The sequence below is a fragment of the Dreissena polymorpha genome, chromosome 9, assembly GCF_020536995.1.
Source record: "Dreissena polymorpha isolate Duluth1 chromosome 9, UMN_Dpol_1.0, whole genome shotgun sequence".
NCBI classification, from domain to species: Eukaryota; Metazoa; Mollusca; class Bivalvia; order Myida; family Dreissenidae; genus Dreissena; species Dreissena polymorpha.
In genome coordinates, this window is record NC_068363.1 from 91,408,274 (window position 1) to 91,475,137 (window position 66,864).

Sequence of the window (66,864 nt, forward strand, 5' to 3'; positions counted from 1 at the left end):
GTACGGCGATGTGCCTCCCGTCTTATACAACCGCACACTTATGCAACTGCTATAGATCGCCGAACTGCTTGACGATGCTCTTCTACGCATCTGGCACAGCTCAGCACATTCTACAATTACGCATCGCAGACCTAAATGATGATCTTGGAGATGGTACTGTGTGCGACCCGAAAGCAATACATCAGGCAGCGGTAACTGTCCCCGATGTTAGGTACCGCAATGTTGTTGCAAGATTAATGCCATCTGTCAGATGCTTCCAGAAGTTTAACTTCTTCGGCTTGATTCTTTGCTCAATATGTGTAAGGATCTGTTGGTATATCTGATATCACATGTGCAGGATATTAAAGAAGCCGTTTGCGTCTTTTTTCTTGAGTTCGCCCATCAGCCGTACGTAATCAACCAGGCCTGTACGTCTGGCGAGCCATTGTCTGACCCAGATGGTTCTCGTTTACATTCTATTCACTGGTTTATATAAATATTTTTCGCGAATTTTCTATTTCTCTGTCGTACCTCTGCTTAAGCAATCAGGATAGTGCTTTGAACCTGAGCGTTTTGCAGTACAAGCTGGCATCTTATCAGCATCAGCGTGTCCTCAGTCGTCATTTCATCGCCCATGTTGTAACGTCGGTAGCATAGTAGACAACAGTACAACTGCCGTCACGGTCCTTGAAGGACAGGGATCTGAAATGTGCTCCCGGACTGTCAAGGACGCACACGGACAACCAAGGCAAGTACGGTTGTCCCCGGACCCTATACGGCTCTCCCCGGACCCCATACGGCAGCTACACGGACCATCCCGGATGGTGCTATCATCCCGGATCGTCACGGATCAACACGGCAGTTTTGAACATCCCAAAACTGCCGTGTTGGCCTCCCGGGGCGCCAAGGACATTTCCGGACGTCCCAAGACCTACACGGATCGACACGGAGCTACACGGTGGCTACACGGTTCGCATGCCGGAGCATCCCGGATATGAACCATGTTGATCCGGCATCTATATGGAACTTGAGCTTAAGCTTGTTATTAAATGATGGTAATCATTAACTTTAATGTAGGTGCTGCGTTTAGAAGGAAACTAGTATTGGATATAACGGCTTTTAAAATATAAATCTTGAAAACAATATGACGAAAAGCATTCAAGTACGTATCTAGTAGTAGTAGTAGTAGTAGTAGTAGTAGTAGTAGTAGTAGTAGTAGTAGTAGTAGTAGTTCTCTTACCACGTCTTTACATGATAATTTTCCACCTAACAGACCCGTACGCCAACGTCGCCCACCAGACCGGTTTGGCGAATAACAATTTGTACAGACTGCAAAGTATTTTGTTTAATGTATCCATTTTGTTTCAAATTTCAGATATTCGAAATTGGTGTTTTGTAACCTCTAATGGTTGCATGTAACCTACCGAGTCCAGTTTTGCTTATACATTTGTATTTAAGTGTACACATCATTATTTGTTCAATTTCAAGCTATGTGAATTATATTTTTGTATTAAATGGTAAGTTGAGCCATGCTTATTACCATGGTTATATTAACATTTTTCGACAATATACAGAATAAAGTATCCATTTATATTCTGAAATCATTTAATTGTCATTTTTGTCCTTGCAACAATTTTATTTTTGCAAGCCTTGATCTAACATTTTTAAAGATCAATTTATACTTTCTTTGGGAAATATCTTTAAAAAAAAGGTGTTAACATTTCTAAATAAATCCATATAGTGTTATAGATGTCTCTTTAATTGTAAATATTGTACAAAAATTGTATTATTCTTTAATGAAAGTGGTGATAGTTTATTTGTGTACAGCGTATGAAAACCATATGAGTATTGTTTTAAACTTTTGTTTGTTAGTGCATCAGATAAATTTGTTTAAATTTTCTATGAATTTTAAACATTTTCTAATTTTGTCTTCATTTGTTACATTTTGTCATGAATTAAGGTCATGTTAGATGGGAGACAACTCTTCTAAAGATTGCATTTAAACTTATCACGAGTTACTTCCCTGATTATTATGTTTACATAATAGTACAGAGTACTTGTGTGTATCATTTATGTGTTAATTGTTATTCGAAGTTCGCTGTTGTGTTGTTTAGTTAGGCCTGCCCTATTTCACTAAGTTCGTGCCTTTTATTACATTGTAATTGTTGTAATGGTTGTAATTACAAAATATTTCATCTCCTGGGAATTAGTCACTCTGTGTTACTATATGTGTCTATGTCTCATGTACTAGTGTTTATGTCCCTTGTCTTGTATGTGTCCATTTGCATCTCTTGTGAGATTCAGTCCCTTGTCCTGTGTGCGTCCAGCCATGTACTATGGTGTCATAAATGTTTTGTCCAGTGAGGATGAGAGAGACCACATATACAAGATTTGTATTGGTCGATCATAAAACCCCACTGAAATTGATTGCAAATTGCTGACCATGCTTTATTTTGCTCTTTAAATGGCACAAGACAAACTTTGTAAAAAGCAACTTAGATTATATTCTAACAACCTGGTGAGTTTGATGTAATTTGTATTTACATTTATTTATTTGTCTGGATTGCAAATGAACATAATTAATATGGAATATTGTATTTGTGTATGTAAGGTTGTGGCGTGTTGTAATTCTGTTATTTTGTTTGGACTTGTAGGTTTCTATATTATATTATATATATTAAATATATATATATATATATATATATAATTCCCGATATACTTTCGGGCGCATAAACATCTGAACCTTGGAATGGCGTTCGTTATTACCAACCCCTACCCCACTTCATTTGAATATAAGAAAATGTAATTATGAAATAAATAATGACCTTCAGAAAACATAATCCAAATGTCATCCATAGAAACATCTGATTCAAACAATAACACAACAATACAACAACAACAACCGGTTTCAAGACTCCTCTTTGCGCTCAACATGCCGAGCTACAAGCTATCCTACTTTGATGTCAGGGTCCGCGCGGAGCTGAGCAGCTACCTCTTCCTGGGGCCGGAAGGGACTTCGAGGATCACCGGATACCGCGGGCTGAGTGGCCATACGTAAAACCAAGTAGGTACTCTAGACAATGCTATATAATTGATGTAATTTGACATTTGTCATTTTTGTCGTGTATGCTTACTACGGAACGTTGATTCAAAGATGAAATATGATAGTCGATGTTTATAAGCAGTATCACACCATTAAGCCAATCACTATGCAATTATCTTCAGCTGAGGGATTTCAGTGGCTTCAATATGGTATACACATCTGCAAATGTATTTATTCATACCATCGAAACTCACGACGTTATATTCAAGATACACGTTTCTCGTGCAATAGTCAGGTTTCACGTATTGTGGGGTAAAGATTTGAGCAGTGACATGAAAATGTATGAAATGACCTATGTATTTATACAAATACCTTGTAGATGTTCATAGTTTACACTACTTTTACTTATGTCCAATGTTCTTTGACAAGGTATATTACATGATTTTAAATCAAATGATTAGATTATGCAGCCATGGCCTTAAACTTATAACTGAAGTATAAAGGCAAAATTGATTAACACAATCATATGTTGACCAATAAATATTGATTTATTCAACTGACTTAAAGGTTAGCCCTTTAAGTTTCTAATAACTGGATGTACAAAATAGCTGATACAATCATAATAATTGTTTTTAAATCACATCCATGAAGACTAAACATTCAATGTGCCCTATAGCATAAAAATCACGGTGGTCGAGTGGTAACACTACCATTCCAGAGGTCCCCGGTTCAATGCCCGGCCGGGGCATTGGAAATTTCAGAAATGCTTCAAGTGTTTACCACCTAACTAGGGATGTACTGGTATGAAACCCAGGTAATTCTCGCGTGTATCGGTGCTATACACTGAGAGCTAGGGTATCGCACCAGGATTCCTTGTATGCCAATACTGTCTCTTCTGCTTGCTGTCTCTTCAGTAAAATCTAATGACCCTATGGGAAACAAGTGCTTGCACTTTCATGGGTTATCCTAGACTGCAAGGTCAAAAGAAAAACACAAATACACATAATAGTATACTCTAAATTGTATGAGCGAGACTTGAATATTGACCTTGATGTGCTGTATTACAACTTAATAGATCTGCCGGTTATCATGATGTTTAAGATGCGACATCACGGTATGAATAATTAAAACTAATATTACTATAACCCATTTATGACTAGTGGACACTCCTATCCTTCTAAATTGGATCAATTTATTTCCAATAATAGGGATGTCTAGTATATGTATTTCTATATTTAGAATATTGCTTACAGACATTCCTTTAAGCAAACAGCGCAGACACTATGTTTGTCAAGGCCTTTGATGTTTAATATGGTTTAGAGAAGAGAGAGAAGACAGAGAGGACAGGCAGATATGAGAGAGAGGAAAGGAGAGAGATAGAGAGAGAGAGAGAAGAGAGAGAGAGAGAAGAGAGTGACAGAGACAGAAAGAGAGAGAGAGAGATAGAGCTCGAGAGATCAAACGAGAGAAACGTCTGAGCAGAACCGAAGATCGTGTGATGAGCGTTGGCGTGGGCTCTCTCTCGCCGTGCTGCGCGCTCTCGATCTCGCTCTCTCGCTCGTCTCTCGCTCGCGCGCTCTCATCGCTCCTCATCCTCGCGACCTCTCCGATCGCTCCCTCCTCGCGCTCTCTCAGCCTCTCGCTCCCGCGCGTCTCTCTCGCGCGAGCCTGCTGCGGAGAGAGAGAGAGGCTTTTTAATACATGTTTGAGCTCATTTTCAAATAGTCAATTGCACTTTTATGTTTACTTACGTAATTGACATTAACACGGCTTTGCGTTGTTCTGAATTTCTTCACATTTGGTTAGGATTCAATATTCACCAAACCTTTATCAGATTTAAAAATAATCTAAAGACTAATACTTAAAAAGACGCGTTACAAATATACAATGCGAATATAAAAATTAACATGTAGCTTTGGCAGCAAAACAGTTTAAGCTCCTTAGGACTCAGCTCAGCCTTTAAAGGGTTGGCTCACGGACATTTCACAACTATAATAATTAGATATACAACCAACGGGTACACGGACTACATTGATTACAAAATCGACCTAAAACAAGGGTGTTTGGTCTCACCATAATTATTTTCCTTCTTTATCAACGAATTGGTACAAGAACTATTAAATAGCGGCGTGAGGGAGATACAAATTGGACCAAATGATGCTGAAATTTTACTGCTTTTGTTTGCAGACGATGTTGCTCTTTTAGCTGATACAGTTTTGGGTTTACAGCGCAAACTCGATTCATTGCACCAATTCTGCACAAGAACAGGATTACAGGTGAACATACCGAAATCAAAAATTATGGTCTTCAGAAAGGGGGGAAAACTGGCTAGGAATGAACAATGGAGTTATGCGGGTTCTTTAATTGTCGTTGTGCAGTCCTTCACCTACGTTGGTGTCTGTTTCTTTTCTTCTCTTTCATTAACTAAAATGGCTAATGAAAATGCAACTAAGGGGAAACGTGCCTTAAATGGCATATTATCGTTCCTGTATAAATATGGTCAACTATTTAATTCAGTCTTTTTTAAACTGTTCGACAGCAAAATAGGTCCTGTTTTATTACATGGCAGCGAAATTTGGGGTTATCAAGAATTACCATGTATCGAATCGGTCCACCGACACGCCTGTAAAAGGTACCTCTGTGTCGGTGAAAAAAATCAAATATCACGAGTCTCGGAAATTGTGGTCAATACCCTATTGTTATAACGTCACAAATTCGATGCATAAAATATTGGCTAAAAATAATAGGCATGCCCGGCATACGTAAAATAATGCTACAATTTCTTAATGAACACAAACATAAATCTCTTCTTTAATTGGGCCAATGAAATTAAGGACTTACAGCATGTCTCAAACCCACTCAAATTTATAAATGAATTTAGAGAACGGGCTAAGTCCCAATACTTACAGAACTGGTGGAGTATAGTACATACATCCCCAAAATTGGAACTTTAAAAACATATTAAGTCCCAGTACGAACATGAAGCATACCTAGACATCCTATCTGGGCGTAAATTTAGGCGCAGTTTTGCACAACTTAGTTCCGGAACTTTTCCGATAGAAAATGAAACGGGCAGATATCGCGGTATAACTAGAGAACAACGGTTTTGCCCAATTTGCAATACTGGTGAAGTAGAAAACGAATTACATTTCATATCAAAGTGCCCTGCATTGCATGACATCCGAAAAACATATATACAACGTAAATTGTTCATAAACCCAAGTACACTCAAATTGTGCGTACTGTTGTCAAGTAAAAATGAACAGACAATTAAACAAACTGCTTCTTACATTGTTAACGCCCTTGAAACGCGAACATTAGTTCTTGAGCTTTGATATAACCTAGTTATGTGGGTTTCCACAAAACTTGGCTCTGTGTTAAATAATTGTAAAAGTGTACTTATGTTTAAAATGTAGTTCCTACCGACATAGTCCTATATTTTGTTTCGATAGGGCCTACTACTCGGTATACCATGTGTGTCAATGTATTATAGGCCCTACCCATATAACCTAAATTCCGCTGTACATTTTTTAGAATACTATTCGAAAGTCTCTTCTATTGGGGTAGGTTATATGCAGGGACCATAACGTTGTATATTTACTTTATAACACGTATATATTCTATGTATGATATATATAATTATATATATATATATATATGTGTATATGTATGTATATGTATATGTTTGTGAATGTATCTGTATATCTATATATAATATACATTTCCGCTCTACTAAATGCAAATGCTGTACAATCTTTTAGCATCTTATTGTAAGAATCGTTTACCACTCGATTATATGCTTACATGTTATGCCAACCAATTGTGCACACACCATTGTTTTGCATGGATTGTAATATATATATATATATATATGTCAGGGGCCGGAGGCATATATCAAAAATAAACAAACTTGAAGATTGAATTAACAATCGGTTTCTAATATAAATGACGATCATTTAGAAAACTCAACATTTATAGAATTGTTTATTTATCATACACGGCATAAATTACCAGATTTCTACATGTGGGACGTGGTAAAGAAAACAACACGTCTGTCCGCAGTTCACTCGGTTTTACATATCCATGTCACATGACTTGAATAGAGTGTTGTCATGATTTTTTCTGCCATTACACACAACAATTGGGGCACTTGCCGCTTACTTGCTCAGTATGTTATTAAACGTTTCTATTCTATCATTTATATATAATATACATATTAAAATACTATGGGTTTCCCTCCTGTGAATCAGGTAGCAGGTTAAGTGTGAGCATGTCAAGTGACCGTTGTTATATGATTGAAATACACTTGAATACAGTGGAAAATTCAAACGAACAATACATACAAAGAAACAACGTTTAGGTCAGATCTCATCACAGTGTTAAGCATTAATATTTAAGCTATCTTTGCCTACCCTCGTTCATCAAATACTTATTGCTTAATTTTGTTCCCATTCGCCGGTGACTAACATTTAATGAGTATTATTGACATGGACGAATCCATTTAGAAAAGTTCACGACCTTCATTCATGACTTTGATGCAAATTTTTATGTTCATCCGAACCAAAGATATAGTCCCCTAAAATGTTGCCGATTTTTTTACAAAAAGTTCTGATTTCCGAACTATGCATCATATATCATATTGTAGAAATGCTCTGAAGTTTATTTTGAAAAAAAAATCTGTTTTCGGAAACAATAGGAAACCTCCGGCATTTTAGGCCGATCGTAGCAATTTATTCAAATTTTCCGGCGACCTCGCTTTTTACCTCTGACCGCCATTTTAATGAATTGATTACGCATCGTAAACAAATTTTTCTATCGACGATTTTTAGCTTGTTACCGACAGAAAACATCTTTATGTGGTTAAATTTTATGCTAAATACAATGGTGAGTTCTAGAAACCTTGATTTTGACTCGATTAATTATTTATTTCAGTGCAAATATGTAATTTCGATGTCAGTACGGGCACCTGCTCTAGCGATCGAAGTGTAGGAAAACCAACCCCGTGTTATTGTTATGAAATGCCCTCAAAGGTGTTTTTTATCCGTAAATTATATGTATGAAAATAAGTTTTATAAAATATATATACAATCATTGACATAATGAAATCGATATATTTGCTCCGACGTAGTAGAAATTGTCCAATTTGTGCATATCAACACTGGCCGGTGAGCATGTTATTGCACCGAAAAAGCTTTATACATGTGTATAAAATGAGGTCTTACTTTTCTTTCTTTTTTTCAGTAGATATTGTCAGACCATGGCATACTACACAGGACCATTCTGTCAGGAAATTGGTATAACAACCTCTCATTTGAAAAAGTCAGAAACATTGAAACATATAAACGGGCTGAAAAACGGACTCATTCTTGAAATAAATACATTTCTAGAAAAAATGGAGAAAATTCAACTGTTTTGTTCAATATACTGTGTCAGCTCAACCCTGCATTACGCATCAACAGCACAATATGACAAAACCAAAGTTTCAAGAACATGTGACCATGAAAACAAACTTGTCAATACAAAAAGTGCCTGGTGTAAAAAATGTGAAAGACTTGCTGAATGCAGAATTCAAAGCCCCTGTCCCGCCATCTGCTTCGAAAAGTGACATTAACTTTGAAAATACTAGATCACGATTAGAAAGTATCAGTGTAAGCGACAATTTGAATAAATCACAGAATTTATTAAATTATGAAGTCCAGAAATTTGAGAGGAACAGCAAGAAACTCCAGAACCATATTGTAGAACCAAAAGTAACGCTCAACGCGCTTGAAAACTGAATCTGGCATTAATCGGTTCGTAACGTGAATAAACGAGATGACACCGCAAAAAAATCTACACTTGCTTCGAGACAGCCAATGTCTTACTAGAAAACACGAAATAGCGCTACCAAAAGCTACATCAGTCTTGAAAACATGTAGAGAAGAAAACACAACTTTCGCAAATGAAATCGTGCAATAAAATGAGAAACTCAACTTGTTGAAAGAAGAAGTAAAAACCTTGAAGGATGAAGTAAACTCTGACAAAACAAAGAAGCTTTCTGTCCAGAAATACAACACGTACATGCGAAGTGAACTTAGAAAGATAAGGGATAATTTAAAAGAAAAAGAACAGAGTTCCGAGAAAACTACAACAACTGTGACAACAATCGTTCTTAATTGGCTGAGCTTGAAAATGGAGTGTTTGAGTTGAAAGAAAGCGTCGAGAACCTGAAGTCGGAAAAACTGAAAATGAGAAGTAGTAACGGGAGTTACACAAATGAGGTGCGTTTATGTATCATGGAACTATGAGGATTGGAAGTTGCAGTAGAACAAATGTCGCCAGTCATTAGAACCATCTCGAAACATTTATTTAACGCGGCTATTGACAGAAAGGACTGATCGCGCTGCAAATGAGAAAAAGGCTGATGCCCTGCTGGATGAGTGGCGTTCAGAAGTGTTGAAGCACGCGGAAAACCACGAACAAGTCCTGCATTTTCACTGTATGGCGCAAGTGTAACTTGGGTTCCACAATTACATATGTGCATCAGACTTGAAGGAACACGAAAACAAACTGCTGGAAGAACAGGGCCCTCTCGGTCGCGACTCTTTGCCTGTCTTCAAGTACTGGAGCAAAAAGTGCACCGTCTTGGAACGTACTCTACGCACTACATCTAATGTTTTTGGACCGTCAGGTGATCATCATGGTGTTCGGGACGCATGGGAAGCATACTGCGCTGAAAACGGAATAAAATCCGTTATCGGAAACTACAAAGATAACCGATTTAATGCGTTGTTTTAGACAGCTGCAGAAGTGTATCTTCATCAGGAAGATTTCATGAAGGTCCTCCAAAGTGTTAAGTCGAACAATCTGCTCCTCGAGTCTGTTTTATCAGATTTACATAGGGTTGTACTATTTAAAGCTGGCCGGTCCTTACTGGAATCTTGTGGTGAACAATGAAGTACCGTATGTACAATTGTACAAAGATGTACAAATTATTCACAGCTACCTGTAGGAACTAGAAGTTAATCCCGCCCATTTACTTTAAGATGTCCCCCTCCGTGAAAAAGACGCTTTAAAAGTTCCTTATCATGTCCTGCTGAAACAAAAACTTAAAAGAATTAATGAGGAAAGTAAATACAGAGCGTTGTTACATGAAATCGTGAAAATGACATCCGAAGCTATGAAAAGAACTGCGGAGAAGCAGTTGTCAGACTTTCTCGATGGTGGCAAATTTGGGCAAGAGCCCGAAGAAAAGCAATTGAATCGATCAAGCTTCGCTCCGGTGGCAAACTTAACATGCGAGCACCACTTTGGTCATCTAGACAGCAGTCAGCGCAAACGATCCGGAGCAAGTCTTCACCACCTTACATCTGTCTAGCTCTTAAAACAAAACCGAACGCCAATGATAAAATGGATAGAGGAAATACCTGACAGTGACAGAACAAAGTTATTAAAATCCGCACGTCTTGGTGGGAAAACAATGAGAAAAAACATCAACAACAAGATCGCAAGGTTCTATCTGACATAAATGAAGAACTAATTCTAAACAAACAAAAAAGACAAAAAAAAAGAAAGGCGGAAGGAAATCTACAGAGTGATATAGACAAAAGTGTTTGCTTAGACAAACAGGAGGATGGTTATTCGGACGCGGAAGATGAAGCCAAATTGTTGGAAATGATCCCGACGGACAAATGTGTTAATTGTAACGAATATGTTGCAATTGAATACCAGGATGCTTGGTATTCTGGTATTGTTGTTGAGATTAAAGATGAAGAAAACTTTGTGGTTAAATTTATGACTCCCACCAGAGCACTTGGACAGTACGAGAAGACATTCAGACGGTTCAGAAACAATTCCTAATTTCTGCTGGATTTGTGCCCGACTGTTTGAATTCGGGACGGTTATGGGATGTGAAAGAGGCACCATCAATAGACCACATATATAAGAAATATTCATTGATTTATTTTAAGGCTTAGAAATTTATAGAATTTAAAAAAAAACAACAACACGCACCTGTTCTTAAGCACGTGAAGCTCATCGTCGCTAACATACATATAAAATAACAGCATGCGTTGAAGTACACACACCACACACCATTTTAAAGAACAGTTAATCTTAATAATCAGGAAATTAACATATTTCTTTAACATATTTCGTGCGATATATTAACGTGCGATAATATAACGTCACTTCCGCTAAAGATGATATGCTTATTCACAAATAAACGCCGCTGAAGAAGACGGAGAGGTCGAAAGCTACGGCAAATTTAATAAAAGCGTTTTATTTTTTATAAACGGCTAAAAGCGAGTTTATTTAGACGGCCGTTTCTTTAAACGGCCGTTAATCACGCGCGCCACTCAGGCCCGACTGTTTTAATTATTTCATGGATAATTTGACAGGGCAATGCACTGCGATTCAGCGAAGATTCATTCATCCAAAAATGTAAAGAAACATAAATTCTAAACCGATGTACAACGTGAGAAACCTTCATAAGTTGTGGCATGGTTATGTTTTAATAAGCATTTCGATGAGTTTTTCCTGTGTGACGATAAACTTTCCACCCAATTAAATCGCTAACGGCCTAAAACGATTGTGAACAACATACATACGTTGCTGGATGCATAAAAATATTGGCTTCTAGCCGACACATTAGATAATTTTGCATTTTTCCAAAATAGATGGAGCCAATGCTAAGGAAATGGCGCTAATGATAGGAGATGGCGCCAATGCATGATGCACTAGAACCCCTTAAACTTACACACATGGTAGCTATGAGCATATGCGCGACGGTGCACTATTTGGAATTTGATTTAATCCCTGGGTCAAAAGTTATTATCATGTGCGTCGCATGTTGTTAGTAAAACGAGTGAAAATACCCTCATTTTACCCCATTTTAACACTATGACCCAGGTGTCAGATCAAAATTCCAAATAGTGCACCGCCGCACATATGCTCATAGCTACCATGTGTGTAAGTTTCAAGGTTCTAGTGCTTATAGTTTAGGAGGAGATAGTGGCCAGGACAGACGGACCGACAGAGCAGATCAATACAATATCCCCATTTTAAAAGCGTGGGGATAATAACTATTTTGAAATACGTCCAATGATTTTGACATTTCCTGTTATGCGTTCTGTATCCACATTTTCGTTAAATTAAAACTGCAATTTACAAATCAATTTTTTATAATGCAAACTTGTTAAGGCTAGCAATTATTCAATTATTGTAAATTAGTGGGAAAACCTGTTTTCAATATATTGGAGTTCAGAATCGAAACTATTGACAAATAATATGTTGTCCCGTAATCGTTCATAGTTCATGGACGACACATAGTTACTAACAATGTTCGTAACTCTTAAATTACCGGTGTGTAGCCTATTATTCGATATCTCGTCATGAGCGAATTGCCAAGATGACGAGTTTTGCATTAACTACCATTTTCTCGTGTCGCGCATGGGACAAGTCGGTCCCACTCTATTTATGTTAATTTCTCTGCATTACGTAGGATAAAATATTCAACAACACCATATATCAGTTTCTAGTCCAATTTAATGTCTAACATATTTAATATTTTCAGTTATACAAATACGTTGTGATTGCTACATGATTGTGTCTTTCTCGATCCGTACGCCTCTAAGTCTAAACGCTAACTGAACTATTCCCCTCTAACATTTGCCCCATGAAACTCTGTTATGAATCCCATTGGTCAGTGTTCTATGCGTGTTTATTTCTGATTGGCTGAATTACAAGGACTGGAGAAGTCACTATTCAAGTATGCACCCGCTAATCAGCATTGTGATACCAATAAATAATGCAAATACAGCCCAAGGCCTGTGTTAACAGCATCGTAACCCCTTTGTTGTTAAACATACCCCAGATCCAAATATTTAATCTTTTTGATATACTTGTCAATATTTCGTACATAAAGAAAACCCAAATATTTCACCCAATTTCTCATCATTATTTGACAATGTTATCAATCGATTCTTGATTTGACCAATCATGGACTTCGAGTTATATTGGAAAATAAAGGAAGATAGTTGCATAGTCATAATGATTAAGCGTTAACACTTAGACACAAATATAATGAAGCAGCTTTTTTTTTAATTTTAGTCTACTAGTTACTTTATTCTTTAATAATAATTGTAACCGTTTGTCAAGTAAAGCGGTAAGCATGATTGGTACTTAAAAACAAATCTTCGAACGAAGGCCGGAGTCAATCGTTGTTCGTTTATCGCATCCACGAACTATTAAATCGTGTTAAATTACAAGATAAAAAATCAAACTTGAACGTATTCAAGGATGTCATTAAATGAATGAATACAATCTTGATTAAACACTTTTATTTCAACCGATGCCGTGCTCTTATGCGACTAATAAGCGAGTGTTCCATGCACAGTAAGACTGGAAATGCAGCGTCATAGATGGCCAATTGTATTTTTATTTAACGTAGACATGCAACACAATGTCTATATGTATCAACGCATGTTAACCATGAAAGGACCGTTGTAGTGCTGAACATTCTTGTCCATGTTAACTTTGGCATAACATTAACCCATGTATGCCTAGTGGACTCTCCCATCCTTCTAAATTGGATCAATTTATTTCCAAAAGTAGGGATGTCTAGTATATTTATTTCTATTTTAAGAATTTTTCTTACAGAAATTCCTTTAAGCAAACAGCGCAGACCCAGATGAGACGCCGCATTATGCGGCGTCTCATCTGGGTCTACGCTGTTTGCAATGTCCTTTTTTCAGGACGCTAGGCATAAATGGGTTAAACTTTATATAACATTATTTATATATTTAACAACCTACTTATTGAAGATTAAAAAAATGGTTCGAGGAACTTAAGTAAAAATATCTATGGCCTGACGTGTATTGCACATCACTGTTAACGCTATCGCCTAAGTATGAGTCACGATCGTTCTACTTTATCTCGTCTTCTATGTAACCTCTTTGACTTCACATACACCTTTAAAACTTACCGTCGACATGAGATTATCTATTAGCATACAGCACTAGGGATAAAGGTAAGCCATTAATTATCTATTAGCATTCAGCACTGGGGATAAAGGTAAGCCATTAATTATCTATTAGCATTCAGCACTGGGGATAAAGGTAAGCCATTAATTATCTATTAGCATACAGCACTAGGGATAAAGGTAAGCCATTAATTTAACATTTCGCTGGTCAGAGCCTTGGCTTATGAATATCAGCATAGTTTGTGCATATGTATTGAAGACAAGGAATTAACAAATTATCCGACAAGGTTCACAATGGTATGCATGTACTAGCACGTCGTGTCCGTGAATTGATATAGTTTAGCATTTTCTTAAAAGCCATACAAGAATCCAAACTACAACGGCGCCTTACTTCAACCTTTCTAGTGTATTCTAATTCATTGTTTATTTACATTTTTTAATAATGGGATTGCGCAGAGCAATATTTATTTAGCGTAAATATCTGATAAAACCAGTTTGCAGGATCGTCTTAATCCGTTTATATTTAACTTCAGCGGTCGCATATTTATTTTGATATCTAACTAGGTCAACCCAAAGATAGAGTTTGCGTCTTGCATCAATAGGATTTCGAACAAATGCGAGTTTATTGATTTTCTTCTTTCGCATTAGAACCAACATATTCCGTATTTTGAATATAAGAACATTTATTTACGAAATAAATAATGACCCTTAAGAAAACATAATCCCAATGTCATCCATAAAACAGTCGGATTCAAACAATACCACCACAGCAACCGGTTTCAAGACTCTTCTTTGCGCTTACCATGCCGAGCTATAAGCTATCCTACTTTGACGTCAGGGGCCGTGGGGAGCTGAGCCGCTACCTCTTCCTGGCGGCCGGAAGGGACTTCAAGGAACACCGGATACCGCGGGCTGAGTGGCCAAATGTCAAACAAAGTAGGTACTCTAGACCATGATATGTTATTTTTATATTTGTTATTTGTGTATTGTATGCTTAAAACAGAACGTTGATTCAAAGATGAAATATGATAGTCGATGTTTAGAAGCAGTATCACACAATAAAGCGTATCACTATGAAAGTATCTGCAGCTGAGGGATTCAGTGGCTTCAATATGGTATACACATCTGCAAATGTTATTCATACCATCCAAACTCACGACATTATATTCTAGTTACACGTTTTACATGCTATAGTAAGGTTTAATGTATTTTGGGGTTAAGATTTGAGTACATACATTAACATTTATGTATTTAAACAAATACCTAGTAGATGTTCATAGTTTTTACCACTTTTACTTATGTCCAAAGTTCTATGACAAGGTTCTTGATATTTTTTCAAATCCATTGATTAGATTATGCAGCCCTGGTCTTAAACTTACCACTGAAGTAAAAAGGCCAAATTGATCAACAAAATAATTGATTGACCAGTAAATATTGATGTATTCAACTGACTTTAAGGTTATCTCTGTAAGTTACTAGTAATTTGATGTAAAACTAAAACATAGCTGATACAATACTTATAATTGTTTTAAAATCACATCCATGAAGACCAAACATTCAATGTGCCCTATAACATAAAAATGACACAAATGTATGCCCTACATTGTATGAGCGAGACTTGAATATTGACCTCTTAATCTGCTGTATTGCAACTTAATTGAGTCGCGTTCTGAGAAAACTTGGCATAATGCATGTGCGTAAAGTGTCGTCCCAGATTAGCCTGTGCAGTCCACACAGACTAATCAGGAACGACATTTTCCGCTTTTATGAAATTTGTCGTTTAAATGAAGACTCTTCTTATCAAAAATCCAATTAAGGCGGAAAGTGTCGTCCCTGATTAGCCTGTGCGGACTGAACAGGCTAATCTGGGATGACACTTTACACACATGCTTTATGCATGATGCGACTTCATGTTATGAGTAATGAAAACTAAGATTACTTTAAATGTATTTAGTGTAGTGCAAATTCCTGTTTTAATGTTTTAGATTGAACTCACGTTTATCACAAAAAATATGTTAAGTTGACGAAAAAAGTACACGTGTATCGGAACAATTTCTGTATTTTTTCATATATTTTATAATTATAATTACTTTCCGAACGGTGTAGCAAGTATTGACATGAACAATCTGTACAGTATAGGTCGTAATGTGATACATAACTGAGAGAACTGTCACACTTGTTTAAGCATTTATCCTGAATGTAAAAACGAGATCGTAGCTTTATAATGCTCCCTGAAACAACAGTGCACACATTTTTCCAGACAAGGTTTACACATGATCAAATGGTAAACCTATGTTATCGTTTATTTTATACTTTAAAAGCGTTTGTCCATACTATTTCATACTCTGTTCACGGATTTACAAACAGTACCTTACCAGTGTGATATTTAAAAATGAATAGTTAACTCAATTAGAAAACCGTACTCACGTTGCGATTATAAATGGGCCGTGCTCTGTAAAAAGGGGGTTTAATGCATGTGCGTAACGTGTCGTCCGAGATTATCCTCGCAGTCCACACAGGCTAATCAGGGACGAAACTTTCCACCTAAACTAGATTTTTGCTAAGAGGAGACTTTATTTCAACGAAAAATATCATTAAAGCGGAAAGTGGACTGCACAGGCAAATCTGGGACGACTCTTCACGCACATGCATTAAATCCCCTTTTCGCGGAGCTCGGCCAAAATCAGTTATTACTATGACTATGATGATGGTGTTCTATTTTTCGGTATGATATTTTGGACCAGAGCATTCCACATTCTTGCTCCATCACGTTGAAGATAATGACATAAGTATCGATGTGCAAAATTGTGTTTGAATAATGAGCTATTTAATGTGCGAATAATAAAGTTAAAGTGCATGTCGATGGTTTGGCGCAAAACTATTGTAACTCAGATTTTTAGAATTTTAGAGGAGATCGAAAAACACCCTTGTTTCCTTAATTTTTACTTCCTGATAAAAACCAGACTAGAACTTGTTGTAAATAACTGTAGTTTAACGTTACAGTTAATAATTTGTTTAGATATTAATTCATTTTAATGTATTTGATAAATATCAAGATTCAATAATGTTGCGTTAAAATGTATTCCTTTAGCCAAGATATTTTGGTGCAAAACTATTGTATCTGTAGATACATTACTTTTGCACCAAGTTTTTATCTAAATTTGATGGTTTTGCAATATCCAAGAAACATTGTAACTAAAGGATGATTTTTAATGGACATGTCCTTTTGTTTATAACCTTAATTTATAATGTAAGAAAGGAAGAAATCTTTTAATGACATTAAATGAAGTATACTCCAATGGACGGTTGGTTTCATTTTAACTGTAGAAAACGCAAACCATGACTGACCAGGTACCTACAACTGACAAGACTGGTACCTTACAAAATAACACAGGTGTCCAGTATCAGGGTACTGGAATCTCTAGCAAAAAGACATTAAACTTCAATCCACAGTTTATTGAACTGAAATAATGTAAAAAGGATATAGTTTCATGTTACTAACCAGGGGTCACTTTCACAAAGCCTTCTTTCTTATAATAAAACTAGAACTAGGAACTGGCAGTAATCAAAAGTACATGTAACAAAACTAGTAAGGAATAACTGAGCCTTGTGCGAAAACCAACCTTTGATGCTTGCGACCAGCATGGATCCAGATGAGCCTGCAAATCCGCCCAATCTCACCAGGACCCATGCTGTTCACTTTCAGACCTTTTAAGTGTTGCAGAAGCTTTAAGTAAACAGCATGGATCCTGATGAGACTGCACCGAGGCACAGATTCATCTTGATCCATGTTGGGCGCAAACGCCAAAGGTTGGTTTTCCCAGAGCACGTCTCAAATATACAAGAACTTATAAGCATTTGAGGGGACTGAACTCTAGATTGTCCAAGGCAAACAACATATTATAAAGTTTAAAAGTATTATTGCAAAACTAAGTGAATGAGTATATTTTTCACATAAACAAATTAAACTGGTAAGCTTGATGGATTCATATCGATAGGAAGTCTATACCATTTGTCATAAAGTTACCCTATTTGCCACAGTTTATTACATTTACTTTATCTTTGAAACAAGTACCAGCAAACATAATTGCATCTGTGGTGCAGTCCAAGTTTGAATCCAGCTTGAAACTGTTTTTTCTTTTTCTCTTTTTTTGTCTTATATAGCCATTTCAGGGCTGATCTTTAATCCAAACTAAAGTATTTTAGGCATAGATTTGAAGTTCAGCCACCTTTAATAGAGAATTGATCAATATATAATTAAAACAAGCTTGATACTCCTGTATAATGAAGGACATTGGAACAATAACATTACTTCATGAAATCATCAGCTTTGTACATAGAGGAAATTTGTGTTATTTGAGTGGAAGATACAATTTATATCGTCAAGTGAGTACTAGATGCAATATTTTCCTGAGGGGCGAAGCCATGAGTGAAAATGTTATGTCTGGTGCTCATGAGATGAAATGAATTTAAAGCTTCCATCGAAATAAACAAATTTTCCTTTTATTTTATGCTATTTGCTTGATAACAGTAAGCATAATATAAATGATTGTATGGCAATAATTTTATCATTGATACAATGTCACATTTCCATTGCAAATGAAAATGAGCACTCAAGTCCTTACATGATAGGTATCTTTAATATTTACAAAAGTAGATTTAGCTTCAGTAATATAACATTGAAATATGTTATTTCCTTTATCTTATTTTTTTTTAATTTAGCAAAGATTTGTTGTATTCCGATAACAAGTATGCCATTATACTAAAATGTAATTGTTATAATCAATCTGTGTATACAGATATACAGTCATTTCATTGCAAAACTTGTGAAATAATTAGCAATTGATATGTAATTAAAAGTCTGCATTATGCAATTAAAACATTTATTGTCATAATTACACACCTTTCTATATTTTTTAATGTTAAGGTCCATAACTTCATTATAAACAAACAAAACAAAAATCCCAACACTTACATGGTCCTCAAAGCTCACATCCAAACATTACTTCATCAGTAACTTTCACACACTTTTTTCATGGGGAGCAGAAAAAAGAATACATGGTGGACACTTGAAATGATATGACCTTTGCAAAGCATTCAAAGGTCTCTGTATTTTTCCCATTTTAATTTGAATGGACACTCCTTAGGTTCTGAAATTTAATTCCTGATTAATTAAACTCATGAACCGGACCAGCATAATCGTACTGATCAAACACCATGTCTGATTGCTCTGCAAGCATTTTAAGTGTTTTGACAGAACTAATGAAAAGTCTTTTTCAGTTTGAGCCAAGGTCAAAATTTTTAATTTTGAAAGAAAGGGTCGTAAAATCATAGATGTCCTTTCGCCCCATTTCCTTAACATGGTACGGCCGGTTATGTCTTGCTGATCTCATTACTGCTGCCCACTGCCCTGGAGTATATACAGAAATAAACCTACTAGCTATCTATACAGAGGCATGTGTAGAGTCGTTCTCGTTTTGAGAATGACCCTTTTCTAGGTATTTATGATGTTAGGACTCAAGATTAAATTGTTGCATGGCAAACCAAAGCATAGTGGTATAATACCTATTCTTGATTTGAGAGAAACAGTTTTCACCATAAAACACAAACTTTTTTTCGAATTTGGCTTTGAAGACATTGTTTTGATAAAGTGGTAAACGCATGATGTTATGTGAGACGCTCCACGGCTAACAACTGTTTCGTCCCATACATATCAATAACCATTTGAGGTGCCAATACCATATACGGAGAGGTTGTATGTGTTTAATCTACGTTTATAACAGCGGGATGAATCGAAAACTTTTGGAGTTAGCAATGCCTCCTCTACATCAAAAACAAGCACATATAAACTCTGGGTCTGTTTTAGATTTTGCTGTTTCCTTGTCAGATTCTTTGTACTCACGTGCCGCAGTTTTGTTTCTAATATGCTGCTCATATCTCTCTAACCTGACATTTTTTTTCAGTTACAGAGGCATTTTTGTATTGTGTGCATGTATCGCACTGGTCTTTAATGAGACTGTGAAATCCAATACTATTCTCGGTATCAAAATCAGACCTATCATATGACATTTTTTACAGGCTCGAGATCTTGTTCGGAACACTTTTCATTTTTGAAGGCCTTTATTCTGCTAAAACATATTGTTTCCGTGAATCCTTACGACAATAGTGACTAAACACTGTTGGGCAAATCTCAATGTGAGACTTTACAAAGTTTCGTGTTTAAGGTGAAATACTTTTTGGTCTATTCAAATGTTTTCCCCTACTATCTGGAGTGGAAATACCAATCGTACTTTTTTTTACTGCTGTTTGAACCATTTGGTCAGAAATATCAAGAGTATGCAAAAAAGGTTTTACAAACCCAAACAATAGTTTACCTAATGGTAAAGACCATTTAAAGCTTCTATTCCTCCTACTGTTTGAGGAAGTTTTGCATTTTGTATTTGAACATCAAGAGTATTTCTGTAGAATTTGCCTTTGAAAGGTTACGTCACTAAGCTCTCAGTAAGTGTGAAATATATTGCTACGCACTTCTTGACATATTGTATTGCTACATTTTCCCTTTCACATTCTACACCCTAACCATTTCTACACTGCTCATCTCTATTTCTAAATTCAACACTTTCAGTTCCCTTCCTTATATTGTTATGCTGGACTTTCACTTTTGAGCTCGCTTAAAACTTCTGCAATTATTTTTCCACCTCCTTTAGCATCAAAACCCGGAACCCCTACACTAACAAAATTCTTATCTGTATCTTTACTTTTTGTAACTTTGATTTTCTTTTTATTTCTTTTAACCTTTGTTTTTTATTTTTCGTGGTGACGATGTATTTCTATCCTCAGAGGAATTTGAATCTTTGAAAATTTCTGTTTCATTTGTTGACTACTTATACTCAGAACCCGAGCTACATATATCTAAAAAATAATCTGACAAATTTTCATTGCATGCTTAATATTATGGTTATTCATTGTTATGTCTTCTAAGTTCAGATAAAGAGATGTTGTCTGAATCATCAGTGGCAGAGTCTTCTAAGGGGATGTTATTGGCTGAACTTCTTTGTTGAAGCTTATTTATCTCTTCTTCTGAAATATAAAATTTGCAAGTTCTATCTGTACTACTTAAGTCTGAAAAACCTCAAAAATCACTATCATTTGATTCGCTAAAAATGTGTTCCCTAAGCGAGACATGAGTTACTTCAAAAGGTCTGTCATAGTTGTCGGCGAAGAGGGTTGTCGTTAACTTCTGAATGAAAGAACACATATTTTAAATTATGCTGTGAAAGGTTAATACAGCTGTGCAATCTGAGCAGGATACACCATCAGCGTTTCTACTATGTGCATCTAACACACTTTATCCATTACTAAGCTTTATTTCAGCCATCGTGTAACAATCAATGGTTATGAAATAACTTTTTTTCAAAACGACAAGAATGTAATGTAAAGTTGCGAATGGTGGTTCAGATGCATTTCTTAAAACTGAACTACTGAATGTCTTCTCAACGTGAAATTTATCTGTTTGTTGCTCTGAAATGAGAAGATTTGCTTTGCTTCTAAGACTTAAACAGCAATAAACTGAATCACCATTGCTCAAAATTGTGTCCAGGTCAGTCTGAGTCCAGTATTCATGGTCTTTATGCTTTGCAAACTGCATAGCTTCTAAATTATTCGCTGCACACTGCCTCCCAGCTCCACCATACTTCAATTCTTCTTGGTTGCATGTAGCCTTTACAGACAACACCCTGAAACTTCAAGAAATGATTATCTTAGAATTTAGTTAAATGTGGAAAAAGTGCGTATTATAGAGAACATTTCTTAATATTGATGATACATAAGTTTTTCAATAAAAAAGGGATTTATATTTCATCAAGTCGCTAAATAATATCATTGAATGTGTATGGTGAAATACGCATTAGTTTTAAAGCTTAAAAGTTGCATGACCATAGGGAGTGCAACATCCCCATAAGATTGAGTGCATATTTCAATAAAAACATTATATAACCATTTTAATAAATGTCCTCTTTATAATCGCTTTATTTCTATGCATCATTCATATCTAGTGCAGAATATTTTGAAGAAAATTTAAAATAACATTAATAAAAATAAATTTATTGCATCTTGACGTCAAGAATTAATTTGACAACGTCATGAACGTCAGCGCGTTGTGCCAAGTGTAACCACAAGTAATCAACATGAGTGCAGACTTATGGAAAGCGTAAATAGTCTGTTTACATACAGTATATAATCAAATATGGACAATTATTGCATGGTCGATTTGCATTGAAATATATAGGGACAACATGATGTAGGCATGTAATAAAATAATTATTAAATGATCTTACAATATGCGCATTCCCAATGGTAAGAATCGCCTCGATTAATATGATATTCTGTCGGTGAATATCGCAACATATTCAATAGCTAACTTGTCAATAAATGTACAATATTTCATAAATGGTTATAGCCCCGAGTGAAATATGACAAGTTCTTAACAAAGCGATGAAAATAAAACCTATAAAGAAAGAAACTAAGCGTTCTGTTTATTACATAATTTTGCTCTTTACAAGTGTTATGATTAAAAATGATTTGAAAAACTTAATTATATTTAATACGATTTCAGAAAACACTTTGGCAACACATCAGTCAAAAAACGTAAAAAAATATGTCACTGTAGAGTAACAAATTGTATAGAAAATATGTTGCAATGAAGTGTAAAATAAATTCTTACAGTGAAATTACTAGAAAAATGTATTATATTTAAATTTTCATCAATAATTTATATTTCTCAATATTTCAAAGTCCATTAAATACCAGTAACTCAAACACATAAAAATGGTGATATTTTGACGAAATACTGGTATTATTTTTTTGAAGAGATTGTTGACACAAACTTATTTAGTGAAAAGACCGTACAAAGTTAACTGATCCTTATCTATTACAGTTATAACCATGAAGATTTGTTTGACGTTTCGATAAAAAAATTTGTAGTTGTGGAAATACATTTACTATGACTTGACAAAATTAGATATGATCATATTTTTTAAAGCAGATTTCACTGAATCTTATTACATCCAGATAATTTTTTTTAATTTAAAGTATTTGTTTTCTTCAAAAATAATATATTTAATATATATAAATATAAAATCAAGTTTTTTTTTGTAAATACCGATATCAAAATATAAAAATTAATTATACATTTTTTTTTAAACTTACCTCTATAGAACAGATATTTGAAATGTGCCACCACTTCAACTTTCCAGTCACATGGTAAATATAGGTCATAAGTCAGATTTGTTTAAAAATAAGTCTTTTTTTCTTTTTTTCTATGAATGTTTTTTATTGCTCTAGGAGTATGGTATAGGGGAAAATAATAATATAAAAAAATGTTAAAAGAAAACATTAATTTAAATTATTGATTTGTTTTCAATGCAGTATTATTGTAACTCAAATTACAATAGTGATGCACTGAAAACATATTGGAAATGCAGTTTAACTTTGTGCAGTACTATTGTAACTCAAGTTACAATAGTTTTGCACAAAATATGTTATGAAAATACATGCAAATTAATTTGCAAAACTATTTATATTGGGTAACAATAATGTTGCACTAAAAAGGAAAAGATTACTACTGAGTTTATATGTGGAACACTATGCTATCTTTACATACCATAGTATTGCAATATGGTTTTTGTTTGGATTCAAATATGTTATTGCAACACTAATGTATCTTCAAATACAATAGTGTTGCAATAAAATCTTTACATATTTTAGATACAACATATTTTGCAGGATCACTATAAAAAAATTCTTGTTTATAATATAACTGTCATATTTTGTATGGATGCAGGGTATGAAATTATGTACAATTTAAGTGGAAAGTGGTTTTGGGTAAAAATCAAAGTTACAATAGTTTTGCGCCAAACCCTCGAATTGTACTGGCATCACCATGGAAGTATGCCAGTCCGACCGACAGCCCGTCTGTCTTTCCGCAGACATACGTCCGCATGCGTTCTACCACATTTTTCCTGAGATGACATTCACTCTTGCAGGATTTGGTGTCTTATTATATGAAGTTGTGAAGAGAGAGAGAGAGAGAGAGAGAGAGAGGGAGAGAGAGAGAGAGAGAGTGAGAGAGAGATTGAGAGAGAAAGTGGGAGAGATAGAGATTGACTATTATGATGAGTATCATACTTATGATGGTGATGATAATGCTGCTGATAACTGTTATAGTGGTGGAGTTGATGATGCTGATGTGGATTATGATTATGATTAAAGTTCAGATTGTTTCAACGATATTGATGAAATGTCAGGAAAAAACAAACGGCATGATTCGACAAAGATCATGACATAGAATAGTAATACTGATCCTGCATGCATCTGCTTTCCTCTTTCAGCGCTAGTGTACGGACAGGTTCCGGTACTGGAGGTGGACGGGAAGCAGCTCGCGCAGAGCAATGCCATCGCACGATTCCTCGCCAGAGAGTTTGGTATAGAGGCTTTTAAATACATTTTTGAGATCAATTTCTAATAATAAATTGCAATTTTATGTGTACGTACGTAATTAAAATTAACAAGGCATGACGTTGATCTGAATTTCCTAGCATTTGTTTTGGGTTCAATAGTCACCAATCCGTTATCACATTTAAAAATAAACTGGAGACGTCAAAAGACGCGTTATATATAATGCCAATATACAAATTAATATGTAGCTTTGGCAGCATTCTCCCATGTTAAAAACAGTTTAAGCGCCTCGGCACTCAGCTTAGCCTTTAAAGGGTTGGCTCCAACGGGTCCTGTATCCGTGCTGTCAAAAATATCAAGTATGTTTCCTTGGAAAACGAGCATATGCTAAATTACCTCACGGACATTGCGCAACTAAAATAATTACATGTAAAGCCAACGTTGTCTTGTCGATTGAATTAACAATCGGTTTCTCATATAAATGACGAACATTTAGAAAATTCATCATTTATAGAATTGTTATTTAACATACTCGGCATAAATTACTAGATTCTACACGTGGGACGTAGTAAAGTAAACAACAAGTCTACCTCAGTTCACCCAGTTTTACATGTCCATGTCACATAACTTGAGTATAGTGTTGTAATGATTTTTTTCTGCCATTCCACACAGCAATTGGGGCAATGGCCGCTTACTTGCTCAGTATGTTACTGAACACTGGTAAATCAGGTAGCAGGTTAAGTGTGAACAACTGATAGTTGTTATCTGATTGAAATACACTTGAATACCGCGGACAGTCCAAACAAACAATACATACAAAGAAACAGCGTTTAGGTCAGACCTCATCACAGTGTTAAGCATTACTGTTTTAGCTATCGTTGCCTACCCTCGTGCATTAAATACGTATTGCAGAACAGAACAGAACAGAATAATTTACTTTTTACTTAAGCACGTAAAGTTCATCGTCGTTAACATACATATTTAATAAAAGCATGCTAGCAGTACACACCCACAACACACATCATTTTAAAGAACAGTTAAGCTTAAAAATCTGAAAAAAACAACATATTGCGTTAACATATATAGTGCAAATGTAACGTGGATGAGGTTAATAAATAGTTATCACATACTGTTATACGATAGTTTTACAATTTTAGCAGTAATACAATAATTATGACCTTATTTTCTTGTGAAAAAATATTATTATTAAAAAGATTCCGTATAGGTTTTATCAGAATTTGTAGTTGCCATCTTTAAAATCAAAGCGCTGGTGGCAAGAGTGCGGCCTAAGAACTGAGCCTCGCCCTGGGTACATGGAGTTTAATGCAAGTGCGTAAGGTTTCGTCACAGATAAGCCTGTGTAATGCTGCTAAACACTTCCTCAACAGGTTTTCGACTGTGAAGAGACTTCTTTAAAACTAAAAATCCAATAAAAGCGGAAAGTGTCGTCCATGTTAAGCCTGTGCAAACTGAATACTCTGTACGCACATGTACTAAACCAACCATGCCACCAACACACAGAAGAGCCTGTATGTGTTATGTGTATATTGTTAGGTCTGGCTGGTAAGAATAGCTGGGAAGAAGCCTTGTGTGACCAGACACTGGAACTTATCAGCGACCTCAGACAGGAATTTGTTAAGTACTTCTTCGAAAAGGACGAGGAGAAAAAGGTACCCGTCATATCTGATCAGTGATACTAGCTTTACCAAGCACGGTGTGCTAAAAGTGGAGTCAACTAGATGCGTAATGTTTTGTTTATAATAGCTGTGTCATCATTAGACCGAAATATGATGCATAGCGTTATTATGTACCATAGGATAGTAATGAAAATATTGATGTCTTAAACCATAGTCAACAAACAAACTGTAATTCGCGCACTATCCAAAGGGGCAGACATGCTTGTCTTGTTTGTCATTTTCAATGTTAGCATGATTTTCACTAAAATTGTTCAGTGAATAAAAAAGCCTGCATACAAAATACAACAGAATATGTTGTAAGGTGAAAAACATTGGACCGCGCTCTGTGAAAAGGGGGTTTAATGCATGCGCGTACAGTGTCGTCCCTGATTAGCCTGTGCACTTCGCACAGGCTCATCAGGGACGACACCTTTTGCTTTTATGATATGTTTCGTTTACGGAGAGTCTCTTCTAAGCAAAATCCAAAATCCAGTCCATTAAACCCCCTTTTCACAGAAAGCGGCCCAGTCATATTTGCATATTTGGCTCCGCCTAACAGTACCGAATTGGAGCCACACTAAACAATGGTATAACTATACACAGGCAACATATTTGAGAGACGTTATACTTTTAAAAACAAATAATTACAACTTCTGTCACATTCATGTGAATGCTGCATTCTGATTGGATAATTTGTTCACGTGACCGGTTTTTCATTTTCCGATGAACCCACTTCGTATGTAAATTTGAACATGAATATTCATGGCGCTACTTTCAGGTCATTAACGAGTTGCCAAAATGACGTTATGTTTTGCGCGAAACTTAATGGCGTTGTTTTTTTATTGGTCAATAGCGAAATGAAGCTATATTTTTGCGCGAACTTCAACGATATATCCGTTTGACGGAGATGAAACCGAAACTAAAAAAAGATTCATACGCTAGATAAAAAAGGACTTTTATGACCCTTACCTCGACATAATTTCAGCTATAAGATCATTTTGTGTTGTACTTATGAGAATTGAATAGCATTTTTCTGCATTTCATCGGTGTATGAACTGTCTGGCAAAATACACCTAATTTATGCATAAACGCCGACGGCGTTTATGCAAATTAGGCGTAATTTTCCTGACAGTTCATACACCGATGAAATACAGAAAAATGCTGTTCAATTCTTAAATAAATTTCATATATGAGTTTTGTTCGGCATTATATGTGTAGCTTTACTTTAACAATAGTTTCTGTAACATGTTTTGTTGTCTTTCAAGACGCCAAACATTAACCAAACATATTTGAAACGGCATGCATCGAATATGCAGCATTGTTTATTGAAATTAGTGCTCGAATATGAAAACCATTATATATGCCAATCATGAGGACAGAAACATAAGTCTTTTAATTTATGCATAGCACTTAACGAACGGTAATACTAACACACCTACTTCTACTACGACTAAGATTATTACTACTAGTTATATTTTTTCATATCAGTATATTTTGCTTATTGAATACACCCATGTGTCATGCCAGTATATTATTTCAGAAAGAGGCGGGCAAGAATTTAAATGACGTAGTTTATCCTAAATTCTTTGGATACTTTGAAAAACAGCTGGATAATAACGGTGGCAAATATTTAGTAGGAAGCGAGGTAAGGGATATTTATATATGTTACTAAGTACATGTGTCGGTTAAACTAACATTTTTACATGTGCTGGTTTCCACAACAACACAGGTTCCATTTGAATTATTTTAACTCTTTCCTACTAAGAAGCAAAGTGAAAATGGCTATGTGCAAACAGCATAAAGCTAGAACAGCCTGCAAGTAACTGCGCGTAATTAAAATAAACTTTCTACATATGCGAAAAAATACGTATATAAGTTGTAAAGGGTTAAGTTTGTTGAGAGTTGACAACCGACATTCAGTATGAGCCATGTTAACACTGCGGCGTTGATTCCTAAATCTAACGCATCTTTGAACATTTGCTCTCCTCAATTTGTTACAGAAGAACTCGTAGACAACTACGGACAACTTACACAAAACATATATTTTCAGGTTAAGCTGTTTTAAATATGAAAGTACGTCTAGCAAAAAAATAGCGAACGGAAACCTAAATAATTCTCCGATCTTGATGACATTTCACCGAATCCGATTTAGCGGTTTATGTAATGTTCATTCAACGCATGGATGACAATGAAAGCAAACCCAAAATCGTTATTCTTTCATAACATATAACCGTAGCGAATTGACACAGAACACTCTTCTCTCTTTCCTTATATTCTTTGCGCAAATACGCGTTTCAAAAGTTTGTGTCTATAATTTGAATTAATTGTATTCATAATATTTTAGAAAATAATTGTATATTCATGAGCAGATTAAGCACACTAATCAGCGTACGCCCAAATTATACATAAAAAATCTAAATGTTTTTTTCTAAAACATGATTTCAGTTAACCGTAGCTGATTTGGCCGTTTATGCTGTGATTGACACCGCCGTACAAAACACCGAAAATTTATTGGATAAGCACGTGAAATTGCGAGCCCACCGAGACATGGTAGGCGCCATACCGAAGATACAGGAATACGTCAGCAATAGAAAGAAGACTGATATCTAGACTGAAATGACCATAGTTACTGAACACTAAAGATTATAGAAACTTAATTTAAGAAACTACGATTCATTTTTATCGTAAATTAACAATTTAACACCGTGACTTTGACTTACTGTAAGACATTTAGAGAATAACACACGGCAGAGCTAGGCCCGAACTTTATCATCGACCCGCTGCCGACATTACGCGGCTAGGGCCGTTTTAAGACGTCCGGCCCAGCTCTTCCGTGTGTTATCGTTTATATAACATATCATACTACTTTTTTCCTTCAGTAAAATCAATTACAGAAACTGCTTTCCGTACTTTTATTTTCATTCCATTGATTACGCAATATAGGACGTATCTCGTGTGACGTAATTTCTGTGACGAAACTATGTTTTTTTTATTTAACTATTATTGCATAAACTCTATCTATAATACTCTCTGGCGGGGTGCAGAAATTTGGCAATAGGAGGGCTTGAACGGGAGAAATCGTGTATTAACAAGGCGATCCACGTGCCATTCAAGCCCTGTTGTGTGTTTTTGATATCCATAAACTGGTCCACGCGCAGTTACTTCCCATTTTTCATTTGATTCAATGAAGTTATTATGAACTTTGTTAATAACTCCAGTCTTTGACGACTTTCCAAGCATAAATGGGGAACTTAATAAGCACCAGTTTCCTTATGCATGCAGGGATAAAGGCGATGAATATTTCAATCCACTTTTCAAATAATACCATCTGCACTCTCTTGACAACAGCTTTATTTATTGGCAACGTCAATGAAGTTGAGGTTATTTACTCAACACTTTCAAAATACTATGCTGTAAATGTAAGTGTTTATGTGTACCTTCAACGTTCCTGCTGTATGCCTGAGATACTTCAGTGACAATATGTTGGCAGTAGATCTATTCATTTTTAGAAAATTTAGTTGGAACGAAATAAGATAGACCTGTACGAAAGAAACATCTATGAAAACAATGACTTATTCTGACGATATGTTTATCCGTCACAACCAGTAAATTTCAAAATAATTCCTCATTTCTTATTTTGCATGTCTGCATTTCTTCTTTGCATTAATCCACTGTTTAAATACATTTTAAATCGAAAACTGCTTATCCGAAGGTAAAGCCTCGTCATTTCGGATGATGACCGAGTAAGGCATATGTAAAACACAACCTTGAACTGTATGACGTAATATTAAATAATCGACTTATTTTGTAAATGTCGAATGAACAAGAGATATTGTTTTCAATGTTATTTTAATTTATTTTGGTATGTGTGATTTGTTTATGCAATAATAGCGAAAATACACATTTTCTCGGACATGATCATCTGCGAGCGCTCTCAAAATCCGTTTCTGCCCTCGTGTTGCTGCTGTTTTTCGATTCTTTTATGATATGAAAAATCTGCCCGGCTAAACGGGCCGATATAATGTATATTGGTCCGCTAGATACGAATAACGGCTCGCTCGCGACGTCATTTTGTTACTATTTATATTAACGATATGTAATATGTGCATATACAAGAATCAACAATTAACACGCCTCATAAATCTGGCTTGTGCAATAGAACGAAATTGTATTAAGAGTAATATACATTGGTGACGCAAATGCATTAAAGTCCCTTTTCACAGCACACGGCCCCCTTTTATGTTAGGATCCTTCTTGATTCAGATGTCGCTCAATAAATTCTGGAATTGCCATCGCTTTGACATATTGGTGTCCTATTCAAACATTGATATAGCCCCAACATACGTTGCAGACTGATGTCAACCGGTGCAACAAAGTATAAGAAGTTGTGTTTAAAATTTTCCTGCTAACAGAAATTATGCTGCCATTGCTAACAAATTGCTGACAAGGTTAATTTACAAACATTTTTTTGTGATCACTATTATGCATGGGATTTTTAACATGCTTAAATGAGTCGTGTTCTGAAAAAACTGGGCACAATGCATTTAATGACATTTTTCGTTTAAATTATTTCTCTTCTTAGCAAAAATCCAGTTTATGCGGAAAGTGTCGTCCCTGATTAGCCTGTGCGGATTGCACATGCTAATCTGGGACGACATTTTACGCACATGCATTATGCACAGTTTTCACAGAACGGGACTCAAATGCTCAGTGAAATACTCAATCATCGTAACAGTAAGACGTATGTTATCCACGGGTATTGATATAGTTTAAACAAGCACATATATGTATAGTAATTGTAACAGTTTGAATACAAAAAAACTGATTAATCCATCAATAGTAGGAGGCATAATACAATGCACAGGTGAGACACGTGTTTAATACGTAGGGTTATATTTTAAACGCTTATTTCAATTTTGATTTGAAACATTAAACAAATAAACAAATTATAAATCTTTAATGAATGAACACGTGTTACTCACTTTAAAGTGTTATGGGCAAAGACTGTAATCTATAAAAATCATATACTGTTGAGATTTATTATTGACATAACCAAGCAAAACACCACATCTCCAATGTTATAATATATTTGAATTAAGCTGTACAACGTGCATCGCTCTAAAATCATATTAACTATATTTAATATAAAGCTTAAGCATACAAGCGATGACTGGGAATACGAGAGTTGCCCAATTTCATGGTGAACAAAACAAAAACATTAATTATTTATGATTTAAATACATCTTATTGCAACAAATGCTCAATATGAGATCCATGGCAATCGTGAATCACCCTGCTACGCTTTGCCCACGATTTCGAAGTTTTGTTGATGGCAGTTTGTTCCAATGCGCGCCATTCGTCCTTCAGAGCTCTTTTGAGACCAGAATGTTGTCGTGTTTGTAAGCGTCGTTTTGGTATACCCACTATACCAATATATGGGGTATACTTGTGATTGAGACTTTTGCATCCATTCGTCAGGTGGTATGAACTTAATGTTTTGATCTTTTAGAAAGTTCACTGTGTGTTTGGAGTTGTGGCTAGATCCACTGTCCTGATGGAACGTCATGACGTGTTTACCGTCCGGAAAGAGTCTCGGGAATCCTTTAGTATAAATGGTTTCAGTACTGTATTGATATAGCAATCTGAGTTTACCTTACGATAGAGAATCCCACGACTCGAAGTCTCTGGTAAACGCATCACGTTTTACAAACTTCAGTTTATCGCCAACGTTTTCTCCCGTTCTGACATAACATACTCATCTTCTTCTATAACTTCCACCAAGATAAAACATCGCCTCGTCAGACGTAACAAAATCTCTCCACTTGTCACATTTAAGCTTTAGATATAGCTTCCAAGACCTGCGGTTCTGAATCTGTGCCATGTTGAGCTGATGAACCTTGCACTCTCCTGCCGTAGTTTTGCTTTCAAAACATTCCCGATGATGTAGTATACTGTTCCTTTGGACATTCTTGTGTCAAATGCCATTTTTCTCTGGGTCCGCGGTTTGATTGTAGAGATCCAGCGACGAATTTTGCATAAGACGTCAGGTGTGACCTTATATGGACGTCTACTTGAAGTTTAATTTGTAGCACCACCAGGCGTTGGATTGCGCTTTAATGTAGCGTCATGTCGAATATTCCGTATACTTCCCAAATAAATAGAATGGCCGATCCTTTTCAGTTCATTTTGAATGCATCTGTAAGTGCATTTGCATTTCAAAAGGCATAAAACAATGCCCTTCACCGTTTTACTTATTTTCTTCTCAGTTAAGTTAAATATTATTGACAAATTGCATGCACATTAAAGTATAGTATATTACACAACTGCTAAAACAACAATAGTTCGAGAAAATTGGGTATGTACTTGAAAAAACACGGATTCCTTTTGTTCATTTTGAAACTGGGCAACTCTCGTAGAATCAAAATGTTTTACTTTATAGTTAATTTAGTTAAATCGGTCAAGTCAACTATAACAATGTAATAGTTTGTGTAGAAAATAAACAATTGATAAACATACCTTTTTAAACATACATCCCAAAGCATGGTATTTTTTGCTTGATATCGTTTTAAATATTCAAATTTATTATTTGTATGTGCATTACCCGTTACCGCAAATTTAAGTGACGTAATATGAGGCAACGATTTCTATATTCATTTATCATCTTAAAACAACATTGGTGACAAAACTGTGATGAAGGCTGATTAAAAATGTGTGTTTTGTTGATGCATTCTTTCTATACTGTTTTCTATGCAAAACATCTTATTACTAATACATGTGGAAAACAACTTTTAAAATGTTAGACATTTTATTTTTGACAAATATTTGTATCAGTGATTACCTATGATCTATAAGTATTGCTATGCTGATTTTACATGCTTAACACTTGTTTCGGAATATTATCATTGAGATGAATTTTGGGATATTTAAAACATCGCCAAAATACATCAATACACTAATTTTATTTTAATGAGTTGGTTCTTCAACATTGCACAGACTTGTTAATAATGGCGCAATTAAAAACAAATACATATTAAACCGGTATCAAAGCGAATTTGCTCAGCAAATCCTTAAACTAAAATAACAGAACGTAACAAACAAAAACATATGATTCATCATTAATTAGACTATTGCAATAATTATATAACCCCATTACCATAACCATAATAAAAGTAAAATTGGTAAATACACTAACCAATGTTATGTTAATGATTGTGTAAGTATGTACGGCTTTTTTATATTTCACTGTGACTTTTTATTGGCAATTAAATCTGATTTTAGTTATCGTTTAGTATAACGAGGCACCTCATATATTGCGTTTCGAGGCTCGGTTTGTTTACATAGTTATTAAAAAAGGTTGGTCGAAGTAACCCAGAATGATTTCACATGTTGTGCCAAACTGTCTTATACGATTATTGAACATAATTAAACAAATAATCTCAGTTCTAACACGTAGTAGTTTCTTTGGTATGGATAACAGATATCTGACGGTTGTTATAACTTTGTCCATGCTCAGTATTGTTCCATATGTGTGGATACCATCCTAGCTTGCACTTTGCTACGCAGACAATCCTCTTAAAGGTGTTCCGAAACGTTTCGCTGAACCAACAGTATATTATGAAGTTAAAAGAAGACCTTAGCACTAGAAACAACACGGTTACATATGTCATTGTATTAAAGTGTGAAAAAATAACGCCCGGAAAGAGAGTCTTAAAAATACCCAATATAATATACGGCCCTTGGCACACACCGGACACAATCACAACTATAATGAGCATCCAGGTGATTCTCTTTTCCTCACACGAAATTATTGTCCGTACGTTGGAGTCGTTCGCCAAGTGGTGCCGCAAATACTTAGTTGAGCGGTGGATTTCTAATATCAGTAAAATGTTAAGAACAAGAACCATTATAATTGGGGAGATTGCGAAAAGAAAACAGTCCACCCAGCTTTTCACTTTTCGAAAATTTTGATTTAGCCCCAAAGGTGTGAACTGTATCGCAGGCACGTCCTTTTCCACACATGGGTCCGGGTGAAACAGAATGGTGTATCTAAATATGTCCACGACATGATACAGAAAAGCACTCACTACGATGGATATAATGATAATCCTGGCACGTACAACGGTGCACAGTGTGATTGCACGCAGTGGATGACAAATAGCAATATATCGTTCCACCGTTAACATGACGGTCAGCCAAACAGAGGCCAAGAGGACAACGTTGATGAGGATGTTGCCGTATGTCATTATCACCAGGTAATAGTGGTGGATAACACGATCCAGCCGGGTATCGAAGATTCGCACACCTATAACTATCAAGAACAACAGGTCGGTCACTGCAAGCGATATAAGATAATTATTAGTCGATGTGGACATGCTTTTATGACTCAGCACAATAATTGTCACAATTATTCCGATGATCCCTAAGACACATATAATGGGCAGAAGAGTATGCATACAGAGTTTATAGCCTGGTATACTCTGATGCCGACTCTGTGTAAAATTTAGGGCATTCGTTTTCATAATTGTAATCGAATGGCATGCTGATGTTTAAGAGATGTGGATATTGCATCGTCATGTTGCTGATTGATTGACGAAGGTCATCTTCGTAGTATTCATCCATCTTAGCATCGAAGAGTGGTTTGAAGTTTTTTTCATGTAGTTGCCGTTGTTTTTGGAAGCGATTCGTTCACGCCCTTTTCGGAAAAAAAGAAATGCAAATGTGTGTTTACTGTCACATCTGAAAAATGCAAACCAATAGAATTCTATAACTTTTGACATATCTGTATGAAACAAAATGTACGCAATATGCTAGTTCAGTTTATGGTGCCCTTTCTTCGCTTTAAACCCATTTTCCATATATGTATTCCATACAACCATTTGCAATCATGTTTATGTATTTGATTTGAGTGTTCATTCCGTCCGATGATATGTTTGCTATATTAATATACCTTTATGTTTGATAATTGTAATTTTAATTTAATTAAATTTGAGCTGTTTTTTTTTAACGACACGTTGTTTAAATATTTAAAACAAATGCATGCAAAAACACACGTTTTTTAATTTATATTTTAGCAGTGTTTTTTATCAATCAAATTTGGCTATTTATGTCAAACGTTTGGCGCTATTATTGACATTATTGATTCTTTTATTAAAATTAATTGCATTTGAACGGTAGTTAGAAATTTGTAATGGTTTTATAGCGGTACTTTAAACTAAAAAGGGCATTTCGAACCAATGCAGTCTAGTTTGTTCTATCATAATTTTGCAAAAAGATACGCGTTGTCACATCTCTTATTTGAAATAAAAACTACAAATGGATGTATATATGGTATTCCACCGTTATGAAATAAATTATAATTCAGTATTGCGGACTGTAGTTCAACTTTAGTACTATCCTATTTAATACCAGACTCTAAATAAGCCTGGTTTAATATTTTTATTTGCCTTACCTACCCGAGGCACTGTTTGACCCTTGGAAATCCTAATAATAATCATTAATAATCATTTGTTAGAACCACATTTAAAAGGAGCCTTTTAACGTTTTGGTAAATGGACAAAATTAAAAAAGTTGTTTCAGATTCGCAAATTTTCGTTTTAGTTATTATATTTGTGAGGAAACAGTAAAACTGAACATTAACCATGCTCTAAAATATCCATTATATGCATCTTTTGACGATTTAAAAACTTGAAAATTATAAAGCGTTGCAAAGCGAAACGATTGAATAATTTGGAGAGTTTTGTTGTTGTCATTATATTTTGTGATACTACGATGATTGCTTATATAAAGTATAAAATACTTCTCTCATTGTGTGAGCACGGATGGCCGAGTGGTCTTAGCGGTAGATTTTTATTCCAGGACTCCAAGGGTCAGTGGTTCGAGCCCAGTTGATAGTTACTTATTTTCTTCTTTTTTTAATTGTATTCTTGTTTTTCTACTGAAACATTTTAGATCCAACGTTTGCATTTATCAATATTAAGCATTTAATGACAAACTTCAGTACATGCAAAAAATCTGTGAAAAGGCTCCTTTAATGCTTACGCAGAAAAAACACACGATTGATTATATGCTTACAGAATAACACGACTAAAGTTCGTTTTGAAGTAACATATCAATTTAAACTTAATAAGATATGTTGATTAGTATTATTGTATAATTATTTTTTGCGAATTTTGTGAAAATAAAATTTAAACAGGTTTTTAAAAACATATACAGACTTTCTATCATTCATACCTTTTAGTTAATCTTTAAATCCCGCATGTTATTTATGGCTGTAACATCCAATTATATCATGTTCGATGAAACAAAGCACATTTAAATTAACTACCTTCATATATCACTTTATCCCTTGTCATTTGAAAGGCCGTAAAGCTTTTCTTGTATTTTTAAAAACAGTTATAACGTAACAATTGATAATAATTTGATAATCACATGTCCTTCTCCATTTCCACTGGCAACTATTTCTGTAGATGAAATTCTATTTCTTACAAAATCACAGGAATGATTCGTCTCACAACTGGTTTAAAGTGCGTTTTTAAAAGTAATCGCAATTGATAATAATTTAATAATCACAGGCCTTTCTCCATTTCCACTGGCAACTATTTCTGTAGATGAACTTCTATTTCCTACAACATCACGTGAATGATTCGTCTTACAACTGGTCCTACAAAATCACAGGAACGATTCGTCTCACAACTGATTTAAAGTGCGTTTTTGTTCTGCTGACGTTAAAACACAAGAGCATTGTTAAGGATTGCTCGTATCGGCTGGCTGAGAAGATTGTAAATGCTGATAACGGCTTAGCTGCTAAGATTCGTCTGGTACCAGAAAATAAAATTGGCATGAAGTTTAATGACAATCACTGATTAAAACGATTAAAGCACTATTCTGCTATTTATGCATGATAGTTATTCACAATACTTATGAAACAAAACATGATATATTAGATTGAAAGCCATTTATCCTCATACGATCTGTTTATTCAGATCTTTATCTGTCCTATGTTTATAATATTCATATAACAATGTTAAGATCTTCCATTTACACACCCTCGTGAAATTATTTGAAAGTTTGATATAAGCCTTAGCATTGCCCTAAATACTCTAAAAAAGTATTTTGAATTGATCTTATTTCGTCCGAATCCAAGGGCTTTGCTTTGAAACATGGTGCATTTCGGAAATGAATCTGCAAAAATCATTTCCTGCCAGTGATGCGGTATAATTTACGAGGCTTTAAAAATAGAAAAGGAAGAATAATTTGCATAGCTCGTGATGGATGAATGCTGATGACGATAATTATTTTCTCGGCGATATCCACCGGGGAAACGCGGGTAAAAGTGTTAAATTCATAATACTTTAAGACATTTCGAGACATTCAAAATAGAATTGTGTAAATCAAGATATTTTTTTCTCACTTTGATTGGTGATCTAGAACGCAACAAAAAACATAAAAGACATAATCGTGCATAATTAGGCATTAAATTCATTTGTCAGAGTGTTCAAAGTTAAAAAAAATGGAATGATTAACAGGAAATTCTAACCAACTGATTTTCCTGCCGTTTCATGGTTTCTTGCTTATGAATAACTTTCGCAGACTTACAATTCAAAGGTATTCTCTTTTTTTTGAAAGAATGAAAGAAATAGCTTCTTTAAAGATTTTTTGTAGTCTGAGCACATGAAGAACACACAAGTGTAGAATAACATGGGTCTCCTTTAAATAGATTAGTGCGCCGATCCACCCGATACGACTCGAGTTAGTCTGTTCAACAGGCCTTAGGTTAACGGAGATTAGCCTGTACGGACAGGCAATAATATTACCATCATACCATTTGGTATGGGGTTAGCCTGTAGATAACCTGGATAGAAGATCTATAAATAAATAGTCTATTTATAGATAGCGAAGGAAAAGGGATTAGGCTATGGTATCTCGATCTTCTCGATTATTTATTAAAAATAATGAAAGAAAAACGCCTTTTTAGGTTTTAAACCAATAAAGAATGAAAATATTGGTTATAAATTTATATTTTATTCAATGAATTAAGAACATTTTAAGATTAAATATATTACACACTGAAAGTGAATAGATTAATAATTCTGAAAATAAAAAAACACTAGGGATTTGTTTGTAGTTTAATTATTTTAAAGTATGAAATACCAAAAAAATAATGCAATAATTGTAAACAGAACATGGTTTCATTCAATCATTTATTTATGTATTATGTATGTCAGTCAGTCAGTCAGTCAGTCAGTCTGTCAGTCATCAGTCAGTCAGCGAGCGAGCGGGCCGGCCTGTCGGTCGGTCGTTCGTGCGCTCGTTTGTTATTTTGTTCATTCGTTCATGCGTCCGTCAATTTGTTTGTTCGTTCGTTCGTTCGTTTGTGAGTTCGAGCTTTTCTGCGTTCGTCATCATCATCATCAGCATCATCATCAGCATCAGCATCATTCAATGTATTTTTTATTTCATTTCTTTATATATTTTGTATAATTCGTACTGTATTATATTAAATGCATATTATATTAATGCTGCCACGTTAAAACAAAATACATGTTGAATGAAGTTACAAATATCGATTGGTGAAATCGTCACAAAGCAGCAGGAAGGGTGCCTTGGGTACTTTATGACATCTCATGCCGACAGGGTGATTGATGTCGGTGTGTCATGCTACATTGTCCTGTTAATTGGACCCTTAACGCGATAAAGCCGCTTTTAATAATGATGATAACGTTAATTTCTATTGCTTAACAATACGAGACTGCGAAAACAAATGCCACCGGTTATTTATTAGACTCTTTCTTTGTTTCAATTTATATTAAAAGTATTTTGCTTATCTTAAGTGTGACTGTCTTTAGTTTAAAGATTTTTTTAACGAAATTACATAAAATAAATAGTTGTTAATTTACCAAAGCAATTGACTCTGTTACATGTGTTTATTTTTTATGAAACTACGATAATGGTAGCAAGAAATATCCTTTTTTAAGATGCTCGGTGCATATCCCGATCGTGAAAATAAGGTTGAAATAAAACTTTTATTTTTAAATAACTGTTTTTTTAAAGTTGTAAGTCGCATTTCAATCACATAAAATGCTTTATGTAGTGTATTGTATATTTACGTATGACAGTTTGAAGTCATGCTGATATAATTTATAAATCAATAAAAAGGGCATATCAAATTTCCCGTGCACTTTTATACACTTATTATAGTATTTTCCGGGAAAGAAAACCATATAGGAAGTATCAAGTAAATGAATGTAAACGTGTAATCAAACTGCACACTTGTGTGCGTACATATAACTTGAACTACATTAAGCATTGTTTTGTGCGTCCTCATATCAGTCATATGGCATATTATGTATGTAGCATACGTCTGTTCTCAACGATTGAACTATATGGTATTTAAGTATTTCATTTAGACGCAGTTGTCTTTCCACACATTCTTATCACACATTTATGACTACTTGCGTTTCTTAATTTGACAATCTAACCACAATACTTTACGACAGAAAATTTAAGTCAGACTAATACATAACGGAGCCCGCCGATGTCTGATCTATATGAGATAACTTGACGCTCAAATGGATAAGAAAGAGATCATCACAGCAGGTTGCTAATACACAGTGTAGACTTCCGCTGTTTTATTGTTGTAACATGTTTGTTTAGAAAGCATAGGCAAAATAATATGGAATCCAATTTTGAAATAAAAACTCGTCTGAAAATAGCTACGTTGTCTTTTTAATTGAAGAGTATAGATGACATCAAAGTCGAAGAAGTGATTTTCAAGACACCTGGAGATAACTGAGAACGACACATACAATTAAGTAAACAATAAAACAACTAATAAGCATCCCATGGAGGCAGATAATATCTTACTTAAAAGTCAACAGATAAGTTCAGGCTAAAATTCGTATTTTATTAAGGAATATAATTGCATCTCTGTCCAATTAGATATATTACAAGCAAGCAAATGTTTATTTCAAATGTAGTATGTGCTGTGATAGAAACCAACTTTGCGCATAAATTATTAAGTTATTAAATAACGTGCCTTGAATTTTTTTCTCGTCTGTGAGAGTTTAAACTTGTATTATACTGTGAAAAGCACCCATGGTACTTCACCGATGTTATTTCCCTGAAGACTTTTACATACGAACAAGTTTAGAATGTACACACATTCACATAGACATAATTATGGCAAATAATCGTATCAATTTAACATTTATCAAGTATCTTACTGAATGACCATGATGGTTTAATCGCCTTTCTATTAAATATATATTTTAGTAATTTACCAGGGGTTTTTATCTGATTTTGGGGAAAGGACCTGGCCTTTATTGAGGGGAAAAATATCACGCGAAACGCCGTATTTTGGGAAAAAATCGCTTGAAACGCTGGATTGTGGGGAAATAATGAAAGTCTAAAATAATCAATTTAACATATTTTACTGTTTTTAAAACAAATTCAAGGCAAAAGATAACTTGATTATGCAATATTTTTTTTATTTTCAAAAGTGGATCAGGTTAACTTATATATCTAAAGGTAAAAAAAATTAAAAAAAATTATTTTTTTTGGGTGGGGAAAATGAAATCTAGGGGAAAATTTACCAACTGAGGGGAACAAAAAATCGGTGGGGGAAGGGCCGATTTTCGGCGTATCCCAAAGAAGGTGAAAAAACTCCCTGAATTTACACTATAATTTTATTTTATTTCGTATTTTTGTTACACCAATATATTTAAAAAGAAAATAAATACATTTAATTAATTAAAAAAAAACCTAATAAGTTGAACACAAAATAAGTAAATAAATTATTAAATACATCAAAAAATTAATGAATGTATAAATGGGTGGCTGGCTGGCTGGATGGATGGATGGAAGGGAGGGAGGGAGGGAGGGAGGGAGGGAGGGAGGGAGGGAGGGAGGGAGGGAGGGAGGGAGGGAGGGAGGAAGGGAGGGAGGAAGGGAGGGAGGGAGGGAGGGAGGGAGGGAGGGAGGGAGGGAGGGAGGGAGGGAGGGAGGGAGGGAGGGAGGGAGGGAGGGAGGGAGGGAGGGAGGGAGGGAGGGAGGGAGGGAGGGAGGGAGGGAGGGAGGGAGGGAGGGAGGGAGGGAGGGAGGGAGGGAGGGAGGGAGGGAGGGAGGGAGGAGGAGATAGGATAAATGAATGAATAAATGAATGAACGAACGAATGAATGATCGAACGAACGAACGAAAATAAGAATTAACCAAAGAACAAAAAAAACAAACGAAATAACAAAAGAACAAACAAACGAACGAACCGAGGGTCGAACCAAAGAACGAACGAACCAACCAACCAACAATCAATAAACAAACGCACGAACGCACAAACGCACAAACGAACACACGAACGGATGGACGGACGGACGGATGGAAGGATAAATGAATGAATGAATTAATAATTACATAAATAGATGGGTAAATAAAAAAATGAAATAAAATTACGTTCACACTTCTTGTTAGTTATTATTTTTGCTATTGCATACTTAAATATAATTTAACTACACGTATCAACAAATGTATTGTGTTTTTTAATATTATGAATCTATTGTACATTTTACAGGTATTACAAATAAACCACGCGGTAACAAGATTCACTTTAGCAATTATTATATTCAATCTTAAAATGTTCTAAATTCCTTGAATAAAATAAATATTTGCATTCCATATTTCACATCTTTATTAAGTTCAAGACCTAAAATAGCGTTTTTCTTCATTATTTTCAATAAATAATCGAGAAGATCGAGATACCGTGACCTAATCCCTTTTCCTTCGCTATCTATAAATAAACTATTCATTTATAGATCTTTTATCCAGGTTTTCTACAGGCTAACCCCATACCAAATGGTATGATGGTAATACCATTGCCTGTCCGTACAGGCTAACTCCGTTAACCTAAGGCCTGTTGAACATGTCGACGTAGCTCAGTCGGCATGTATTTATGTCGTAGTGAATTCTTAATTGCTGATGAGTGATAACTGAAAGCAGTTATATATATATATCAAAGATATTTATTTCTCATAAACAATCCGACCGTCATATACGAAATATAAACGACAAATGCCATCAGATGTTAACGCGCCTAATGTTAATCACAATCTATTGCATAAACAATAATAGGAAAATACAATTAATACAATAATTGAACTAACCTGAAAGCAGTTATATATATATATATATATATATATATATATATATATATATATATATATATATCAAAGATATTTATTTCTCATAAACAATCCGATTGTCATATACGAAATATAAACGACAAATGCAATGGGTATTGCATTTGGTGATCAATCGTGCGTAACAGGTTAGTTGTTATTATGGATTAAATGACTGATTAGATGAATGTTAGTGATAACTGGTCATCAGGGAAAGCCGTCAACTGTACAATTATTCATTAAAGTAGCATTGACATGATTTGAGTGAACTTAATGGTTTCGTTTCCTATGACAAACAGACTAACTCGAGTCGTATCGGGTGGCTGATCAGCTGATTATGCACATGTAACAGGTGAAGGGAGTATTATAAAATTTAGTGTAACAGGTGTACGGAGTATAATAAGTTTAAGTGTAACAGTTTAAGTGTAACAGGTGAGGGGAGTATAATAATGCCAAGTGTACCTGTTGAATGGGTATAATAATGTCAAGAAATAACTTGTCTTAAGTATATGTTATTGTGTTAAATGAATACAAAACATGATAAAATCTTAATCGATTATAACTGGACCTCAGTTGGCAGGTGTTTGAATTTTTATTGCAAATAATAAAATGTATTTTACAATTTGTATACGGTTTGGTGGAAGTAAGTCTCAACTATACTAGTTGACACTTGTTGTACATGTACAGTTTGAAACAACTTAACTATTGCTTCTTTTTTACTCCCTAACGTTTGAAGCTCTCTAAAAAAAAACTTTAAAGTCTATATAGATACGTATTTGCCTGTATTCATTGTAGGACTTTGTTTCGGAAAATAATTCAGTTTAAATTCTCATGTATGTGATGGATTTCTAATAAGTAATTTTTATACAGAGACTTTCTTATGTGTTTGACATACTAACACAAACTACTTAACTAAAGCCAGGCGGTACATTTTATTTCTATTCTTTAACAATAAACTCATGTCAAGATTATCTAAAGGCTTACCAATATAATTGCTAATTCTGACGAAATATATTTCCATAGATATATCTTTCGGCATGTTATCCGTGGAACTTACGAATAAACATTCGAATGTTGTAGCACATTATTGCTGCAGATGATAATTTGATAAACATCCTTCATCACTTTGGCATGTTGATTGCACCAAACGAAAATTGAAATAAGATAGCACGTTTTGCGTGCAACTATCCATTAACAAAAAGAGTTTCCCAGTAAAAAAGAATGTAGGCTCATTCCCCCATATAATGAGAGCTTACATACGAACTTTAAATAGCGCTTACGTTACGTATGTATTGTACAATTCTTGTTAAAATAGTTTTCCATGTGTATACTTTGATTAAAAATGATTCAGGTAAACACTTTTTTCTTTATTGAAGTAAATAGCATACATACGTGTATATGTTATGTTTTGAATACCATTTCTAAGTATTCTCAACATTTTATTAATACATACTTGTTTCATTCGTTAATCATAAAACATATCAATCCTTATATTGACTTCTTATGATGCATTTAGTATACATAACAAACAGAATAATTAATTATTGTATTAGCATGGATAGCGTAGATCAAATTGCCGTCAATTATATAAATCTTCACGTTTCTTAATCAATATTAATATATAAGTGTAATAATAATAATAATAATAATAATAATAATAATAATAATACTAATAATGATAATAATAATAATAATAATAATAATTATAATAATAATAATAATGATAATAATATTACATCTTCTTCTGTTGAAAGAACTGCCATTCAAGAACTTGAAAGTTGTGCACTCGTTATTAACAACTGGATGAACGAGAATAAACTGAAAATGAACGCATCAAAAACGGAATTCATCATATTCGGTAGTAAACCCCAATTAAATACATGTCAATCTAAAGAAATATATATTGCTGGTGACACTGTTAAAGCAGAAAAATGCATACGGTATTTGGGTGCATATTTAGACGAAACACTAAATTTTAAAGAACACATCAAAATTAAGTGCCGTACAGCCATGTACAACTACCTTAAAATCAAAAACATAAGGAAATACTTAACAAAAGAAGCAACAGAAATACTCGTTTTGTCTTTGGTAATATCCCATCTGGATTATTGTAATCTCATCTTGTATGGAACAGCTCAATGCGAAATAAACAAAATGCAACGTATCCAAAACATGTGTGCCAAATTGGTACTCGGCCGACAGAAATATGACAGTTCAAAAGATGCCTTGTATGAACTACACTGGCTACCAGTAAAGGCTAGGATAACATTCAAATTACTGAACTTCATGTATAATTGTTCTGTTGGTAACGCGCCAAAATACCTTACAGAACTTTTAAAAGAAAAAGTACCAGCACTTGACCTACGATCTACCGTCTCGTATGACGGATGTTATGATGTGAAACGCACAAAGAGAAAAACTTTCATGGACAGGAGTTTCGGAGTTGTTGGTCCGAAACTGTGGAATGACCTTCCATCAAGCATCCGGACTTCCGCATCAATAAACATTTTCAAAAGGAATTTGAAAACATTTCTCTTCAGAGACTTTTACACCCTTTTTCAATTTGAATACCTGTGATTTAAAAAAATAATCGAGACTCAGTTGTACGGGCTTATTGTTCACTAGGACTCATAGGACCAAGCAATTAAAGAATTGTGCGGGCTTCTTTGCTCAAAAAGGATATTTATTGTACAAGTGACTGGTAATCAAGAATTATTAGGGCTTCTTTGCTCAATGATTGAATTACATAAACCAGCTGTCTTTTAGTGTCATGCTTAGGCCTTCTAGTTGTGTCTTATAGTCACACTGTAATTTTAACCTTCAAGTTGTGTCTTGTAGTCACACTTGGTCGGTCTATTTGTGACTTGTAGTCACGATAGTTCAAATAAGGTTAAAACCCAAAAGAAGTGTCCTTAAGTATGACAGGTGACCGGTAGCTGCGGGATCCGACAGCGAGAGTGCAGAAATATCCTTTTACGTATCCTTTTAGTTAATGAAAAACACTGTCTTTATGTTGCCAAATATTTGCTCATATTATCATTATAATTATTGTCTTAACTCTAGTTATATCAATTTATTACACAATATTTTACTTTTACTGTGTTTAAATAGTGTAGCCGGTATTGTTTTATTGCTTAAGTTCCTTACAGCATTATTATTTATATCATACATTTTTAGATCATTAATCCTTTAATTAATGCTGCATAATATTATCAATACCTCTTATTTTTTATCAATTTTTATGTACATATATATGTTTTGTACAACGCTATTGAATATAATTATATAAATAGGCGTTTCATCAAATTAGCAAGTTTCAAGTTTAGTTTAATAATAATACTACTACTAATAATAATTCCTATAATATAATGAAATCATACTTAGAGTGTTATTTAACGCAGAAAACGTTTAATATTGAGACTTGCCAACTAAAATTGATAATTGTGATATTAAATATCTTCTTGATAAGACGTTGGGCATCTGATGTGGGTATGTGGGAAAAGTAATTCTTTGAACATAGGACGCGTAGTATTACAAAGGCTTTTTGTGCAAGCCATATCAGAGGGGGCATTCATGTGACAAACAAGCTGGCGACGTCTATCCGAGACAGGTAGTTTTTGCCGTTTGATACCCGTAATGACTTTGATTAATTTAGTCGCGTTCTGAGAAAACTGGGCATGTGCATGAGCGTAAAGTGTCGTCCCAGATTAGCCTGTGCAGTCCGCACAGGCTAATCAGGGACGACACTTTCCGCCTTAATTGGATTTTTGCTAAGAAGAGACTTCATTTAAACGAAAAATGTCTTGGAAAATGTTCGGACTGCACAGGCAAATCTGGGACGACAATTTACGCACATGCATTATGCCCCGTTTTCTCAGAACACGACTCAATTGTTAGTAAGACGCTCACTTTCCAGCCATATCGGCAAGATAAAGGGAAAATATTAATACGAATTAAACGCCGATCACTTTCTTGTTGATACGGCTGGATAAAGAGCGGCATTTAAACAAGTAGTACCAGTAATAAAGGGTATAACACGGCGAGAATTCCTGTCTCGGTTTAGACGTCGGCATCTTGTCTGTCACGCTATTACCCCCTCTGGATAGAAATATAATGTAACATTCGTGTGTGAATTAGCGCACATTTTGGTCTCTGATAGTATTTCTTTACATAATGAACATACAATAACAAAATACATATATAAGATAATTGATGAGACCGGCGGATAAAGTATCCAATAATGTATGCAGTTAATGATCAATAACATAGCTATACTGAAATATTTTGAAAATACTAATTGGGACGTTGTTTTTTTGGTTTCATTCACAATTCATAGACAAAATAAAAAGCCTTCCAAATTAAATAAGGCTGCGAATGAGGCATTCAAAGATTTACTGTATAATTGTATATATAAGATGGCCTACCGCTAGCATTCTATACAATTTGCATAGCTCTTTATAACGTTGAACCTTTTCGTTTGCTTAAATGTTACGGATACGTAATAATACATATTAGCCGAGAACAATAGTAACACGAGGTGTATCATAAACAGGGTATTTTGCTGTCAGGACGAATTCTTTGTTAAAGTGTAAATGTAAACTGATATGTACCATAATATTGTAGTAATTATCTAATGGATTATGCTTTGAGAGAGTTTCTTGTTAAGGATAATCCATTCAACAAATACAACTCTGGTTAACCCATTTATGCATAGCGTCTAGAAAAAAAGGCCTTGGCAAACAGCGTAGACCCAGATGAGACGCCGGATGATGTGGCGTCTCATCAGGGTCTGCGCTGTTTGCTTAAAGAAATTTCTGTAAGAAATATTCTAAATATAAAAATAAATATAGTAGACATCCCTTATTTTGGAAATAAATTAATCCAATTTAGAAGGATTGGAGAGTTCACTAGGCATAAATGGGTAAATTTTTCCAAATTGTTCAGAAAGCAACGCGTTCCTGTATTCATTGTACAATTAAAGAAATGGAGATTGTTAAATTTAGTTTATTCTCTCTATGATAAACCAGTAATCAGATAGAGCGCAGTAAATAGTTTGCAACGAATGCCAATGCTTTTCAGCATTTTCAAAAAATTTTTGCCCGGATTCATAAAAGCATGAAGTCCGGTCTTAAATTGCGTTTTAATGGGTCGCAATATTGACAAAAGCAAATCACATTATAATGTTATGCACGAGCGTTGTTTTTCAAATCTAATGATTTCGAGACTTCAAAGCGGAAATTACGCTGCGACCTTTTTCTTTCTTACATGATACCAAGATTGTTTATGATCTTCAATGTAGCGAGAGGTTATCACGAACGTTTTCGATTTTATTTGGATTGGACTTCAATCGTATATATTGCATACGAGAGGCGCTCAGACTATATTTCAACACTAATAATGACGCAAAATAAAATTTGCAAAAGTACCTTTATTGATGTAAGTGTTCAATATGAGATCCGTGCGATGCGTTAATCAGTCCGCAGCGTTTCGGAAACGATTGTAGAGTTTTGTTTAAGCGAGACTACGATTTTGTCAAATATTTATGAATTTATATAAAATGTGCAAACAACTTATTATACATGTATTTGAATATAAATTAAAATAAAAGTTAAGAAGACTATGTGTCGAAATATGCGAAACAAGCCAGATTTTTAATTCTGAAATCGAAAATGTCTGCACAGTCGAATTCGCCAGCATGTATATCATGCATGTACGATATGAATCTAAAGTTAGTTTTACGGATCATTTTAATTTCCTGCAACGATATATATTTATACGACACACGAACACTAACTCCGATCCTAATAAAAAGACGAATGTTTCGGTTAGTGTAGGAAACTATGTACGAAATATCTTCGTCACAATCGGCTCGGGGCGCTAATTTGTCTTAGCTGCATTTTAAGAAATTCGTCTTCTATGTATAACTGTTCTTGCCTATTTTGTGTTTTTGTAACATATTGTTTATCAATATATAACAATTAAACACATAAATAATCATATAGCCTAGCTTTAATAATATTTGTTTCTCGACTGATTCTAGAAAGCTTTTTTAAGACCTATAACCTTGTTAACGGTGTGTTCCTGTACACGGCGTTTAAGGATTCCCCATATAAAAAGTGCGAAATAACATATTAATGGCGTTTCTATATTTATGACTTGTTAAACGCATATTGCTGTTACCAGTAGTCTTACATTTTCAGAAAATACATAAATTTTTCGTCATCTTACAATTATTGCAAACAAACATAGCTAGTTAATATCATACATATTAACATACTGTTATTAAATGCAACATCTTTTTTTCTGAAGTTAACAAAGCAAAATGATGAATATTGAAAAAATTATTGTTATAATGAAGGTGCTGAATTGTATTGTTGTTATTAAAATGGAGGTGGTGAAGACTGCTGATCTCTGTGAAAGGGGGGTTAATGCATGGAAGTAAAGTGCCGTCCCAGATTAGTGCAGTCCGCACAGGCTAAACAGGGACGACAATTTCCGCCTAAACTTGATTTTTGCTAAGAAGAGACTTTCTTGAAACGGAAAATATCTTAAAGCGGAAAGTGTCGTTCCTGATAAGCCAGTGTGGACTGCACAGGTCAATTGAGGACGGCACTTTACGCACATGCATGAAGCCCCTTTTCACAGAGCGCGGCCAATTTGTTATTATTTGTAAAGAAGCATGATGCTATATATTTAATTGAATAAATTTACCAGCATTATCATTCTTGTTACAATTCAATAGTTTCAACACATTGTAAAATATTTAATGCATTTAATTAAATCAAGAAACGATTATGTTTTAATATTATTTTGATGAAAGGTGACGTTTGAATACCTATTTGTTTCTCATGTTAATGTAGCTCAACAAAAGTCGAAAGTTTTTCTTAAAATTGGATTGTTTTACAAAATAATGTTGTACTGTCTCTTGCAAACGACATGTTTATCAAAGAAAATTGTTAGTGTTCACAATGAACATAAACATATTGTGAAAAATGAGGATAGGCTGCATGTTTCCGAATAGTTTTACTGGAATAACTTATTCAGTGTGCAATATTGTTGGATTTTTACTGTGTAAACTCAACGGAAAAATACACAAGTTGTCACACCAATCCAAATGAGACAAATATACTGAGCTTTTAATTTTATAAATAATTACGATGTTAACAAGTTTGAACGTGGACTTAAATTGTCTAACGAATGTATGAAAAATGAAATACCAGATTCCCGGATTTATGTTTCAATTGGTGTTTATTGCTAAATGTAAGAGAAAGAGTGCAATTCAAAGTAAATCCTCTTATGTACTTTGTGTAATATGTTATATTGTTTAAGTTGTAATACTTGTTACATATTAATAAAATCCAAGTGGTTGATAACAATTATAATTACTCTTCAGATAACGTTTCGTGGGATCCATTCGTTCATCATTGGAGATATGAAGTTATGAAGAATAAATAATGTAATTTTAAGAATAAATATTGTAATTTTTCTTTTTAGATAATAAGCAATAAAAAGACATATATTTTCATGATGTTTCCTTCATAGAAATATACTCTTCTTTTCTAAGTTTTCAAACCGTTTTAAATGAAAAGGATTTCACCAACACTTATCATTGCCACACATTAAGCCGATTTTAGTTCCGGTTCATTTGCGTAGCTTATGGTGTTTTGTGATTTTCAATACCATCTATTTTGATAAGAAATTCGGGCGAAGATAAACTAATTGAATTTCTAGCATTAAGTCCATACATGCATAGCTGCCATCACTGTTACACCAGAAATCATGTTCAGTAAGGTTAACTAATGATATGTATCACTGCTAGCTGATACAGGGTTCATTGAACAAGCGTGACACACGTTGGTAACAACACATATATCAGGGGCGATACTTGCAATATGCCAAAAGTGGTTGCCAAGGTTTGATAAGACATTAAATTGTAGGTAATATGATATTATGCTCAAGTAACGGGCTTTTAAATCAAGATTTCTCAGTTAGATTTCAGGTGATTTTGTATCCAGGTGCAGACTCGTTCATCTTGATAAAAAGGTTCTAAGCGTCTATATACAAAATATGATGTAGAGGTCTTCTGCAGATTAATTAAAAAATGTGTCTTGTTCTGTGAAAAATTGGCAAAATGCATGTGCGTAAAGTGTCGTCATAGATTAGCCTGTGCAGTCCGCACAGGCTAATCAGGGACGACACTTTCCGCTTTTAATGGTATTTTTCGTTTAAAGGAAGTCCCTTTTTACCGAAAATCTAGTTTAAGCAGAAAGCGTCGTCCCTGATTAGCCTGTGCGGACTGCACATGCTAATATGGAACGACACTTTACGCATATGCATTATGCCCAGTTTTATCAGAACAAGACAAAAATGTTGTCTATAGCCAGTGATAATTACTTCACCATCATAAACATTGGACAATAATATTGTTCATGTAAACTAAAACTTAAGTCGTTATTGAATAATGTGTAAGCCTTATTTGACATCGGTACCATATCTAGAAGATAAATTTTGGGTACGATTTATCCATATTTTGTTCATAAATCATCGAAAAATAATTACCCACAAACGAATATGCTCGAGTTGTTAATCAACCGAACCAGAAAACATAAACGATATATCTGAATATAAACAATATAAATATGAATATACGTTTTGTACTAACTGAATACGGCTAAAATGCCTTTGCAGAAGTTCTTCATATGGCTTAGACTGAGTGATTCAGACCACATGTGAAGCTGTATTGGAATCACAGTTGTTGTTCGGGGTTTGTTTACATTCACAGTATTTTTTATCTGTCGACTTCACTCTCTATAAAATATAGCGCATTAAAGTTAAGCCAACGTATAGTTTATATCTTGTTTGGCTGTGATTTTCTTTCGGTATTTGTGAAAATATACACTAATGATTTACGACAGTAGTTCTGTAGCAAATTACCCATATCAGTTTTTTTGACCGAAATGTAATTAGAAAATGCTTAGACACTAGTGCGGGGTTTCAAATATATAATTTGATGCTAAAATATAAGCGTTATACATTGATATTACATTTATTTTGTTAATGTTTGAACCATATTTGGTAAAACATCGAGAAATAATATCATCCTCATTATTAAAGAAAAATAATGTATTCGAAATATATGTGAAACATCTGCTACACAGGAAGGAAATAACACATTTTGACGTTTTGATTATAAAAACTACACGCGTTTGTCTGTAAACAAATGAAAAAATACTTCTGGCTCAAGTAAAATAAATTATGATTATGCTATTTTATCATTAAATCAATGCTAGTTTGTAATAAACGCAGCCATAATAAAACTTAAGTCAAAGATGAATAATTCCTTGACAATTATATACAGGATTATACAATGTTTCTTTGGAGATATGACACAGAACAAAATGTGGTTGACAGATGACTTATTAGAGGAGCCCGTCTTGTACATTTATTTCGCCTTATATTTTGTTGGCATGTACCATACTGAGTTGAATTGCGCCAAGAATATGTTTCACAGACTGAAAGTAAGTCATTTGTTTTTTTCTCTAATGCGCAAAATATTTAGAAAATTGTTAGCACCATCTTCTATTGTTTTATAATTTCTTACTAATTATTACACAATTTGTTATATTGCACACAAAACTATTTGTTTATGTTTGTATGCTGCATATATACATGGATGATAAACAGTTATTTTACGTCATCGCTGTATACACAATACTTGTGTTGATAAAGCATCACTATAAATCAAACATTATAGCATGTAACTACTATATTCTCAGAAGAAAAGTTATGATTGTCATCATTCAATTTGTGTTTTAGAAACTTTTAGAAACACATATCTATTGACTACGGAAAAAACCTTTAGATCTATCTCATGACATGTTTGTTCCCGAATACAATACTCCAAGGTTTGCAAACGTATAACATTTAGACAAACTAAATCAGTTAAGACTGGTAACACAATACATGTCTTATGTTATCGCTCAAAACATATATTAAATATACTGATCGTATTTATCATTCTAAATAAAAAAGTTGTTACTAATAGTATGTGGTATTAATATTTTATTCTGAATAATCTGAAAATCATCGGCTATTGCTGTTTGTCTGTGTTTTTGTTTGTGCAAAAATGCAGATGTGATGCTCAGAGCATTTAATTAATAACAATCTGAACATCGAACTACTTCATTAAGGAGACACATTATTAATAAAATAAATACCGTCTTGACAGATTTGAGCTGAAGTTATTATTTCTATAAAAATGTAATGGAGAATGATATATGTGTGTTTGTGTACGACGAACGGGCGTTCAACTGGTATTAAAGACACCATCCCATCATAAGCCACAACGATCATTTAAGCTGTTTTCTTTAAGTCTCATTAAACATCTGTCAGGCTTTATCTTCTTTAACGTCATGCGTGTGACAGTGAATCAGTCAAGTGGATTGAAAAGCCGTCATCCGCCGAATAACTTCAACGCCGGGCGTGTGACAGTGAATCTGTCAAGTGAATTGGAAAGTCGTCAAATTCGCTTCATATAGAACAGCATCGTATATAACATTTGCAGTTTCTCACAATTCTTATAATTGCAGAAAAAAACAGGTTCGTAACTTGTCATAACATATCTTGAACAATCATAGAGAAAAAATGGGGTCAATATCCGACCAACTGCAGACATTCTGTCTAAATGCGGGTCTTTCTCTCCGATAACATGTTTTAGTACAATCTTAGCATTTATATTGTTGTAATTTTCATTAAGAAGACAACTTATTTTCAGAAGCCCTTATTTACCGATTGGTGTAATGTGATACTTTCTCTGGTATTCTAAACCCATCATTGTTCAAACGATCATTTAAGTTGCGTTCCTATATAAGAGTCTCATAAAATTGTATGCAGGCTTTATTGACTTCAAAGCCTTGCGTGTGACAGTGAATCTGCCAAGTGGATTGTACATCCCTCAAATACGTCGGCTATGGGACAGCGTCAGTTTCTTACAATTTGTATAATTGCCGCAGTGACAGGTTATTAACGGATTATTGAACCATCATAGAGAAGCAAATGGATAATGAATAACAAATTACCAATGGAGACATCATGTTTGAGGTGGTCACTACTTTGGTGTGAATATTTTGTCATGACATTTTTTTAAATATTTGTTACAAACATAGCACATAGTTTATTCTTAAACCAACCTAATGTCTAAAAAGACAAACTGATGCTTAACGATATAGTTATCTAAAAAAATATAGAAACATGTATCATCCAGGTATAAATACCAATTGTACAAAGACCCACATTAGCCTGAATTATTGGGTTAAACTGGTATTATTATTTACTTATGAAATAATCAAGCTCAATTTGATGCCTATCATTTGCAGATAATTTACAACATGTTAAAATTGTGTCGATGTTTGTGTTGTTCAATTATGATAATGTAAATTTGGGTTTATGAATTTTGGGCTGATTTGTAAAAAAAAGTTTGTAATGCGATGAAAGGAACTACCTTAAATGTCCAAATCTTAATTCCACGATTTTGTAGAAAGAACTCATTTATAAACAGTTGTTTCTTTATTCAAATATGTTTTTAAAGTATAATATATGCTTATATGTATCATTTAGCCTATCAGAAGTTATTGTTCAATAATGTGTTTTATTGTTTATGTTTTTATAGATTGCTTACACTAGCATCTACATTTTGACTGAAACCCTTCAGACCATGTTGGATTCTGTATAACATTTCATTTATTTCTATAAAATAATAATAGTTAATCTTGAAACCCTTATATGTTGGCGCAGGTGTTACCGTTAACCATTAAAGGGAGGCGACCCCTGCTTGTATTGTAAATAAAATAGCCATAGGATAAAACTACGTTAATATTTGCATAATCATGCATTGCGAATTTCAAAAATAGCATTCACCTGTCTAAGTACCAGTACACATGTCGCAGTCCCCTGGCAAGTATACGGTAGAATCTGCCTTCACAATAAAAGAAAAAAAAATGTCTGGAAGGATCTCGAATGTTTTACTTTATTCTTCTTAAATTCAAATCCGTGTTTGTTTCTACATTATTAAAGTCACTATCACGCTCACCAATACATACGGCTACTGTATTATGCTATATAAAAAGATTCGACAACAAGTAGTACCATACGATGGTTAATTACAATAGGAAGACCCTAAAAACAAGTAACATTGATGTAAACACGTTATATTACAAGCATTCGGCAAGTTTTAAGCATCTAAATATTAAAATATCGTTCCACGATGTAATTTACTTTCGCTTTCGAGTCAGGATCGGATTCATTCGGGTTGCGTTCATTTGCATAATTTATACAAGCCATTTTCGCATTCGCTAAGTTCCAGTTACCCAGAATTCATTTTGATTTCACAGAATGATTATTCATGAGAGCTACGTCATGCTTGAGACGCTTACCGTATCCAATCTCGTGTTCGCCCGTAAATGTTCGGATATTTCACGGGAGATATAAATGGAATTATTTGTGGCCACAAAAAATAAAAACGAGCATTTTGTATCTCGGTAAATCAATTCTACCAGACAACATCTAACGTTGAAATTTTGCATTTTGCTAAAAGGAACATTAATTTTTTTTATGGGTTAGCTTTATTTAACGAAATATTCGATATTTTTGAGCGTGATTGTTACTTTAAAAGTTTGATTTATGCTTGAAATTAAAAGAATTTAACCAACACTTAATTAATGTTTTACACACATTAAACTACTTTGTATGTCAGGTTCATCTGCTTAGCTTACGGTGTTATGTGGTTCTTATATACCACCATCACGTATCTTAATTAGAACTTCAAGTTACGACAATCGAAATCTAATTCTAGCATTAAATCTATACATGCCTCGTTAACATCGCTTTCAAATAAAAATCAGTACAATAAGGTTAAATATTAGTAATTTTAATTTCTAGGTTGATGTGGTTCATTTAAAAGAGCGTGACACCCGTTGGGGCAAAAAAATGCTTCTCTTTATCAGGGCGCGCCTTGCAACATGCCAAAACTGGTTGCCATGATTTGATAAGGCGCCACAACGTGCTAAATAAATATTATTCTCAAGTATTGTGCTTTTGAATCAAGATGGCTCAACGGGATTTCAGGTGATAGTGCAATAATAAACAGACTCGTTCATCTTGATTCAAAGATTCCAAGTGTCTGCATACAAATTACATTTTAATGAAGATGAATTTCATAAATATAATGAAAGGGAACGAATCGTGTTAATGATATTTTGAGTATATGCAATTAAATTTTGAACAGAATTTTGAGTGCGTTTATTGTTACCGGGAATGTCGCTTGCATGCCAAACAAAACATGCAATGAAGGCAAATCTCTAGGGTTTATAATCTTGTTCTATTAACTCTAAAAAACGTTCAGCTGTGTCCTGATGCATAACTTAATACACGGGAAATGCAGTATTTCAAGTGTGTCGTCATATGGGTTATTCCAATATTGAACAATACTTCTTGTAGCATATACACCTTTAACAACACATTAAAAATCTTAAGCTTTAATATGGATTAAGCTTAAAGAAACATTAAGATTTTTTTTTTCGTGCGGAGTTCAATTTTGAAAACTGCTTTGAATATAAAATATATTATATATTAATAATATATATCAATTTTGTTTATTTTTAATTATCTTAATAATTTCTTTTGTTAATGTTCACCTGTCTTAAATTTGTCTTAACATTTGAGCAAACAGTCCATGGGAAAATCTTGCAAACGTGAAAGCAGTATTTATAACTCTATTAGTAACAATTGGCTAACAAGAAGTGTAGCTCTCGGGGATCTAAGGACTCAACAAAAGGAGTTTAGAGTGATACATGCAACGCGAATTAAAGTGTAAGTGACGTTATCAATGGTGCTCATTATGTGCTATGTGATTCTATGATGGTAAACTCAGTGTTCGAACAAAGCGAATGAGAGACCGGATATGTTGCAACAGGTCAGGCAACCCACAACCTCTAAAATTGTGAGTTTCCTAAGATCCATGGATCAGGCTATGAACAATTAATTCGCAGATATAAACACAAAATTAGAAACATAAGACAAACTCGCCAAAAAAAATGACGTAGAATCAGAACCCAGCAAACAAAATTCAGAATGAAAAGATGAATAAGATTGCTTAAAATGTCTCGGCGCTTGAGATGGCATTTGCAGAGTCTCAGAGCGCCATTTCAAAGCTACAGTAGAAAAATCTGAACTAACAGAGACTTTAGATTACATGCAAACAATCTATATTTTCCGGAAATACTGAACGTACGCCAAAAGGCCCGACGATACGGATCAACTACTTCGCTCCTTCATGGTAACCTGACAATACCCATGCAAGCTGTTAAGTGCATAAACTTTGAGCGAGAGCATTGTATTGGAGTAAGGTAAAGCGGGAACCAACCACACCCTCGTTCAATATTCGCCAAAGTCTAATTGTTCAAGGACAGAGAAACCGTGCGAAAATCAAATTGGAACCTTAAAGGAACCAATTACTATGTCAGTAGTATGGCAAATTGACGTGGCTTAGCTACAACACACTGTATATAGACGATGTACCGGTTCGACCCGACAGGACAACAACAACAGCAGCAGCGGTAGTGCTTTCTTAAAAACGTTCAAAGACTCACTAATATAATACTTAAAGATGAAGACTTTGTAAACTATATTCCTAAATATGATGGGTTTTTTTGTTTCAAATATAGGCTAATATCTCATCTTGCTATGACATTTATGTTAAGCAGTCGATTGCAAATGAAATTTTTATTGTTAAAAGTTATCATGATGCAATTGTGTGGCTTAAATTAGATAAACTATTTTTTAATCTATCGGAATACATATTTCTGGCTAGTGTGTAAAGATGGCCTGAGCATTCTCCTATGTATAAGATTTTAAATGTCAATTCATTTAATATCTTTCAAAATAAAATTAATACATTTCAAACGAATGGTTAAGTGTTGTAGCTTGAAATCGAACCGCTCGAATAGAAAATAAGCTAGATTTTAGTGTTTGTGATACTCAACTTCCGAGAAATTCAATGAATTCGCATACTATTTTTTTTTTGCTACGATGGTTCTCGACAAGTGCAAATCGCACTCCTTGACAATAGCTTACGGCATATTAAGCGATGATTGTTAAGGCGCTTTTATGTTCATCAATTCACGTGTTCAAGTGTCATTGATTACTCGTTACTTTAATCTTTTAACACATTTTAATGTTGAATCATTGCCCGTTATTATTAACTATCATATTTAATACTGTAATCGCGAGAAGTTATAAGGAATCGATTACAACACGCATTATCAATTTGAATCAGTATCAATACGATTTCGACAAAAATTAATATCAAACTTACACGTATTAAACAGTATACGCGATGATCTCGATTGTAATAACGTTGCCAGTATTGATTATTGCGTTGCGAGATTTTCGAAAGTACTGAACGAAGCTGGTGAGACTTAATTTTCTAACATCGTTAAGTGTCGGCAATCTAACCCTAATATCACTAAGAAAGTAGAGTGGTTTGATAACGATTGTCGTCTAACAAAATCTTCCTATTTTAAAGCTCTAATGAAATACACTAAAAGCACAATAACACATATCAGATAGAGTGATTAAGATAAATAAGAAAACATTATAGAAAAGTAATATTAAATCAAAACAACAAAAATACAAAAGCTGGAACGTAAAAGATATCATACATCTTAGACTCTCAAAGCCTAATAAAACCAACACAAGTGATTCGTTATCCGTCGATGATTTTTATGATTATTTGTCTTCTCTCCAGAACGATTTCATAAGCGTACTATACTCAAGCAGAATAATTTTTCAGTTTATATAATTTTAACACTGATAACGGCCTTTTTGAAGAATAAGTTGGTTCAATTACAAAAGACGAAATAGAAAAGGCCGTTTATCGACTTAAACGCGCAGGAAAATCGTTTGGATGTGACTATTTGTTAAACGAATACGTCAAAGAAAGTTTTGATACAATATCATCATATGTGTTACATATATTTAATTATGTGATTAATGCAGGGCACTTCCCTACAAATCAGGCAAAGCGTTTATTTGTTTCTGTTTCTATAAAGAATGACCAAGACGATGTTCGTAATTATAGCGGGGTAACTCTGGTAAGCTGCATGTCCAAACTATTTACGAGTATTCTAAATAATCGTTTAAATACTTGGATACAAAATGTAAACATTTTTAAGTGACGCACGATTCGGCTCCCGAAAGGCCGTTCGACTATTGACGCAATATTTGTACTTAATGTTTTTATTCCAAAGTCTTCAATTCTAACGGACGCTTGAACCGTAGTTTTATCGACATCAAACGTGCATTTGATTCGGTCTATTGATGTGGTCTTCGGTATAAGCTTTATAACGCAGTTATTTACGGTAAATTATTAACATAATAGAACAGAACAGAATAGTTTATTTGACTTAAGCATATACAGCTCAACGTCGTTAACATACATATACAATAACAGCATGCGTTACAATTAAATACAAAATACACATCATTTGAAGGAAGATCGATTCAAAAAAGAATGAAATACAACATGTTTAAGTAAAAACGCCATTGACCATTGACAAACAAGTAAACACAGTATAGTCAAAGTGCATCTATGGATTACAAATACAATTAAGTAGATAAAATATACTACAATAAACATATATAAGACATTTTCTCGCATTTCAAAGCCTTTAAAACAAAACATGGCTAATTTTCTTAACACATTTTTTCTTTGAACTATTAAGTAATTCGATAAACTTAAACATATTTGGGCGACATCTGTAATACTTTGGAACTCATGTTTTCCTAACATCGGCATAGTAAGGACATGTAAGAACAAAGTGATATTCATCCTCAATATCATTAAGGTTGCATAAAACACATTTACGTTGATCTCTAACAATGTTCTGGTGTCTACCCGTTTCAATAAATAATTTGTGAGATGACAAACGTAATTTAGCTATAATATTCCTATGTTTTTTATTTTTAACAATATCAATATAAGCCGATCTTTCGAATACTGGTTTTAAATCCTTATATACAATCATTGAACTAGATGATGTGACACTTACGTTCCAGTTAGTGATATACTGGTCTCGTAATCTGTTTTTAAGTAACGGGATAAATTGATTAGAGTTCACAGATTCGGGGAATAACCAAACATCGTTAAAACCGGTTTGGTTAAGAATGTCCCGTACTTTTGATGACCAATTGTTTGTGTTATGTTTGCGTTCAATGTCTAATCTCTGTGATATAACCATTTGTTTTAGAATACATTTACCCTGCTTTACAGTATATAATTTCAAAAAGTATTGAACAATTCTGACATATCTGTCTAAATACAAGGGGAATTGACCAACTTCGGCATATAGCGATAATGAGTTTGTTGACATCTTTATAATTAATATTCTTTTACAAAATTTACGATGGACGCGCTCAATGTTTTCCGCTTTGATAAATCCCCAAACTTCACAATTATAGTTTAGAATTGATGATACATATGCGTTAAAAAGATTTAACATGACATTTATAGGTACGTCCATATCTTTTGTTAAGTTGGACAAAGAATGCATCGCTTTTAAAGATTTGCCATACAGTGTTTTTGTTGCGGGTACAAAAGATCCACCGCTTGACATTACAATTCCCAGATAATTAAAATTATTCACAATTTCTAGTTCTTGACCTTTGTATGTCCATTTCAATGTTCTACTGATTGTTCCTCCTTTCCGGAATACCATGACCTTAGTTTTTTCAATGTTAACCGTTAAATTCCACTTATCGCAGTAGGTTTGTAAATTGTTTAATGATTCTTGAAGACCCTCCGGGGTTTCAAAAAATAGAGCCGCGTCGTCAGCGAATAATAATAAATGAATCGATATTTGATCTTGTGTAATTCCGGCGTTTATTCCATTTTGCAAATCGAATTCGATATCGTTAATAAATAGAGAAAACAATATGGGCGACGTTATCTCCCCCTGAAAAAGGCCGACGTTACTATTGAATATGTCTGATAAGTTACCCATGTGTTTGACCTGTAATTTAACTTAATCGTACATTGATCGAATAAGTGTTAAAAGTTTACCGTCGATGCCCACATTTATCATTTTACTCCATAATTGACCGCGATTGATGACGTCATATGCCTTCCGGTAATCAATATAACAACAGAGTAGTTTATTTTGATTTTGAAACTGTTTTCTATAAGTGCATTAAGAATAAATATTGCATCGACCGTGCTACAATTTGGTTTAAAGCCGAATTGTGCATCCGTCAGAATGTCATTTGTTTCTGCCCATTGTTTAAGGCGTTCATTTAATATGCTTGTAAACAATTTTGCAAAAACAACTTATTAAGGTAATTCCGCGATAGTTAGTTGGGTCTGATATGTCACCACGTTTATGTATTGGTACTATGATTCCGGATGCCCAGCTGCGAGGAAAACGCTTTTTATCAAGAATGTAGTTAAACAATATTTATAACGGTCTGACGATGACATGTATTGTTTCAGTAAAATATTCATATATAATATTGTCACTCGCATGAGCTTTATTGTTTTTCAACCGTTTTGTTGCCTTTATAATTTTTTTCTGTCGATATTTTTGATTATCGAGTTCGGGGTACGAAGGTTCTGTGTTTAGCCTATTATCAAAGTCATGTTAAGCGAATTTGACAATTATTTCAGTAAATTAGCTGACGAAGGTAACGTAAATATAAATTCGTTTAATGCCGATTATGATAAGTCCTTCTTCACTTTACTTCGTAAAGGATTTTCAAAGCGTACTATTATAAAAGACCAAGTATGTTTAAATTTGTTGAATAAATGGGTACTTCGAACAACAGAATAGGTAAACCCCTGAGCAAGTCCATATGTCAAGTCATAACGCAAGTTCAAACTTAACTAATCTTGGATATACTTGTTCAAATATTTGCTCATTAATTTCCATTCATCTTTTTTTTCTATATCATCTCGTCTCTTAAAAGGTTTCAACGACTGTACTATGTCTATAGACCCCATCCTCCAAATGCTTCTGTACAAGCTCAAAATGAAATACATGTGATCCATCATCTATATATGATTGTATAACAAAACTAGATAACTGTATTTGTATATTTTCCCTTTCTTTATTCTGTGTACAATTTAAAACTTAAATAATTGATTATCAACGCATCATCAAATTTAAATAATCCGATATATAGTTCCACTAATATTACTTATATTATTAATATAACATCAACTGGAATAATATAACGTTTTAACAACTGTCTTAAGTTTATGTTTTTTCATTCCTCCATTTATTCTGTACAAGATAATATAGCAAAATTCAAATAATATATGTGCACATTGAGTAATTTGTAACAACAACTAATTTTAGAGCCATTATAAAAAGTACTTACATTTTCAAATGTTTATTAGTTTAATTTACAACATTGTTTGTGTACATGTAAACTCGTGTGTGTTTTGTATGATAATTAGTTTACGATCAATATCATAGTTTGCTATACGATATTTGCTCACGTTGACAAACAGATATATAGAGCTTTTTGAAATGACAACAAACTGTAAAGTTTACGTCAATAAAACATTATGTCTGTCTGTCTATAAGTTATTTCCTTAACTCTCAGTATATCAAATTCAGTGGTATTAAATAATGTGTAAGCCTTATTTCCCATCGCTTCCATATCTAGAAGATATATTTTCGGTACGACTTCACCATATTTTGTTCACGGATCATCGCAACTTGGATTTGTGTTACGATATTATTATCTATAAAACAATAAGCTCGAGCTGTTAATCGCCCAAAACTAGATAATAATAAAATCGATCTTTTTTTAATATGTCCATAAAATATTAACATACGTTTAGTATTATCTAAATTCGGCCAAGATGCTGAGTGACTCGGACCACAGGTGAAGCTGTATTGGAATCTCTGTTGATTTTCGGGCTTTGTTTACATTTACAGTATGTCGACTACCCTCTCTGTAAAATATTACGCAGTAAAGTAAAGCCAACTGATGGTTTATATCTTGTTTTGCTGTGGGTTTTTTTCTGAAATCTACACTAAGGATTTCACGACAGTGGTGCGATATTTTTTGTTCCCAACTACCCATATCAGTTTTTGTAAAATAAATGCAATACGTGCATGCAGAAATACTAGCAAATAAATGATTGTACTTTAAAATATTTTCTTTTTACAAGTGAGTACTAAATGATTTTGTTAACGTTAGAACAATATTGGGTAAAACATCAAGCCAAATGTAATCCTTGTTCTTAAGGAAAAATAATGCATTAGATATATATTTATAGAGTTAAATAAAATAAACAATGTAATATACAATAAACAGCTACACAAGCAGGAAAGAACGATGGTTTAATGTTTTGCCTATGAAAACTATACTTCTGTCTGTAGACAAATGAAAAAAAAACTACTGGCTTTTTAAATTCGGTGAAGATATTTTGACATTAAATCGACGCTTATTGGAAGTAAACGCGGCCATAATAAACATAAGTAAAATATAAATAATTCCTTGAAGATAATATAAAGAATTGTATAGTGTTTCCAAAGAGATATGACAGGCTACACAAATTTGGTCGGCAGATGTGTCGTTACAGGAGCCCGTCTTGCACATTTGTTTCGCCATTTATTGTGTATTCATGTAACAAACTGAATTAACTGCGCTTTGAATATGTTTGAGAACATATTTTGCAAAATATTATCATCATGTTCTATTTGTGTATACGTTCTTACTAATAATTACATACCTGGTTATATTACACATAAAACAACGTTTATATGTTTGTATGCTTCTCATATAAATGGATTTTAACCAGTGGGTTAACGTCAACGCTCTATACACAATTATTTTGTTCATAAAGCATCAAACCAAAACTAATTTCCTTACAGAGTATGTAACCACCGCATTCTTAAAAGAAACTGTATGATTGTAACCATTCATTTTGTGCAATAAACTTTTAGAAAATCATATGTATTGACTGCGAACATAACCTTTAGATCTATCTCATGACATGTTTGTTTCCAGCTGCAATATTCCAAGGTTCGCAATCTAATAACGTTTAGACAAACTAAAGCTGTTAAGACTGATAACACAATAAAAGTCTTATGTCATCGCTAAAAATATATAACAAATAAACTGATAATATTAATCATTTTAATAAAAAGTTGTTGCTACTGGTATGTTTTATTAATCGTTTATTCTGAAGATTCTGAAAATCATCGTCTATTGTCTGTGTTTTTGTTTGTGTCTAAATGTAGACGTGTTGCTCAGAGCACTTAATTCGTAACAATATTAATATTGAACAAATCCAATAAGGAGACACATTATTAACAAAAATATAATCTATCATTTAAGCTGTTTTCTTTAAGTCAGGCTTTATCGTCTTTAACGTCAAGGGTGTGACAGTGAATCTGTCAAGTGGATTGGAAAGCCCTCAAATCCGTCTTATATAGGACAGCACCATATAACATATTTGCAGTTTCTTACAATTCAACTAATTGCAGCATACACAGGTTCATAACTTATATTAAACCACAATAGGGATACATAAAGAGGGTCAATATCCAACCAACTGAATAAATACTTTCAGAGGTCGTTAGATATCAATAACTTGGTGTTTCTGTGTTACATTTCATTTTTAAGGCCATAATTATTTTTTTAATTTGAAGATTCTAAAAATCGTCGTTTATATGTCTAAATGCGGGTCTTTTACTCGGAGCACATGCTTTTTAGTAAAATCGTACTCTGCTCTGGACAAAAAACGTATGATGACAAAAGTCTCCCCTGTAGTTCCGTTGTTCAGTTCTTTATCTTTAAAAATCGGATAAGTAACAACGTCATCATCAGAAGAAGTGGCCGTCATGTAGTTTTGTGTTTTCCCCATCACTGTATTGTACAAATAATCATAAACGTTGTCCAGTGGCTTTATTATTAATTAAATTAACCAGTCCCCCCCCCCCTGCATGAGATATTCGATGACACACTGTGCTGCCGTCTCTAGAAGTTGATCTCGTGTTGCTTTGTAGCCATTGGTAAACGCTGATTTTATTGTCACAAAAACCTGAAATATGTTCCTGGCACCGATGAAGCATATAGACGGAGCACCGGGAAAGAGGCTTGTATAGCATCGAGAATGGCTTTCAAATGCAGTCTGCTTGATTTCCGAACAACTTACAGTCTTATACTGTCGAATTAGTGGTACAAGGGCTATCTGTAGACATTTTCTAACAGCGTCAATCCACAATTGACCGTTGTTGTCAAACATGTTGTAGTGTTGACTCTACAGGTTGCAAAACTTTTCGCCATAATATATAGAGTATGAGCTTGTAAATTCTTCGTACGGGTATTTAGCCTGGAAAATAATTTTCAGATAAATAAAACACATTTACTTATCTTGAAAAGGAAATCGTTTTAAGTTGTTAAATAGCACACACATTAAATGATTTCATTTTTTTCCGATGGGTTTCCTAACCGTATATCAAGGCAAAACGTTTTCAAGACAAAAATATATCAAGTTTTTGCCATTGGTCAACTTGGTATAAGTTAAGTGTTATCCGTAATTACTATGCAAATACCTCCAAACAGTCCCTGTACCAGGAACAATCAGTTCCATCAGGGCTGTAACAATTGGCGGGCAGTGGATTGGACGTTGACTTCACAGGAGCAGTAGGGTAACATGCGCATCATCATCATCATCATCATCATCGTCATCGTCGTCGTCGTCGTCATAATTATCAGCAGCATCATCATCATCATCATCAGCAGCAGCAGCAGCAACATCATCATCATCATCGTCATCATCGTCATCATCGTCATCATCATCATCATCATCATCATCATCATCATCATCATCATCATCATCATCATCATCATCATCATCATCATCATCATTTACGTCATCATCTTCATCATCATCATCATCAACATCATCAACATCATCATCAAAATCATTATTTTATTATTACTATTATAAGTTGTATTATTTACAGTGTTTTCTAAATAGTTCAACTGTATAACTAACCGAATTGTTAAATTGTCAAGTGACTCAGTAAAGTGTTGTGTTCACATATTTTTTTCCTTTTTTAAGTTTTTATTAAATAGAATACATAAATTATATAATTATATCAATAGTAATCAAATAGAGATAATTTGTAACTAAACTGTACTCCCTTCCATTATTAGAACAGCCATGTTCAGTGTTTGTATGTATGTTCCGTTTTTTGCTACCTTTTGTACTCTGTTCATAAATTTTTAAAAACTTCATTGTGTATATGTTAATCTGTAAAAAGTACTTAAAATTGATTTGTATTTGATATGGCTGTTGTGAACTAGTATTTCAAGAACACAGTTTATCTTTTTAAATGACGTACGTTCAAACAAACAGACTAACTCACTACTATTTAGGTTTATATCACATACATGTTTTACATTGGGAACATTGGCGTTAGAATATTGGCAAATAATCTGAACAATTTCTTCAAACAGTAACTGTCTTTTGGACCGTGGAGTCTACTTTGTTAAAATCTAGTAAGTGTGCTTGTAATGTTATTAAAATATATTGATAAATTGTAAAAAAATATCGTGTTTACCGAAAATTAAAAAAAGTTATGAACATAATATTACCAACTTATCACAGGATTTAATCAATTGTCCACCCAGTGAACAAGTATTAGAGTTTCGAACATAAACATTTATTGTGTGTGCGCACAGACTTGGGAAAAAACGTTACGCAGACCCTGACGCAGATGGCATCTTTAAACGCATGCTAGTTTTTAGAATAAATTAAACAAAGGAATACATTGATTTGGCAATTTTGATGCTTGTTTAAACGGTTCTGTGTCGCTGATATTTAAGGTATACGTTTACTGTTGTACATGTAGTATGCGCACATAATTACGACACCAACGAAACACTTTTATGAAGGGCACTAATGGAAGTGCTTCTTTTTTTCCATATAACTTTTAAAAACAATTTTCCTTCAGACTTTCAACTAGTGCATTAAAGACAGGTGTATATGCTGAATTTGGCAATTTGAAATAAATCAGAATTACTTTATTCAATAAACCTGTTTTCTTGTTAAGAAATGTCATGTTTACTGCATGATTATGCTTCCCGCAACGTGAAATTTTGTCACCGATTTCAGACGTATTCACGCATTTATCCTAATACCTTTAAATATCGGCGCAAACTGCAAGAAAAAATGTATTTTATGTTTTAAAGATGTTTGCATGTGTTTTTCAATAACTTGATATATTTGCAAAAATAAAGTTCTTAACGGTGTGTTTACATTTTGTCAAGCCCGTGTGTAAATCCCTGAAAATCCCGTTAATTCTGCATCCTGATTATTATATATGTACACCTATTATTTTTGAACTACGGTAATTTCGATGATTATGACATGCCCAGACACAAAAACGAATTGGTTTTTATATCATGTTATTTAAGCCTACTCAATATTTTGGTATCTAAAGCAAAACTAATATCATGATTGTCCTTAAAAGCGGTTTGTTTTCGCAAGCATGTGCAGTGCTTTCTGAT

The 66,864-nt window shown here is 34.1% G+C and overlaps 3 protein-coding genes across 13 annotated transcripts; 1 reads left to right on the forward strand and 2 right to left on the reverse strand.

Moving 5' to 3' along the window:
• Positions 1-13,889: 13,889 nt before the first annotated feature.
• On the forward strand, positions 13,890-29,736 carry LOC127844668 (probable glutathione S-transferase 7). Of its 10 annotated transcripts, none has more exons than XM_052375076.1 (7): positions 13,937-14,013; positions 14,058-14,074; positions 14,723-14,918; positions 24,371-24,463; positions 25,992-26,107; positions 27,654-27,758; positions 28,559-29,736. In XM_052375076.1, the coding sequence occupies exons 3-7, from the start codon at positions 14,786-14,788 to the stop codon at positions 28,721-28,723; spliced, it is 612 nt and encodes a 203-aa protein (XP_052231036.1). In that variant the 5' UTR covers positions 13,937-14,013; positions 14,058-14,074; positions 14,723-14,785; the 3' UTR covers positions 28,724-29,736. The 10 variants fall into 10 exon arrangements, with proteins under 10 accessions (XP_052231031.1, XP_052231036.1, XP_052231030.1 ...); XM_052375070.1 differs by lacking the exon at positions 14,058-14,074 and adding an exon at positions 14,102-14,118; XM_052375071.1 differs by lacking the exon at positions 14,058-14,074 and having other exon boundaries at positions 13,890-14,030; positions 14,728-14,918.
• Positions 29,737-31,189: 1,453 nt separating this feature from the next.
• Positions 31,190-36,793, reverse strand: LOC127844667 (thyrotropin-releasing hormone receptor-like). 2 transcript variants are annotated; one of them, XM_052375068.1, is made up of 3 exons: positions 36,344-36,793; positions 35,910-36,047; positions 31,190-34,805 (listed from the first exon to the last, which is right to left on the reverse strand). In XM_052375068.1, the coding sequence occupies exon 3, from the start codon at positions 34,630-34,632 to the stop codon at positions 33,556-33,558; it is 1,077 nt and encodes a 358-aa protein (XP_052231028.1). In that variant the 5' UTR covers positions 34,633-34,805; positions 35,910-36,047; positions 36,344-36,793; the 3' UTR covers positions 31,190-33,555. The 2 variants fall into 2 exon arrangements, with proteins under 2 accessions (XP_052231028.1, XP_052231029.1); XM_052375069.1 differs by lacking the exon at positions 35,910-36,047.
• A 25,385-nt stretch (positions 36,794-62,178) lies between these two features.
• Positions 62,179-65,000, reverse strand: LOC127846258 (uncharacterized; the record flags this gene model as incomplete). Its single annotated transcript, XM_052377428.1, has 3 exons — positions 62,179-62,290; positions 64,311-64,606; positions 64,902-65,000. Coding segments are annotated over 3 exons (507 nt in total), but the record flags the coding sequence as incomplete, so codon positions are not given.
• Positions 65,001-66,864: the final 1,864 nt, after the last annotated feature.

Coding starts and splice junctions, on each gene's coding strand:
- LOC127844668 (XM_052375071.1), top strand. CDS start 14,786: ATGCCGAGCTATAAGCTATCCTACTTTGACGTCAGGGGCCGTGGGGAG. Junction 14,919..24,370: donor GTGGCCAAATGTCAAACAAA/GTAGGTACTCTA, acceptor TTCCTCTTTCAG/CGCTAGTGTACGGACAGGTT. Junction 26,108..27,653: donor AAAAGGACGAGGAGAAAAAG/GTACCCGTCATA, acceptor ATATTATTTCAG/AAAGAGGCGGGCAAGAATTT.
- LOC127844667 (XM_052375069.1), bottom strand. CDS start 34,632: ATGAAAACGAATGCCCTAAATTTTACACAGAGTCGGCATCAGAGTATA.